This window comes from Cervus elaphus, chromosome 1 (genome assembly GCF_910594005.1).
Source record: "Cervus elaphus chromosome 1, mCerEla1.1, whole genome shotgun sequence".
In the NCBI taxonomy this organism is placed as follows: domain Eukaryota; kingdom Metazoa; phylum Chordata; class Mammalia; order Artiodactyla; family Cervidae; genus Cervus; species Cervus elaphus.
The window spans coordinates 18136885-18208973 of record NC_057815.1 but is presented as its reverse complement, the minus strand read 5'-3'; positions in this window follow the sequence as shown (position 1 = coordinate 18208973).

The following is a 72089-nucleotide window of genomic DNA, read 5'->3' as shown; positions in this document are numbered from 1 at the left end:
CTATATACTAAACCATCATCTGCTATAGTTATTTAAATATCTTTCCTGTCTGACCCTTACTTTTTAACTTCATTCTTTTGCATAAATGTTTGATTTAAATTTAGCCTAATATATCAATATCTAATTTTATTATTAGAGCTTTTAATATCATAAAAGAATTCTTTATACTCGTCATAAAAAAAAAAGTTTTACATTTTTGAATAGATGTTTCCTTTTTCAATTTGTAGAGACATGAAGCTCTAAAGTTCAATAAATAAAGTTGAAAGTGATAACTGTAGGATAACATTTCCAAAATTTTTTAAAAACCTTTAAACGTTTATCATTCACAGTCAGTAAAACTATTAAAATATAGCCAGGGATGTACATAGAACAACCTAAATTGTGTTGATTCTGAAGGAATAGAGAGGCAACTAGCACAAAGAGAAAAGTCAAATTGTTTTTTCTTTCATAAATATGTTTTAAAGAATATTAATATATGAATAAATAAAACCTAGCTATATATTAGCATTTGGTATGTACAGATAATTGGTAAAAAATATTTATTATGTCCATTATCCTTTATTCATTAAATTCTAATTAAATATATTGAAGCAACATATTTAGGAAACCTTCCTTAATTAAGGCTAAGATGATTTCTCACTGTGCTTGTAATATGATAAATAACATGCCCAAAGAGTTTGGTGTGTATTAGTTTCTAGTCATGTCCAACTCTTTGCAACCCCATGGGCCATAGCCTGCCAGATTATAGGAATCTATAATTATAGATTCCTTATAATTATTACATAATTACACATATGTTTTATATATATATATATACATATGTATACATATGTATATATATACATATGTACATATATTATATGATTGTGTATAATTACATAATTATATAATTATATGATTATAATTATAAAAATTATAAGAATAACAACAATACCAAAAACTATAATCATTTGTTAGCACATTCTATTTAACAAGTCTCAAACTATATGCACCTGGAGAGGAAAATGGCAACCAATCCAATAGTCTTGCCTGGAGAATTCCCGTGGACAGAGTAGCCTGGAAAACTACACCCCAAGGGGTCTCAAGAGTCAGACATGTCTGAGTGACTAAGCCATTGAACTGTATGCACAGTATCTAATCCAATTCTGTGAGTTATATATTATTATTATATATGAAAATTTAAAGTAAAAAATTCCTGGATGAGAAATATCAAATAATTCAGTGTCACAAAGCTAGTGATTGTGAAAGACTGAAAATGGTTTGATAAAGACTTGCCTTAGTGTGGAGAACATAATTCTAAAATTAACCTCCAAGATGTTATACCTTAATCCTGAAAACATTTCATATGATGAAATATCACACCTTCTATTAATTATTTTTTTCCACTTTTAATATTTTTAATGGAAATTGTAACACATACCTCTTCTGTTTATATTCCATTTTATTCTGTCTTGCTTTAATCTATTTATTTTAATTTTTATTCTATATTGTAGTACTGTTCACTTGCTCAGTCATATCTGACTCTTTGCTATCCCATGGACCGCATCATGCCAGGCTTCCCTGTCCTTCACCATCTTTTGGAGTTTGCTTAAACTTAAAAATGTTGTATTAATTCCAGATGTACAGTAAAGGGATTCAATTTACATACAAATGCATTTTTTTTCAGATTATCTTCCCACTTAGGTTATTACAGAATACTGAGTAAGTTTTCTGTGCATTAGAGAGAGTCCTTGTTTGTCATCAATTTTAAATATAGCAGTATTTACATATAAATCTCAGTCTTCCAACCTATCCCCCCCGACCCTTTCTTCTTTCCTGATATGTTATTTAAATGTTAATTTAAATATGCTATTTAAGTCTGTGAGTCTGTTTCTGTCTTGTAAATAAGTTCATTTGTATCCATTTTTTTTCACTTCTACATACAAGCATTATTATATGATATTTGTCTTGATTTGCCTGATTTATTTAACTTAATGTGATCATCTCTGGGTCCATCCATGTTGCTGCAAATGGCATTATTTCATTATTTTTAATGGCTGAATAACATTCCTCTGTATGTACCATATCTTTATTCACTAATCTGTCAATGCATATTTAGGTGGTTTCCATGTTTTAACTATTGTAAACAGTACTGCAATGAACATTGAGGGACATATATCCATTCAAGCTGTGTTTATATCCAAATACATGGGCAGGATGACAATGTCATGAACTTCCAATCATAGGTCTTCAGGCACTCTGTCTATCAGATCTAATCCCTTTAAACTATTTTTCACTGCCACTGTATAATTGTAAGGTATTTGATTTATGTCATACTGAATGGTCTAGTCTTGACAATTTAGACCATACTTGAATAGTCTAAATTTCTTCAATTTAAGTCTGAGTTTTGCAATAAGGAATTCCTGATCTAAGTACCAGTTAGCTCCCAGTCTTGTTTTTGCTGACTCTATAGAGCTTCTCCATCTTTGACTGCAAAGAATATAATCAATCTCATTTTGGTATTGATCATCTGGTGATGTCCATGTGTAGAGTCCTCTTGTGTTGTTGGAAGAGGGTGTTGCTATGACCAGTGCATTCTCTTGGCAAAACTTTGTTAGGCTTTGCCCTGCTTCTTCTTTTACTCCAAGGCCAAATTTGCCTGTTACTCCAGGTATCTCTTGACTGCCTACATTTGCATTCCAGTCCCCTATAATGAAAAGGATATCTTGTGGGGTGTTAGTTCTAGAAGGTCTCTGTAGTTCTTCATAGAACCATTCAACTTCAACTTTTTCAGCATTACTGGTTGGGGCATAGACTTACATTACCATAATATTGAATGGTTTGCCTTGGAAACGAACAGAGATCATCCTGTCCTTTTTTGAGATTGCACACAAGTACTGCATTTCCAACTTTTTTGTTGACTATGAGGGCTACTCCATTTCTTCTAAAGGATTCTTGCCCTCAGTAGTAGATATAATGGTCATCTGAATTAAATTCGCCCATTCCAGTCCTTTTTAGTTCACTGATTCCTAAAATCTTTCCTCAGATGTTTAAATAAAAACCCAGTCTTGCTATCTTATGATTTTGCCCTTCTGGAAGCATAAACAGAGAACACAGTGAAGTCCACCTGGAATTCTTATCTACAGAATTGGAAGATATTGGTAAATGTGGTTTTAATCTACTAAGTTTGTAAAAGCTTGTTATAACAATATTATAATATGTAGATTGTATGTATAGCTACTATGTATCACTGAGTCCCTATATCTGTAACAAATTAAACTTCAAAAATTATGCCTACTGTCATCACTAATACAAATATTGCTACTAATCCACATATTGCTATTAAAATGATGACTACTACTACTATTACTAAAAATGATAATAATATTTTCATATATGTATACACACACACACACACACCAGAAAATAGCCAGATTCTAATTTAAAAGATTCTGATCTAATTGATCTGAATAGAGGTGAAAATATGCATGTTTATATCATTCCTAAGATAATTTTACACAGTCAACATTAAGAAGCCAATTGGTTGTGTACTATTACACACTGAATTATTCTCTACCAAAGTTCATATTTTGAATCCCTAATCCCCAATACCTCAGAATGTGACTTTATCTGAATGCCGGGCATAGATGGGTGGATAAGTTTCAATTATGTAATTGGGATGCTAATAGCTAAGATTCTAATTCAATATGACAGTGATTTTATATGAAAAGGAAATTTGGATACACAGAGAAACCATGGGTCTACAATACACAAAGGAAAGATATGTGGACACAACAAGAAGTAAAATTAAGAAGTTCACAGAAGAAACCAAACTTGTTGTTAGTTTGATATTGAGCTTCTACCTTCTAAAATTCTGAAATAAAAAGTTCCCATTGTTTAAACCCCCCAGTATATTATATTGTGTTATATAAATAATAGCAAACCAATACATGTGCTCTTTAGGCATATTTTGTACCTTGGAGGACTTCATTTTATAGTGAAGGTAATAGAAATTCAGGAAATTTTAACTATCTTTTTAAGGTTGCACATTTAAGTATTATTATCAGAGTGTGGATTCATTTTTGGTTTGTTTTGTTTTCAGAATCCAAGCAGCATTTTTTCTCTGTCATAATCCAAATTTCTGATAAAGCATTAACTATAATATATGCAGATAGAGCAATATGCCACGCACTACCAAACATCAAACAAACTCAGAAAATGAATGTATAAAACCTTTTTTAAGTAGTTATATATCTCGTAGAATTTAACAAGTTGCTAAGTCAATTCTTAAGTTAACTTTTCGAGGTATATATATTTTTGATCTTTTTTCTTTAATTCGATGGCAAAATTTTGCTGTGAAACTCTCAATATTGACAAAGAACAAGGAAGCAGTATTTTATTCATGAACTTGGGGAAAATAACAAATTTCCTTTCTTTATTTTATTCTGTAAATACATTCTAGCTATGCCTTTTAAGATATGATCAAAATAGAAAGTGGAAACTCCATAAATAATTGTGGCTGTTCAGTTGCTCAGTTGTGTCTGATTTTGCAACCCCATGGACTGCAGCATGCCAGGCTTCCCTGTCCTTCACTGTCTCCTAGAGTTTGCTCAAGCTCATGTCTGTTGATTCGATGATGCCATCTAACTGTCTCATTCTCCGTCGTCCCCTTCTCCTTGTGTGCTCAATCTTTCCCAGCATTAGAGTCTTTTCTGATGAGTCACCTTGTCACATAAGGTGGTCAAAGTATGGGAGCTGCAGCATCAGCCCTTCCAAAGAATATTCAGGGTTGATTTTTTTAGGGGATTGACAGGTTTGATCTCCTTGCTGTCCGAGGGACTCTCAAGTGTCTCCTCTAGCACCACAGTTCGAAAGCATCAATTCTTCACTACTCAACCTTCCAACACTCACATCCATACATGAGTACTAGTAAAACCATAACTTTGACTATATGGATTTTTTTCAACAAAGTAATATCTTTGCTTTTTAATGAACTGTCTATATTTGTCATAGCTTTTTTTCCAAGGAACAAATGTCCCTTAATTTCATGGCTGTGGTCACTGTCCACAGTGATTTTGGACCTCAAGAAAATACAGTCTTTCACTGTTTTCTCCACCCCCCCCCCCATCTACTTGCCATAAAGTGATGGGACTGGTTTCCATGATCTTAGTTTTCTGAATGTTGTGTTTTAAGCCAGCATTTTCACTCTCCTCATTCAGCTTCATCAAGAGGCTCTTTAGTGCCTCTTTCCTTTCTGCCTTGAGAGGAGTGTCATCTGCATGTATCAGGTTGTTGATATTTCTCCTGGCAATCTTGGTTCTAGTTTGAGCTTTATCCAACCCAGCATCTCACATATTGTACTCTGCATAGAAGTTAAATAAACAGGGAGACAGAGTACCGCTTTGACCTACTCCTTTCCCAATTTTGAACCATTTTATCATTCCATATTTGGCTCCAATTCTTGCTTCTTGACTTGTACACAAGTTTCTAAGTAGTCAGTAAGGTAGTCTGATATCCCCATCTCTTAATGAGTTTTCCACAGTTTGTTGTGATCCACATAGTCAAAGACTTTAGGGTAGTCAATGAAACAGAAGTAGATTTTTTTTTTTTTTTTTTTCTGGAATTTCCTTGCTTTTCCTATGATCCAACAGATGTAGGCAATTTGATCTCTGGTTCCTGCCTTTTCTAAATGTAGCTTGTACCTCTGAAAGTTCTTGGGTCACATACTGTTGAATCCTAACTTGAAGAAATTTAAGCATTGCCTTGCTAGCATGTGAAATGAGTGCAACTGTGCAGTAGTTTCAGCCTGGGGAATTCATCTTTAGCATCATATCATTTTGCCTTTTCATACTGTTCATGGTGTTAGAATTATGTAGTGGTTTGCCATTCCCTTTTCCAGTGTACCATGCTTTATTAGAATTCTCCACCACGACCCATCTCTCTTGGGTGGCCCTACATGGCATGGCTCATAGTTTCATTAGGTTACATGAAGCTGTGATCCATGTGATCATTTTGGTTAGGTTGGAGGACACAAACAAAACCTTATGTGCACCAGTGACCCCAATAAGAGACAGAACCTGACCTGCCTGTGTGTGTCTGAGGGTTTCCTGAGGATGTATGAGTCAGCAGTCATCTGCCGTAGTGACAGGGTCTCTACCAGCGGCAGTCCTGGGAGGTAAGGCACGCGGCATAAGTCCTGTTGGAGGAAGTAGCGATCAGTCCCACTATAGAGTTGCTTGTAGGCAATCCACAAACTGGAGAAAAATTATACCAAAGAAGTTGTTGCACTGCTGTGAAAGTTCTAGGCCCCACGACAGACTTGCCAACCTGGGGATCCAACAGAGGGAATGAGAATCCCTAGGGAATCTGACTTTGAATGTCAGTGGGTTTTTTTTTTTTTTTTTACAGAACTTTCACAGCACTGGGGAAACAGAGTTTTGGAGGGCACAAACAAAACCTTGTACATCAGGATCCGGGAGAAAGGAGCAGTGACCCCACAATAGACTGAGCCAGACTTGCTGTGAGTGTTCGGGAGTCTGCGGCCTGTCGTGTGGTCAGAGGCATTGACAACAGCAGTCCTGGATGGCGTAGCATGCTGGCAGAATGGAGGAGGTTGCCATTGTCCCTACCGTAGTTTGGCCTCAGGCCAAACTCTGGAGCAGGGGGTGAATGCAACCCCACCCACCAGCAGAAAATTTGATTAAAGATTTACTGATCCTGGCCTTGCCAACATTTTCCCCATAGCCAGTCCCTCCCATCAGGAAGCATGCACAAGTCTTTTATTCTCACCCATCAGAGGCCACACAGAATGGAAACTGCAATCACAGAAAACTATAAATAATAATAACTTTAAAAAATAGTCAGTTAATACCAAGATTAGATTTGAGTTAATACAAATTGGGTAAAAATTTAAGAGCGCTGAAAGAAAATCATGTCTATGAGACCTTTAATTTTTTTGAGAAATTTTTGTAAGAAACAAGTTGAAAAGCTCCATACATACAATTCCTATTTATTGACATGATAGTCTACATTTTATTGAAAAGTTTTCTTTGAACATAGTACCATATTTAACTAAAACTTTATTTTTTATTATATTATAAATATTTCAGCTGCATTGTTATTATTGATGACAAAACTGTTTTTCACCTTTCAAGTTAAACTACAAGTCATTTTTTTCAATCAGCCTTTAACAAACTAGTTACTGATAATATTCCTATCATTATGAACTTATGTTCAAGGTCTATGATTAGAATCCCTTTGAAACAAGTTGTGATAAATATAGGAAACCCTGAGATCAAAAGTGGGTCAACAGAGAGCAAACGTCAAGAGAAAACATGATTTTAAGAGCAAATTGCTAAAGGAACATGCTTTCAAATTTAACAGGGAGATAGAAAAGAGGGAAAATGTATACATTTTCCTTCTTTTCTATCTCCCTGTTAAATTGGTTCACTTAGAAAAAAAAAATATATGTATATATCTACTACTCATTTTAAGGAACAGAGTCATGATACCACCAACAATTGACCAATAGAAATTATTATGAGGCCAATTTTGAAATACAATCTGTTTACACAGGACAGTTATGTTCATTGCATCTTTCCACCATATATAGATAATTTGATTTTAAGTTTTTTGTCTATTGCATGTAAATAAATAATACAGTGGCTAGAATACACAATCCAGCTTAGATCATGATGCACATGATGCTCTTTAAGGTTTGAGATGTGTCTAAGCTTGTAAACTGAAATCAGCATTTTAAAAATAAAAGGCGGTGATAGTTAAAACTACCTTTAAAACGCACACAGAATTCATCAGGAAGAGAAGATAAAAAATATTACATATACTTATATATAATATATATATATATGTGTATACTTAAGGATGCCATAAAATTCTATTATTTGGGAGAAAATGCCTATTTTTTTTTCCTTCCTGCACTGCCTTCTAAATGCTATTTTCAGCTTTATGGAATCACTTTATATGAGAGAACTGTAAGTATCTTGTTTAATTAAATTTCTTCAAGAAATCACTACCTCAAGTAAATTACAAATAATGAGAAAAGTTCAGAGACAATACAATCATGAAATACTAGAAATATTTGAAATGTATCAGTCAATATTTATTTGAAAATTAGGAAACAGTAAGTATTGTGGGAATGAGTGGTTTATAGTAGGAAATGAAAGACTGAAAGGGAGAGTTGGAGGATTGGAAAAAGTCAATATCCAGTAGCCTTGACTAGATGGACCTTTATGACAAAGTAATGTCTCTGCTTTTTAATATGCTGTCTAGGTTGTTCATAACTTTCCTTCCAAGGCACAAGCGTCTTTTAATTTCATGGCTGCAATCACCATCTACAGTGATCTTGGAGCCCCCCAAAATAAATTCAGCCACTGTTTCCACTGTTTCCCCATCTATTTCCCATGAAGTGATGGGACCAGATGCCATGATCTTAGTTTTCTGAATGCTGAGCTTTAAGCCGGCTTTTTCACTCTCCTCTTTCACTTTCATCAAGAGGCTGTTTGGGATGTTTAGAGAGAACAGCATCAAAACATGTATATTATCAAGGGTGAAACAGATCACCAGCCCAGGTTGGATGCATGAGACAAGCGCTTGGGGCTGGTGCACTGGGAAGACCCAGAGGGATCTGGTGGAGAGGGAGGTGGGAGGGGGGATCGGGATGGGGAATACATGTAAATCCATGGCTGATTCATATCAGTGTATGACAAAAACCACTACAATATTGTAAAGTAATTAGCCTCCAGCTAATAAAAATAAATGAAAAAAAAAAAAAAAAAAGGCTCTTTAGCTCTTCTTCATTTTCTGCCATAAGGGTGGTGTTATCTGCATATCTGAGGTTATTGATATTTCTCCTGGCAATCTTATTCCAACTTGTGCTTCCAGCCCAGCTTTCCTCATGAGGTACTCTGCATATACGTTAAATAGGCAGGGTGACAATATACAGCCTTGACATACTCCTTTTCCTATTTGGAACCAGTCCAGTTCTAACTTGCTTCCTGACCTGCATACAGATTTCTCAAGAGGCATATCAGGTGATCTGGTGTTCCCATCTCTTTCAGAATTTTCCAGTTTATTGTGATCCACACAGTCAAAAGCTTTGGCATAGTCAATAAAGCAGAAATAGATGTTTTTTTCTGGAACTCTCTTGTTTTGTTTTTTTTTTTTTTGATGATCCAGTGGATGTTGGCAATTTGATCTCTGGTTTCTCTGCCTTTTCTAAAACCAGCCTGAACATCTGGAAGTTCATGGTTCACATATTGCTGAAGCCTGGCTTGGAGAATTTTAAACATTACTAGCGTGTGAGATGAGTGCAATTGTGCAGTAGTTTGAGCATTCTTTGGCATTGCCTTTCTTTGAGATTGGAAGGAAAACTGACCTTTTCCAGTCCTGTGGCCACTGCTGAGTTTTCCAAATTTGCTGGCATATTGAGTGAAGCACTTTCACAGTGTCATCTTTCAGGATTTGAAATAGCTCAACTGGAATTCTATCACCTTCACTAGCTTTGTTGATAGTGATGCTTTCTAAGGCCCGCTTGACTTCACATTCCAGGATGTCTGGCTCTAGGTGAGTGATCACACCATCATGATTACCTTAACTTAAACTGAAATAAAAATTAGAAATAATACATGAAATTGAATTATGCACTTTAAAAAAGGAAGAAATTCCTGAATATGTAACAATATTGCTGTATCCTGAGGGCACTATGTTAAGTAAGTAAAATAAGTCAAGAACAGAAGGATAGATATTGCATAATTCCACTTATATGAGGTATTTAAGTTAGTTAGTTTCATAGAACCAGAGTAGAATAGTGCTTGCTAGGCACTGGGAGGAAAGGATAACATGAAGATTATACTCATCAATGTATATAAATTCTTAGTTATGCAAGTTGAGTAAGTTCTAAGAGCTGTTGTAAAACATTTTCCCTGAAGCTAATGAGGCTGTATTATACACTTAAAATTTTGTTACATAGATCTTATGTTAAGCATTCTTACCTGGATAAAAAATACAATTAGGAAAAATAAGTATGGACTTGCTTCACTCTGATAATGACACTTGAATCAATGAAAAGAGCATGTGCAAAAATTGTAGCAGGAAGAGCACAACACACACACACACACACACATTATCTTGAGTATAAAATCTAAGGGAGAAATGACGTTTAAACCAGAAGTTGAGAAGTAGAGCAAAGATATTTCCCGCACTACACAACTTAAACAACCTAACCATCTATCATCTTCTAACAGCAACGTACAGCTTAGAACATCTAAGGAAAGTTTACATTGTGTAAGTAAGATTGTTACTTGTGTCATTTCATTTGACATTCATAATATAGTACAATAGTAAAGTATAGTACAAAAATAGTAGAATGGTAAAGTGTTGGATCCTGGAGTCACAGGGACACAATTTAAATTCTGTCTCTACTATATAGTAGATAAGACATGAGTCAGTTTATAATAAAAGTAATTAATTCTCCAATTTTTCAACATTTTCTTATCTATGTATATTGGATGAGTAATTAACCTCTTTAGTTCTGAGTTTTCTAAGATTAATAAACATTGTTGTTCAGATAAAATATGTGAAGCTATTATCAAAATGAATAACACATAGAATATTATCAATTAGTTAATACTTTAAATTTCTAGCCAGAGGAAACAACATGCATAAAGACATTGAGCTGAGCATTTGGATTGTTTAAGTAACAGAAATGAGGCTAACCTCAATGAACAGTAGTGAAAACAGGAAGAATACCATGCAATAAGGCCGAGACATAAGCAAAATCCAGGCTTCCTCTTTGGCTCAGAGGTAAAGAATTTACACAGGAGATGTGGGTGTGATCCCTGAGTTGGGAAGATCCCCTGGAAGAGGAAATGGCAATCCACTGCAGTATTCTTGCCTGGAAAACCCCATGGACAGAGGATCTTTGTGGGCTACAGTTCATGGGGTTGCAAAGAGTTGGACACAATGGAACACACATGCATATAATAAGCAGAATCTAGAGCATGTAGAGACTGAATTAGTAATTAAAAAAAACAAAAACAAAACAAAACAAAACTGCATCTACCCACAAATAATACCCCCAAGCCAGATGGCTTCACTGGTGTAATCAACCATATATTTAAAGGACTAACACTAATTCCTCACCAACACTTCCAAAAACAATGGAAAATTAATAACTTCAGAACCCATTCTATAAGGCTAGTATTATCCTAAAACCAAAACCAAGCAAAGATACCACATGAAAAGGAAATAAATGTAAAAATCCTGAAAAAATATTAACAAAACAAATCTAGCCATTTATAAAAAGGATTATACACTGTGACTGAGTGGGGTTAATCTTAATAATTTAAGACTGATTTGACATATGAAAATAGTCAATATAATATACATTAATAAGATAGAATATAAAACTCACATGATCATCTTAATAGACACAGAAAGGGCTTTTGTTCAAAACTAACAAAAGACAAAAAATTCTCTCTGAGATCAGGAACAACACAAGAATGTTTCATCTCACATTTCTACTCATCATTTCCCTGAAGATTTCATCTAGGGTAATTTGGCAAGAAAGTAAAATAAAAGACTTCCTTATTTTAAAGATAGCAATAATGTCCAAATTTATCTACAGTTTAAGCATGGTCTCTACCAAAATAACTCCTAACATTTTTGCAGAACTTGTGAAGCTTGTCCTAAAATTCACAGAAAAATACAGATAATCCAGACTATTAAAAACATTTTTAAAAAGGTAATAAAATTATAGAATTCACACTTCCTAACTTCAAAACTTACTTCAGATCTTCAAGAACCAAGACTCTGAAGTGTTTGCATAAGAATAGACACAGAGATTAAAGGAAAAGAACTGAGAGTACCCAAATCAACTCATACATCTATGGTCAGTAGAGTTTCAACAGGTTTGTCAAGACAACTGAATGTGAGAAAGAATTGGCTTTGTAACCAAAGGTGCTGAGAAAACTATACATTAAGACAGAATGAATTAGGATGACTATCTCACATCATACACAAAAAGTAACTCAAAGTGGATCAAAGATTTATTTTTTTGAAATTACTTTTTATTGGAGTATAGTTGCTTTACAATGTTCTGTTGGTTTCTGCTGTATAACAAAGTGAATAAGTTATATGTATACATACCACCCCCCCATTTACCAGATTCCATCCCCATTTCATTCACTATGGATATTGAGTAGAGTTCCCTGTGTATACAGTAGGTTCTGCTTATATCTATTTTATGCAAAGTAGTGTATGTATGTCAAGCTCAATTACCAAGTTCATTTCACCCCTTTGCCCCTCGATGTTCATACATTTGTTCTCTACATGTGGGTCTCTGTTTCTGCTTTATAAATGAATTCATCTGTATCGTTTTGCTAGATTCCACATGTAACTGATATTGTATGATTTTTGTCTTTCTCTTTCTGACTTACTTCACTTTGTAAAATAGTCCCTAGGTCCGTGTATGCCTCTGTAAAAGGCACAATGTCATTCCTTTTAATGGGTAGGTAACATCATGCTGTATATATGTACCACATCTTCTTTTTTCATTCCTCTGTTGATGGACATTTAGGTGGCCTCCATGTCCTGGCTATTGTAAATAGTGCTGCAATTAACATTGCAGTGCATGTATGTTTTTGAATTATGGTTGGTAAAGAATCTGCCTGCAATGCAAAAGACTCCTGTTCATTTCCTGGGTTGGGAAGATCCTCTGGAGAAGGGATAGGTTACCCACTCCAGTATTCTTGGGCTTCCCTGGTGGCTTAGCTGGTAAAGAATCTGCTTGCAATGTGGGAGACCTGGGTTCTATCCCTGGGTTGGGTAGATCCCTGGAGAAAGGAAAGGCTACCCAATCCAGCATTCTGGCCTGGAGAATTCCATGGACTTTACAGTCCATGGGGTCACAAAGAGTAAGACATGACTGAGCCACTTTCACTTTCATGTGGCTAAGAGTGGGAATGCTGGGTCATATGGTACTTATATGTTTAAAATTTGAAGGAACTTCCATACTGTTCTCTATAATGGCTGTACCAATTTACATTCCCATCAATAGTATAGAAGGGTTCCCTTTTTGCCACACACTCTCCAGCAGTTATTCTTTGTAGATTTTTTGATGATGGCCATCTTGACCAGTGCGAGGTAATACTTCATTATATTTTTGATTTAAATTTTCTGATGATTAATGATGTTGAGTATCTTTTAATGTGTTTGCTGACCATCCATATACCTTCTTTGGGGAAATGTCTGTTTCTGTCTTATGACCATTTTTATTGTACTGTATTTTTTTTCCTAATAGGTCTGCATGAGCTGTTTGTATATTCTGGAGATTAATCCCTTGTCAGATGCTTCATTGGCAAATATTTGTTCCCATTTATGGGAGTTGTATTTTCATCTTGTTTATGGTTTCCTTTGCTCCACAGAAACTTTTTAAGCTTAATTATTTTTTATTTTGCTTGTTTCTGTTTTTATTTTCACTACACTATGAAGGGAGTCAACAAGATCTTGATGAGATTTATGCCAGACGTTCTGCCTGTTTTCATCTAAGAGTTTTTATAGTGTTTATCCTTCTATTTAGACCTTTAACTTATTTTGAATTTAGCTTTTGTATGGTGTTAACCAATCTTCTTCAGTTCAGACACTCAGTCGTGTCCGACTCTCTCTGACCTCATGGACTTTAAGCACGCCAGGCCTCCCAGTAAATGGCCAACACCCGGAGTTTACTAAAGCTCATGTCCATTGGGTCGGTGATGCCATCCAATGATCTCCTCTTCTGTCATCCCCTTCTCCTACCATCGTTAATCTTTTCCAACATCAGGGTCTTTTCCAGTGAGTCAACTCTTCGCATGAGGTGGCCAAAGTACTGGAGTTTCAGCCTCAGCATCAGTCCTTCCAGTGAACACCCAAGACTGATCTCCTTTAGGATGAACTGGTTGGATCTCATTGCTGTCCAAGGGACTCTCAAGAATCTTCTCCAACACCACAGTTCAAAAGCATCAATTCTTCAGTGCTCAGCTTTCTTTATTTCTTTCTTTCGTTTTTCCTTATAACCAACCATTTTATTTTTTCATTTATTTTTATTAGTTGGAGGCTAATTACTTTATAATATTGTAGTGGTTTTTGCCATACATTGACATGAATCAGCCATGGATTCACATGTGTTCCCCCTCCCGCTCCCCCCACCCGCCTCCTTCCCTATCCGATCCCTCTGGGTCTTCCCAGTGAACCTTATAGTCCAACACTCACATGCACACATGACAACTAGAAAAACCATAGCTTTAACTAGACAGACCTTTGTTGGCAAAGTAATGTCTCTGTTTTTTAATATGCTGTCTAGGTTGGTCATAACTTTTTCTTCCAAGGAGCAAGGATTTTTTAATTTCATGGCTGCAGTCATCATCTGCAGTGACTTTAGATCCCAAGAAAATAAAGTCTCTCACAGTTTCCACTGTGTATCCATCTATTTGCCATAAAGTGATGGGACCAGATGGCATGATCTTATTTTTATGAATGTTGAGTTTTAAGCCAACATTTTTCACTCTCCTCTTTCACTTTCATCAAGAGGCTCTTTAGTTCCTCTTCAATTTCTGCCATAAGGGTGGTGTCATCTGCATATCTGAGGTTATTGATACTTCTCCTAGCAATCGTGATTCCAGCTTGTGACTCATCCAGCCCAGTGTTTCTCATGATGTGCTCTACATATAAGTTAAATAAGCAGAGTGACAATACACAGCTTTGACATACTCCTTATCTGATTTGTAACCAGTCTGTTGTTCCATGTCCAGTGCTAACTGTTGCTTCTTGAAGTGCATACAGATTTCTCAGAGGACCGATAAGGTGGTCTGGTATTCCCATTGCTTGAAGAATTTCCCACAGTTTGCTGTGATCCACACAGTCAAAGGCTTTGGCAAAAGTTAATAAAGCAGAAGTAGATGTTTTTCTGGAACTTTCTTGCTTTTTTTAATGATCCAATGCATGTTGACAATTTGATCTCTGGTTTCCCTGCCTTTTCTAAATCCAGCTTGAATAACTGGAAGTTCACAGTTCATGTACTGTTGAAGCCTGAATTGGAGAATTTTGAGCATTATTTTGCTAGAATGTGAGATGAGTGCAAATGTGTGGTAGTTTGAGCATTCTTTGGCATTGCCTTTCTTTGGGATTGGAATGAAAATATACCTTTTGCAGTCCTCTGGCCACTGCTGAGTTTTCCAAATTTGCTGACATATTGACTTCAGCACTTTCACAGCATCATCTTTTTAGGATTTGAAATAACTCAACTGGAATTCCAGCACCTCCACTAGATTTGTTTGTAGTGATGCTTCCTAAGACCCATTTGACTTCACATTCCAGGTTGTCTGGCTCTAGGTGAGTGATCAGACCATCATGATTATCTGAGTCATGATGATCTTTTTTGTATAGTTCTTCTGTGTATTCTTGCCACCTCTTCTTAATATCTTCTGCTTCTGTTAGGTCCATACCATTTCTAACCTTTAACTGTGCCCATCTTTGCATGAAAAGTTCCCTTGGTATTTCTAATTTTCTTGAAGAGATCTCTAGTCATTCCCATTCTATTGATTTCCTCTATTTCTTTGCATTGATCACTGAGGAAGGCTTTATCTCTCCTTGCTATTTTTTGGAACTCTGCTTTCAAATGGGTATATCTTTCCTTTCATCCTTTGCCTTTCACTTCTGTTCATTTCATAGATGTTTGTAAGGCCCTCTCAGACAACCATTTTGTCTTTTTGCATTTCTTTTTTTCTTGGGGATGGTCTTGATCATTGCCTCCTATACAATGTTACAAACCTTTGTCCATAGTTTTTCAGGCACTATATCAGATCTAATCCCTTGAATATATTTGCCACCCCCACTGAATACTCATAAGGGATTTGATTTAGGTCATACCTGGGTGGCCCTGTGATTTTCCCTACTTTCTTCAATAAGTCTGAATGTAGCAATAAGGAGTTCATGATCTGGACCCCAGTCAGCTCCCAGTCTTGTTTTTGATGACTGTGTAGAGCTTCTCCATCATTGGCTGCAAAGAATATAATCAATCTGATTTCAATATTGACCATCTGGTGGTGTTCTCTTGTGTTGTTGGAAGAGGGTGCTTGCTATAATTAGTGTGTTCTCTTGATAAAACTCTGTTAGCCTTTGCCCTGCTTCATTCTGTCCTCCAAGGCCAAGTTTGCCCATTACTCCAGGTGTTTCTTGACTTCCTCCTTTTGCCTTCCAATGTTCTAATTTCATTCTTTTACATGAGGCTGTCCAGTTTTCCCCAGCACTTCTTACTGAAGAGACTATCTTTACTCCTTTGTATATCCTTGTCTCCTTTGTCATAGATTAGATGGTCACACATATATGGGTTTATCTCAAGGCTTTCTACTCTATTCCATTGATCTATATTTCTGTTTTTGTTCCAGTACCATACAATCTTCATAAGAGTAGCTTTCTTGTATAGTCTGAAATCAGGGAGTCTAAATTCTTCAGCTCCATATTTTTGTCTTCTGTTTTTTTTTTTTTTGGCTATTTGGAGTCTTTCATATTTCCATACAAATTGATTCTTTTGTTATAATTCTATGAAAACGTCCATTGGTAATTTGATAGGGATTGCCTTGAATCTTTAGGTTGCTTTGGGGAGTATAGTAATTTTCACAAGAGTGATTCTTTTAATCTAAGAACATGGTATATCACTCCATCTGTGTCATCTTTGATTTCTTAGTCAGAAACATAGCTTTCTGAGTACAGGTCTTTGCCTCCTAGGTAGCCTCATTTCTTGTATTTTGTTCCTTTTGTTGCAATAGTAAATGGGATTGTTTCATTATGTCTTTCTGAAATTCACTGTTAGTGTATGGGGATGCAAGTGGTTTCCTTGTACTAACTTTGTATCATACAATTTACCAAATACACTGATTAGCACTAGGAGTTTTGTGATATGTGTTTACGATTTTATAAATATAGCATCACCTGCAAATAGTGACAGCTTTACTTCTTTTCCAATTTGAATTCCTTTTATTTCATCTTCTCAGATTTCCATGGCTATGACTTTCCAAAATTATGTTGAGTAAGAGTGGTGAAAGCAGACATCCTTGTCTTCTTTCTGATCTTGGTGGAAATGCTTTCAGGTTTTCACCTTTGAAAGTGGTGTTTGTTGTGGGTTTGTAGTATATGGTTATTGGCCTTCATCTGATGAGGTAGGATCCCTTTATGCCCACTTTCTGAAGGGGTTTTATCATAAATTGTTGTTAAATTTTGTCAAACGCTTCCTCTACCTCTATTGAGATAAACTTATGATATTTATCTTTCGATTTGTTAATTTGTATTGATTTTTTTAAACAAACTAATGACAACAAGCAACAAGTATTGCATTGGTTAATTTGTGTATATTGAGTAATCCTTGCATTCCTCAGACATATCAATTTTGATCATGGTGTATAACCATTTTAATGTAGTGCTAGATTCTTTTATCTATTATTTTGTTAGGATTTTTGTGTCTATGTTTATCAGGGAATTGGATCTGTCATTTTCTCTTTTGTTTTTTACATCCTTGGGTTTGATATCAGAGCAATTGTGGCTTCTTAGAATGAATTAGGGAGCGTGTCTCCCTTTGCAATATTTGAAAACATCTGAGAAGGATAGTTGTTAGCTCTTCTCTGTTTGCTAGAATATGCCTGTGAAATCACTTGTTTCTGTACTTTTGTTTGTCAGAAGATTTTTAGTCACAATTTTAGTTTAATTTTTAATCACAATTTTAGATCAACTTGTGGTTGATCTGTTTTATTTTCTATTTCTTCTTGGTTCAGTCTTGGAAAGTTGTACCATGCTAAGAAGCTGTCCATTTTGTCCAGATTGTCATTTTATTTGCATATAGTTGCTTGTGGTAGTCTTTTATGATCGTTTGTAATTCTGCAGTGTCAACCGTAACTTCTCCTTTTCATTTCTAATTTTATTTTTTTGAGTCCTCTCCTTTTTCTTCTTGATTGGTCTGGCTAGATGTTTATCAGTTTTGTTTATCTTCTCAAAGAACCAGTTTTTAGTTTTGTTGATCTTTTCTGTTGTTTTCTTCATTTCTATTTCATTTATTTTTGCTCTGATATTTGTGATTTCTTTACTTCTAGTAAGAGGGTTTTGTTTGTTCTTTTTTCTCTAGTTGCTTTAGGTTGAAGGTTTGATTTTTTATTTGAAATTTTTCTTGTTTCCTGAGGTAGGATTGTATTGTTATAAAATTCACTCATAGGACTGCTTTGGCTGCATCCATAGGTTTAAGTCTATCTCATTTAATGTGTCATTTAAGGTTTGTGTCTTCTTACTAATATTGTCTTGATAATCTGTCCATCGGTGTTAGTGAAGTGTTAACATCCCCTGCTATTATTGAGTTACTGTTGATTTACCCTTTTATGACTGGTAACCTTTGCCTTATGAACTGAAGTGCTCCCAGTTTGGTTGCATAAATCTTCTTGTATTGATCCCCTGATTTTATGTAATTGACCTTGTTTGTCTCTTAAAATAGTCTTTATTTTAAAAATAAATGAAAAAAAAATAAAAAAGAAAATGCATTTTGTCTGATATTAGCATTGCTACTCCAGCGTTAAAAAAAAAAAAAAAAATGATATGCATGGATAATGTTTTTTCATTCTTTTACTTTCAGTCTATATGTGTCCCTAGGTCTGAAATGAATCACTTGCAGGTAGACAGCACACAAATGGGTTGCAATTTTTGAAAGAGTTTGAGGATAGTTGTTAGCTCTTCACTAAGAGCTTTATATCCTTTCAACCAATATGTGTCTTTTGTTTGGACCATCTAACCCATTTAGTCAGTTCAGTCACTCAGTCGTGTCCAACTCTGTGACCCCATGGACTGAAGCATGCCAGGCTTCCCTGTCCATCAAAAGCCCATTTTAAGTTTAAAGCAATTATCTGTTTATATGGGCTTCCTGCTGGCTCAGACAGTAAAGAATCTGTCTGCAATGCAGAAGACCTGGGTTCAATCCCTGGGTCAGGAAGATCCCCTGGAGAAGGGGATGGCTATCCACTCCACTATTCCTGCCTGGAGAATTCCATGGACAGAGGAACCTGATGGGCTACAGTCCATTGGGTCACAAAGAGTTGGACATGACTAAGCACCTAACACTTTGAGTTTTTATGTTTCTATTACATTTTCATGATTGTTTTGATTTGTTTCTTCAGGCCTTTTTTCCTCTCTTGTGTTTCCCATCTGGAGAAGTTCATTTGGTGTTCGTGATAAAGCTGTTTTGGCGGTTCCAAGTACTCGTAGCTTTTTCTTGTCTGGGAATCTTTTGATTTCTCTGTAAAATATGAATGAGATCCTAGGTATGCAGAGTAATCTTGGTTCTAAGCTTTTTCATTTCTTCACTTTATTTATTTTTTTCCCATTTATTTTTATTAGTTGGAGGCTAATTACTTTACAATATTGTAGTGTTTTTTGCCATACGTTGACATGAATCAGCCATGGATTTACATGTGTTCCCCATCCTGAACCACCCCCCTCCCTCCCCATCCCATCCCTCTGTGTCATCCCAGTGCACCAGCCCCAAGCACTTGTCTCACGCATCCAACCTGGGCTGGTGATCTGTTTCACCCTTGATAGTATACTTGTTTCAATGCTATTCTCTCAGAACATTCCACCCTAGCCTTCTCCCATAGAGTCCCAAGGTTTGTTCTGTACATCTGTGTCTCTTTTTCTGTTTTGCATATAGGGTTATTGTTACCATCTTTCTAAATTCCATATATATGTGTTGGTATACTGTATCGGTGCTTATCTTTCTGGCTTACTTCACTCTGTATAATGGGCTCCAGTTTCATCCGTCTCATTAGAACTGATTCAAATGTATTCTTTTTAATGTCTCAGTAATATTCCATTGTGTATATGTACCATAGCTTTCTTGTCCAGTTGTCTGCTGATGGGCATCTGGGTTGCTTCCATGTCCTGGCTATTATAAACAGTGCTGCAATGAACATTGGGGTGCACGTGTCTCTTTCAGATCTGGTTTCCTCAGTGTGGATGCCCAGGAGTGGTATTGCTGGGTCATATGACAGTTCTGTTTCAAGTTTTTTAAGGAATCTCCACACTGTTCTCCATAGTGGCTGTACTAGTTTGCATTCCCACCAACAATGTAAGAGGACTCCCTTTTCTCCACACCCTCTCCAGCATTTATTGCTTGTAGACTTTTGGATAGCAGCCATCCTGACTGGTGTGTAATGGTACCTCATTGAGGTTTTAATTTGCATTTTTCTGATAATGAGTGATGTTGAGCATCTTTTCATGTGTTTCATGTGTTGGCCATGTCTTCTTTGGAGAAATGTCTATTTAGATCTTTGGCCCATTTTTTGACTGGGTCATTTATTTCTCTGGAATTGAGCTTCAGGAGTTGCTTGTATATTTTTGAAATTAATCTTTTGTCTGTTTTTTCATTTGCTATTACTTTCTCCCATTCTGAAGTCTGTCTTTTCACCTTGCTTATAGTTTCCTTTGTTGTGCAAAAGTTTTTAAGTTTAATTAGGTCCCATTTGTTTATTTTTGCTTTTATTTCCAATATTCTGGGAGGTGGGTCATGGAGAATCCTGCTGTGATTTATGTTGGAGAGTGTTTTTCCTATGTTCTCCTCTAGGAGTTTTATAGTTTCTGGTCTTACATTTAGATCTTTAATCCATTTTGAGTTTATTTTTGTGTATGGTGTTAGAGAGTGTTCTAGTTTCATTCTTTTACAAGTGGTTGACCAGTTTTCGCAGCACCACTTGTTAAAGAGGATTTTTTTTTTCATTGTATATTCTTGCCTCCTTTGTTGAAGATAAGGTGTCTACATGTACGTGGAAAAAAAAAAAATTCACGCAAATGGAGACAAAAAGAAAGCAGGAGTCACAATACTCATATCAGATAAAATAGACTTTAAAATAAAGGCTGTGAAAAGAGACAAAGAAGGACACTACATAATGATCAAAGGGTCAATCCAAGAAGAAGACGTAACAGTTATAAATATATATGCACCCAGCACAGGAACACTGCAATATGTAAGGCAAAGGCTAACAAGTATGAAAGGGGCAATTAACAGTAACACAATAATAGTGGGAGACTTTAATACCCCACTCACAACTATGGATAGATCAACTAAACAGAAAATTAACAAGGAAACACAAACTTTAAATGACACAGTGGACCAGCTAGACCTAATTGATATCTATAGGACATTTCACCCCAAAACAATCAATTTCACCTTTTTCTCAAGTGCACATGGAACCTTCTCCAGAACAGATCACATCCTGGGCCATAAATCTAGCCTTGGGAAATTCAAAAAAATTGAAATCATTCCAGTCATCTTTTCTGACCACAATGCAGTAAGATTAGATCTCAATTACAGGAAAAAAAAATTAAAAATTCAAACATATGGAGGCTAAATAACACGCTTCTGAATAACCACCAAATCATAGAAGAAATCAAAAAAGAAATAAAAATATGCATAGAAATGGATGAAAATGAAAACACAACATCCCCAAACCTATGGGACACTATAAAAGCAGTGCTAAGGGGAAGGTTCATAGCATTACAGGCTTACCTCAAGAAACAAGAAAAAAGTCAAATAAATAACCTTACTTTATACCTCTCTCATTTTAAATACCAACCTCATGCCTTAGGAATTTCCAACCAAGCTCAGATTTGATAATTGTCTAGAATTACTTGTAGAACTCAATGAAAATTATTTCCTGAAATCAATGTATGGCTATGAATGGAGCACTGCCAACCAGGTAAGCTCACCTGAGGCTTGATGTCAAAAATTTTTATTGGTGCTCCACGGTTGACTGCACACATAGGTGACCTTATCTCCAGTCTCTCCAGTGGTAGAGTGAATACTGCAGATCCCCTGTCGTAAATTATCTGTTATAAATCACAATTTTTGACTATCCAATAACCCAGATATCCTAGTCAAACTAAAATACTTCCATCAGTAAGGACATTCTAAGGGTCCAGATACCACAGGGTACCACAGATAGTGCAGGGAAAAGGCCAGACCACTCTTTGGATAAGGTTAATTTTTACTACACAGAGCCAGGAAACATACTTGAGGTAGCAAAGACAGAAAGAAACAGAACAGCATGGTTTCACAATAATTGAAAGATTAGACTATTTAAAGGAGGGAATATTCAGTTGTTTCAAATAATACTGGAGATTTAATAAAGATGAGGACAAGGATATGATCAATGAACAAAGCAACACTTTGGTCATTGGCAATCTTGACAAAGAAGTTTTTGTGTAGTGATTAAAACTGGAAATGCGGAAAGAGAGAGAGTTAAAGTTTTGCTTTAAAGGGAGATAGAGATCTTGGGCCATAGCTAAAAAAAGCAAAGTGAACTTATGAGAAAATTTTGAAAGATAGATGATTTTTAAGTGGGGTAAATGAGGAGCTGTTGAAAGGCAAGAGGAAAGAAAGCCTACAGAAGCTGAGTCCAATAGATAACAGGAAGTAACAAGATCAAGATCTGAAGAGGACAGACTTTGAATGGGACAAAGCTACTTCATTCATCTTAGAAGTGAAGATCATGGTGATGGAAGATGAGAGTTTTTCTCATCACATTCACTGGAATGTGAGGTGAGCTAATCAGACAAAAGTGTTGGTTTGACGATAGAAAAGTAGATATAAAATAATTGTCTTCAAAAGTAGGGAAAGTACACTAAAGAAATTGTGTAGGATTGTCACAAAGTATTGGGTGCCCCTGTGAGTGTGCAATCAAGAATTCAAGCTGGTACTACTAATACAAGCACTGTTGTGAAAGTGTAATCTTTAGAGCTATCCCCTGATACTGCCAGGGAGGTAGAGAGGGGAAAGAGTTGGAAGATTTTTTCAAGAAAGTGATTGTAATGATGGACTGTGGATTCTTTGTTGTGTAGGCAGAGATGCAACAGAAGGGAGTTGGAAGCATAGCTGTATTGGTGAGAGTTGATTGGACACCTTGATGAGCCACTTGTTTTACACACTGTCATTTGATGTCTCTGTTGAAACCTGACCCCACACTTTCTGTAGATGCTTGTGCATTGATATAGAAATTATCTGGCTTACCCAGATGTCAGTACAATAGCTACAGACTTGGTCTCTCAGTTTCTATTGTGGTTCACATTTACATGCTCAGCCAGTATTCACAAAGTTCAACCATTATGCTAAAGTAGTTGGTGATCAAATTTGCTGCCATCTATGCCACATTTGGACAAAACTAGCTCTCCTACAAAATATATCCTGGCACTGGGTATGTTCTCTCTGTGACCCTTATATATATTCATGTGTGTGTGTGTGTGTGTGTGTGTGTCTATACAAACATACACAAATATATATATATATATATATGTATATATATATATATATATATATTTGTATATATTTATATATATATATATGGCTTCCCTGGTGGCTCAGGGGTGGCTCAGTGATAAAGAATCCACCTGCCAAGGAGGAGATGCAAGTTCTATGCAAGTTCTATCCCTGAGTCAGTAAGATGACCTGGAGAAGGAAATGACAACCCACTCCAGTATTCTAGACTGGGAAATCACATGGACAGAGGAGTCTGGTTGAATACAGTCCTTGGGGTTGCAAACAGTCAGATACAACTTAGTGACTGAGCACAAAACTAAAATCTATATAGAGAGTAATATAATATATAATATCTATAATATATTCAATATGTTATAAATATATTATATAGTATATTACATAGTTAAATAGCATAATAATTATAATTATTAATTATAATTATATATTATATTATATATACTATATTATATATTATATTATATTAATATATTATTAGTATATTAATGTATGTTAAATAATAATTAATATATATCAATATATTAATTTATATATATTATTATATCATATTATTATATATTATATATTATATATATTATTATATAATTTTACATATTATATATTATATATTATATTATATCATATGTATTATATATAAATATTATATTATATGTATATTATAATTATAGTTAATATTATATAATATTATATACTATATATAATATATAAATATATTACATTATATGTATATTATAATTATAATTAATAATTATATAATATAATTAATGTATATATAATATATAATATTTAATATATTAAATAATTATGATGTCCTATCATAATATAATATATGAATAATTAATGATAAATATAGATATATACTTATATTAATTATTATATAATTATATTATAATATATTATATATTATTATATATACTAACATTAATATATTGTCACCCTGCTTATTTAACTTATATGCAGAGTACGTCATGAGAAACACTGGACTGGAAGAAGTACAAGCTGGAATCAAGATTGCCAGGAGAAATATCAATAACCTCAGATATGCAGATGACACCACCCTTATGGGAGAAAGTGAAGAGGAACCAAAAAGCCTCTTGATGAAAGTGAAAGAGGAGAGTAAAACAGTTGGCTTAAAGCTCAACATTCAGAAAACTAAGATCATGGCATCTGGTCCCATCACTCATGGGAAATAGATGGGGAGACAGTGGAGACAGTGTCAGTTTTTATTTTGGGGGGCTCCAAAATCACTGCAGATGGTGAATGCAGCCATGAAATTAAAAGACACTTACTCCTTGGAAGGAAAGTTATGACCAACCTAGATAACATATTAAAAAGCAGAGACATTACTTTGCCAGCAAATGTCCATCTAGTCAAGGCTATGGTTTGTCCAGTAATCATGTATGGATGTGAGAGTTGGACTATGAAGAAAGCTGAGTGCCGAAAACTTGATGCTATTGAACTGTGGTGTTGGAGAAGACTCTTGAGAGCCCCTTGGACTGCAAGGAGATCCAACCAGTCCATCCTAAAGGAGATCAGTCTTGGGTGTTCATTGGAAGGACTGATGCTAAAGCTGAAACTCCAGTACTTTGGCCCCCTCATGCGAAGAGGTGACTCATTGGAAAAGACCCTGATGCTGGGAGGGGTTGGGGGCAGGAGGAGAAGGGGAAAACAGAGGATGAGATGGCTGGATGGCATCACCAACTTGATGGACATGAGTTTGAGTAAACTCTGGGAGTTGGTGATGGACGGGGAGGCCTGGTGTATTGCGATTCACGGGGTTGCGAAGAGTCGGACACGACTGAGCGACTGAACTGAACTGAACTGAACTGAACATTAATATATTTTGATATATTAATATAATTATTATATTGTAATGTGTATATGTAACATTAATATATGTTGATATATTAATATATTTTATTATATTATGATACAGTAACATTAATGTATGTTGATATATTAATATATATAATTATTATATTGTAATGTGTATATATACTAATGACGCCTAAAATAAAAGTTTCAAGTGCTGTATCTGGTATTGCTGTTTTACTTTTAGCATTCCCTTTCTACATACACAGAAAGAAATGCCTCTCCCAGTTGATTTTCCCTACATATATGTTGATAAAGGAATTAATTCGTTGACTTAAGATGACACTAGAATAATAATAAAACAAGGAGAGCTTTATAGAATTGAAAGAGATCTGATTAAATAATTTACCACTCTATAGATCAATGAAAATGACAGTGACCATCCTTTTGTGGCATGGGGTACATAGTACTACATGCATAAAGGGAAATGAAATGCTAACAGCACTCATTAATTGTCTCAGAGTGTGCTTGGAGGCAGAGAATAGCATGAAAATAAAAGGGTAAAGCACATCCTCATCAAGACAGTTAAAACTAGATTCTACCAGAATTCCTAATGCTCTTGCTAGTTCAATTAGCTAGTCAGTATTCAGATCAGTTTAGTTCAGTCGCTCAGTTGTGTCTGACTCGTTGCGACACCATGGAGTGCCGCACGCCAGGCCTCCCTGTCCATCACCAACTCCCGGAGTTTACCAAACTCATGTCCATTGAGTTGGTGATGCATGAGTTTTAGGGTCTATTAAAGGTTGTTCTGTTTGATTTTCTTTGTTGGAAAGTAAAGCCATTTTAATATAAACACACATCAAACTTAGCAAACTAAAGGGCAGACTCTATAAACACACAAATTGTGTAGGGAAAGTAATGATATACTGCTGATTTATTATTTATTCATTTATTTAGTTTTAGTCTTTAAATCATGCATACACAAACAACAGTGACTAGGAAGTCTATCAGTGGTTTAAGATAACTTCATCTCAGTAGAAACACCAAAGTAAGGCAAAGTAAGACAAAATTCTTACTTTTTTATAAGTCTGTTCCCCCCCCCCACACACACACAGGAATCCCTATTTTTTTTTTTTTTTTCATTTATCTTTATTAGTTGGAGGCTAAGTTTTTTATAGGATGAATTACAGTTCAACTCTTACTTAAAGAGATGTATCTTCTTTCATTTAACACTAATTGGAAGACCTATTGAACATCTCAACAGCAAATCCAAGTGGGCAATTTTTTTCTACATATATACTTAACACAAATGGGTAAAATAATTTTAGCCTTTCTTCTGCAGTGCTTTTTTGTGTATGTGCATGGAAAATTAAGTTTTCTCGGGTTGTATACCTGGCTCTATACATTTGTATATAGAATCAGATATGAGAACTATATCCTCAAGGCAATATAACATACACATTTATTGTGACCCTGTTTAAACAACCAAATACTTTCTTGTTAAGAAATATCTAAATAACTGGAAATAATTGAATTGAATTTTCTAAATCAGAATAGGTAGTCTCAAATCAATTACATTTATGCTGTAAAAACTCTGATTTGTTTGGATCCATTTACTGTAACCAAATAGAAAACTCTAGCTATTAACTCATACATTGTTCATAACAAAATTGCACAGGAAGTTTGCACATTTGAGAACATGATATATCTCTTGTGGGCAGAAATGTTAGTTATGGTAATTTTGATAATAACGTTATATTTAGGTTGTATATATTAAAATAGTATTAAGATATCTGGAAAATGATCAATTTAGCAGCTTCAGTATGAAATGGGTACATTCCTCAGCTGTCATAAATTCTTAGAGAGAGACAAAAAGAAGGTAAAATATATTAATATCTCCACTCTTTCTTCAGTCAATATTGTCAATGTTTTGCTTCATTTAGTGAGTTTTCAAATATCACATATAAGTTAAAATTAATAAGTTAAATAAAATATTTACAAATCACCTCCACCAGGACAAGTAAATAAAAAAATTAGAAGTTATTGGGAAAATAACACCTCTATTCTGCATAACACACTTGTAAATAAATGCATTTTCTGCTAGCTGACCTCAGGAAACTCAACTATTGACAAACTAAAATTAGCAACCACATGTCCCTTGCCTACAGCAAGCACAGATGAAGGATGAAAAACTAGAGAAAAGGGAGGCTCGCTCTAATTTGCAATTGTGCCTAGTACTTCATTGTATTTTAATTATAAGTGTTTACTACTCACAGGCATAACAGAACCATGAGGCTCAAATAATCCTTGGGAGTTTAAGAAATCCATATCTCTGCCTGTAACTAAAACAGTTTGGAAATATTATAAAAAAGATTAAGAAACTGCTGAGCTTTTCCTATCTCCTTGAATATAAATTTTCTTTTTTGTAAAGACGTAGATGAGTCAGGAATCACTATAGAAAACTTCAAAGGCTCATGGAAAATGTGAACCATAAGTAGAAATAGCTTTCCTCCTGAAAGCCCTTGTGTAGCCACCTAAATAGGAAGCAACAAAGAGGATTGTCTCTGACTAAAACAGGATAACAGACCTAGTAGAACTCAACTGAAACCAAAGTTTCAGGTCTATATTGTTTGATTTGCTTTTAGCTTCCACTTTTCATTTAGTTTATCTTTTAAGAAATCAATTTTAAAATTATTTTTAACAAGAAAAAATATTTTAGACACATACCAATTAATTTGTTAACTAATTATATCTAATTCATTTTTGTGATTAAATAATAATCAGAGTAATTTTTGTCATTTTTGCCTTACTTTACTATTTTTTAATATCTGCTTGATTTGCTTTCACACCAGTGTGTAATTTTAACAATAATAATAATAAATGATAATAAATAAAGGTATTATTTATTATTCTCCCATTATAGATTACACTCTAGACTTTATAACATTTGTTTTAAAACTTTGTCACACATTAGATCACCTGGGAAGGTTTGAAAATCCCTGAAGAAAAATAATAATAATAATAATAATTTTAAAAAAAAGAGAAAATTCCTGAAGTCCAGGTTTCACCCCACACCAATGAAATTAAAATATCCATGAATGAAAACCAAGCAGAAGTGTTTTTTGAAAACCACTATTTTATTTTACCACATCCTCTATATACTTCTCTGAAATAGTGTAATTATGGCAATAGTCCAGAGCAGTTAAACATGCCTGATCTTTTTGTGTTAAAATTAGCATTGGTTACAGGCTGCACTGTTTATGAACTCTGTGACATTGAACACTATTTAACCTTACTATGCCTCAGTTTTTTTCATGTGTAAAATGAGAGTAACAATTAGTAGCTACTTTATAGTGTTTGTTGAATGTTGATTTAATACAGATAAGTTACTCAGCGTGAATTATTATCTTCTCCCCATTTTGTAAATGAAGAAAGTAAAGCATAGAAGCTTGAATAACTTTTGCACAAGTTTGCACAAATAAAGGTTATACTCAGCTTGAAGGACTGTAGTCCAAGCTTCCACTATGGCCTAATTTTAGATATCAATTATTCCTTTAAAATATATAATTCTCAGTTCTATAATCCATGTAAAATGGTATAATCTAGAAATGGATTTTTACATAAAAAGATAGGTTAATAAAACCACCCAGTGACTGTAGTCTTATAGATCTAGTTTCAGCACTTTCTTCTAGGCAACCATGGAACTAGCTTCTTCCCACAAAGTCAGTTACATAGGCTTCAAATATAAGAATTAAGGACGTATGATTCATTTTCTTCACTAGAATCTAATTACTACTTATCTGCTATAAAGTATGAGCACAAATTATGAAGACTGTGATATTTTTATCTTGTGTCAATTGTGGCATATTACTGTCTAATTTTTATAAGGAAAAGAGAAGTTGACTTTTAATTTAAGACTGTGAGGAAGATGTTACTTATTTCTAACAGTGGTTTTCAACTATAGAATCACAAGTGTTGATTTTGTGAAATAGTGATGACTGCTTAACACTTAGAAATACTGATTCAGTTGATCTTGGATGGGGTCCAGGTATCTGTGTGTTTAAAAAATTTATCCTTGTGATTCCAATGTATAGGAATAATATGAGTAACAGAAAAATAATCACAGGATAATAAAGATACTAGAATGTAAATTGTGAGGCTTCAATAGATCTTCAACAGTCTTCAACACTTTAAATACAAGGTGCAACATATACCCAGGTCTAAAGTCTTTCTTGCTTCCCTAGTGGCTCAGGCGGTAAAGAATCCACCTGCATTGTGGGAGACATAGGTTCAATCCCTGCATTGGGAAGATCCCCTGGAGAAGGGCATGGCAACCCACTCCAGTATTCTTGCCTGGAGAATCCCATGGACTGAGGAGCCTGGCAGGCTACAGTCCATGGGGTTGCAAAGAGTCAGACATGGCTGAGCGACTAAACACAGCACAAAGTCCTTCTTGCTAGCACACCTAAACATCAACAATAAGTACTTCAGTAATTAATTATGTTGTATTTTCGGTGTATAAAGCAAGTTTATAGTGTTGGGTTAGAAATGGAAGTGGCTTATTAAGCTCCTGTAAGGATGCTACTTGGTTTGCTTTTTTTTTTTTTTTAATGTTACAGGACAGTGAATTTTGTTGACGATCTGGTATGAAAGTTTAAGCCCCTTGACCTTATAAAAATTCCCAATATAATAGACATCAATAAATAGAAGTAATGGACTTTGGAATAAGACAGACATGGACTTTAATCCCAATTCCAGAATTTTCTAGCCTTGTGATTTTGCATGAAATTCTTAACTTCTCAGAACTATTTCTTTTGGTGCAAAATGGAGTCAATAAAGCTTATCCCACAGGTTTGTTTGTTTTAGGGATTTAACAATATGGTATGATATATTATTAGTCTAGCACTAGAATATAAAAAGAACCCAAAAATTATTTGCTGTTGGCATTACGTCATAATTCAGCATGATAAGCATGGAAACAGGTGATTCTCAGGGAGTTATGAGAAAACACAAGTGAGAACCCCAAAACAGAAATGAACTGAGGGAGGGCAGTTTCAGGGAAGGTCTGCTATTCACTAACTACACAATTCTGTATCTCTAAAGTTTGGACTGCAAGGAGATCCAACCTGTCCATCCTACAGGAGATCAGTCCTGGGTGTTCATTGGAAGGACTGATGCTGAAGCTGAAACTCCAATACTTTGGCCTCTTCATGCAAAGAGTTGACTCAATGGAAAAGACCCTGATGCTGGGAGGGATTGGGGGCAAGAGGAGAAGTGGACGACAGAGGATGAGATGGCTGGATGGCATCACCAACTCGATAGACATGAGTTTGAGTGAACTCTGGGAGTTGGTAATGGACAGGGAGGCTTGGTGTGCTGCGATTCATGGGGTTGCAAAGAGTCAGACATGACTGAGTGACTGAACTGAACTGAACTGAAAGTTAACATGCTGAGGTCTAGTGTTATTTATGAATATTCTGATAATGATTTCATCTTCTGTTTTATTTTCTAGAGTTGTCAAATTAAAAATAAAATCATCTATAAAACTTCTGATCCACTGTAACCTCACATCTTGCCTCTATAACCACAGTGAATGAAGAAACCAATAATATGCAGACAATTATGAAGCAATCTATGATATCAATTAATTAAACTAAAAGTTATTCAAGAAATTACTCCCACAAGTGACCCATGGAGTCATTTGGTGCATCATATTGGAAGACTTTTCCCAAAATTAAGTTTCACAGACATGAAGTTAGTTTTGCATCTGTAAATCAGTTATTTCACTTTATAACTATATAGAAGAAAGAAAAAAAGAGACCAGATCTTGCTTATTTTAGAGCAGTCTCTAAAATACCAGACTGGATGAAGCGCAAGATGGAAACAAGACTACAGGGAGGACTATCAATAACCTCAGATGTACAGATGACACAACCCTTATGGCAGAAAGTAAAGAGGAACTAAAGATCCTCTTGATGAATGTGAAAGAGGAGAGTGAAAAAAGCTCTTAAAACTCAATATTCAAAAAACTAAGATCATGGCATCCGGTCCCATCACTTTACAACAAATAGATGGGGAAACAAAGGAAACAGTGACAGAATTATTTTCTTGGGCTCCAAAATCACTGCAGATGCTGCAGCCATGAAATTAAAAGATTTTTGCTCATTGGAAGAAAAGCTATGACCAACCTTGACAACATATTAAAAAGCAGAGACATTACTTTCCTGACTAAGGTCCATCTAGTCAAACCTATGGTTTTTCCAGTGGTCAAGTATGGATGTGAGAGTTGGACCATAAAGAAGGCTGAGTGCTGATGAATTGATGCTTTCAACTATGTTGTTGGAGAAGACTTTTGAGAGTCCCTTGGATCGCAAAGATATCAAACCAGTATATCCTAAAAGAAATAAATCCTGAATATTCATTGGAAGGACTGCTGCTGAAGCAGAGGCTCTAATACTTTGTCCACCTGATGCAAAGAGCTGACCACTTGGAAAAGTCCCTGATTCTGGGAAAGATTGAAGCGGGAGTAGGGGATGACAGAGCACAAGATGGTTGGAGGGATCACTGACTGAACATGAGTTTGAGCAAGCTCCAGGAGATGGTGGAGGACAAGAAAGCCTGACATGCTGCAGTTCATAGGGTTTCAGAGTTGGACATGAATGAGTGATTGGACAAAGGAGGAGTTTTCAGTAACATGATTTACTGAAAACTTCTGTAAGTTTTACACCTTGACCAGAGTACTGAAAAGTTGTTGTTGAACGATAAAACGCCAGGATTCTTGGCCTCCGGAGGAGATGAATTCAATCCGGGGCCAGAGACGAGGCTGGATGACTCAGAGCTTTTGTGTAATAAAGTTTTATTAAAGTATAAAGGAGATAGAGAAAGCTTCTGACATAGGCATCAGAAGGGGGCAAAAGAGTACCCCCCTCCCAGGCTTTAGTTGTAAGTTATATAGTCACTCACAGTCTGTTAATGAAAACAAAGGAATGTCTTAGAATTTAGAATGGCATCAGATAATTCATCCCTGGCCATAAAACGATTGACTTGAATCTTGTAGAAGGGCAGATTACCAACAAATAGTTTCATTTACATAGATTAGGGAACAATATCTGAGTAAGTAGGTCAGGCTGTTTGGCGGAACCAACTTGAAGATAGTCTGGGGTACATTAACATAGCTTAAGACAACATTTCCATAAGAAAAAGAAATGTATTGGTTAACTCAAGGTTTGAGAGTAGTTAGCTTCAGGTGAAACCAGGTGTCATGGCAACACAGCACTTTAAGAGAAACCTCCTTTTAAATTTGTATAGAAAAGAAAAAAATATCCCTGGTTTGTTTCTTCCTGCCGCTTAAGAGAGAGAAAAATGTGTGGCACTTGCAGCCTCTTTCCTCTGTTTGGAGACCCCTGGCCTTCCTGCCTGTTACCCTCTCATTCCCCCCTTTTCTTTTAGGAGAATTATGTTGCCTAGGGAAAAGGGGCGTCGTTTTCATTCCATAACTGCTTCCGAGCTGACAAGGGGCATTGTCCCTAAATTGGTGAGGCAACATATTCTCCTAATCCTCATAGTGAGGATGTCTGATCCAGGGGCCCCAAATAGTAGTCTGAAGAAGCTGCAGTGATAGCAGGAATGTGAGCAACCATTTGTAACTTAAAAGCTTTCATGGGACTAGAATCAAATCCAGTTACACAGTTACAGATTCAGGGAGCAAACAGCAAAAACAAAACAATCAGAATTATTGTAATTAAGATGGTTTTCCACCATGGGTAACTAGTTAACGTCTCCCAAAGTGAGGCGATTGAGGCTTCAGGAGTATCCATGTCCCCAGTCATCTTGTTCATGTGTTTAGTAAAATGAGTAACGTTAGTGCTCATATCAGGTATACATGTGCAGCATTGAGTATGAATGATGGCACAAGTTCCTCCTTGTGCAGCTGTCAGAATATCTAAAGCCAATCTGTTTTGTAAAACCACCTTTCTAATTTGTGCTTGTTCAGCATTAACAGCTGAAATAGCTTTTTGAGAATCTTGTAATGTCTGTTGAGTAAAATTAGTCAAAGCATCCACTCGCAGCATAACGTCTGTAGTTCCCAAAGAGGGGACGAACACTGCAGCCAAATAATCATACCAGTGAAATACAGACCTTGCCCACTGAGTTTTAAGGTGGGGTAAATTAGCAGGCTGTTCTGGAAACTCTGAAAATATAAAGCCGTGAGTAAAGGCTAGACCCAGGGCGCATCTCCCTATCCAGCCAGGGGCAAGCCAAGCCCATAGGTAAGAGCCACATATCCAATAAGTCCCGTTTGGAGCAAGCCAGCGTGACTGAGATATCCAGTCCCAATTAGTGCCTGGCCAGACAAAGGGAGATCCTGAACTGGGGTTGGAAAACACGGGAATGATTACGCTACATAGTTCCTGAAGCAAAAATCCCAGTTGTTTCCAATCATTGTAATTAAGTTGTTGGCTAACTTTGGGGGATGGCTCTGTTTGTTCCCAGCATATAGGGGCAGTAGATATTAGACGTCCCTTTTCAGGAGTTAGCCATATAACCTCATCCCATATTTGATAAACGTCAGGTATAAAACCATCAGATCTAGACCTATTTGTCTTATGTGCAGCAAAATAGTCATTAAACTGAGACAGTGTATAATCAAAATTAAAAGTCACGTTATGTCCAAAGTTAAGGTACAAAGTATTGCACCAGTCCATTCTAGGGTTGTTAGATGTCATCAGACGAAGAAGAGGCATCACATGCGATTGTTGTCGAAGGTATTTGCAGACTTGGAGAAATTCTTTTCCTTGAATTGGAGATGTCCACCACGGGAAGGCTTCCACTGATGAAGAGGGGAGTGCTCCGCAGACCCAGCAGTTAGACCGATTGTGGAATGTAGCATAAGAGTGAGCCCAGGACAGGAAGGCATTGTCTTGAGGATCAAACGGCAGACTCAGGATTTCTGGAGTCAGCAGAAGTAGGCTCACATAGATTATTAGGTGCCGGGCCAGCCGGAAGATTTCAGCGAGCAACACAACACGTTCCTTTAGGCTAAGAAATAAAGACACAGAACAGAAGGGGTCAAGGGGATTGCTGCAGTCAGCGATGATTCTTTATTTCTCAGGGTTACATTTATACTAAACCAAGAAGAGAATCTTAAGAAGAGAAAATATTTTTCCATAAACATCACTTTGAGATAACAATCACCAGAACTCTCTGATAATGTCAAGGGATAAGAAGGGCATCCCGTTTATCTTAAGGGTGGTCGTGAAAGGCTTATCCATCTGCGTCGTGTGTGCATTCAAGGCTTGCTAATGTTCTGTTAAGATTTAACTTGGATAATAAATTCCAGAGAGGGGTGGCAGGACAGAGAGCTATGTCTGCGAACAGACCCTTGAGGATCAAGGCAGCTCCCAGAGTCAGCCTTTTGGTTCAGGCTGCTCCCCGCAATTAGGCCCATCTGAAAAATACAAAGTCAGAGCATAGAAAGTAAAGACATAAAATGACATCACTTAGTTCTGGTCAGGGTGCCACCTCTTGACTTGAGTGTGATGTACCCACAAATCAATTCCTGGCACTTTGACAGTTGTGGGAGAAGAAAGAATATCCTGGTAAGGGCCTTCCCAGAGAGGCTCAAGGGATGGGCCCCCAGACACCAATGTTTTTATGAGGACCTCGGTTCCTGGCTCAAATAGAGGCTTGTTGGATTCAGAGGCTGGGTCAGGAGTCATCTCCTGGAGTTCTGTTAATGCCCGTTGAAAAGCTGAGAGCTGAGTTACATAATTAGTTAACTCCAAGGCTTCAGGATCTATAACAATGTCTGTGCGTTAAGAAAGGCCTTCCATAAATACATTCAAAGGGGGACAGTCCTTCCTTTTTGGGGCAGTTTGAGCCCTCATTAAAGCTATGGGTAGGACTTTAATCCAGTTGTCCCGCATTTCTTGAGTTAATTTGTGCAGATGTCTTTTGATAATGTCATTAGCTTTTTCAACCTTTCCTGAGGATCAGGGTCTCCAGGAACAGTGTAAGTGATACTCTATTCCTAGAGCTTTAGACACCCCCTGAGTTACAGCAGCTTTAAAGGCAGAGCCATTGTCACTGTGAAGGCTCCATGGCAGCCCAAACCTGGGGATAATTTCATGGATTAAAATCTTTATAACCTCCTTAGCTTGTTCACTATGACAGGGGAAAGCCTCAATCCATCTAGTAAAAGTATCCACCCAAACTTGTAAGCAAGAATATCTATTAGCTTTTGGCATATGAGTAAAATCAATTTCCCAGTCCTCTCCAAGACACTTTCCCCTTCGTTGTAATCCAGATTTTGCTAGCTTTTCAGTCTTTAGGTTATTTTTCCAGCAAATCTCACACCGTTTGATAATATTCTTTAAAGTTTTCATTACATTTTTACCTTCAAACAAATGAGAAGCCATCTGGTAAGAGGAACAGCTATCATAACTAATATTATTTCAGATGCAAGATTAGTTAATATTTCCTGTTATAATTATTTTTTATTGTTCATCAAAATGTTAGGAACTTTACCAGTACAAGGTCAAAATTTGACTTCAGTAGAGGAATGTTTTCCTTATTAAAAAGAAGCATACCAACTGCTTATTCCTAGGATTATTGAATACACAGAACAACTACACAAAAAAAGATCTTAATGACACAGATAACCTTGAGGGTGTGATCACTCATCTAGAGCCAGGCATCCTGGAATGTGAAGTCAAGTGGGCCTTAGGAAGCATCACTACAAACAAAGCAAATGGAGTTGGAATTCCAGCTGAGCTGCTTCAGATCCTAAAAGATGATGCTGTTAAAGTGCTTCACTCAATATGCCAGCAAATTTGGAAAACTCAGCAGTGGCCAGAGGACTGGAAAAGGTCAGTTTTCATTTGAATCCTCAAGAAAGGCAATGCCAAAGAATGTTTAAACTACTGCACAAATGCATTCATTTCATATGCTAGCAAAGTAATGCTCAAAATTCTCCAAGCAAGGCTTCAACAGTACATAAACTGAGAATTTCCAGTTGTTCAAGCTGGATATAGGAAAGGCAGGGGAACCAGAGATCAAATTGCCAACATCTATTAGATCATAGAAAACACAAGAGAATTCCTGAAAAATATCTACTTCTGATTTATTGATTACGCTAAAGCATTTAACTGTGTGGATCACAATAAACTGTGGAAATTTCTTAAAGAGATGGGAATACCAAACCAGCTTACCTGCCTCCTGAGAAACCTGTATGCAGGTCAAGAGGCAAGAGTTAGAACCAGACATGGAACAATGGACTAGTTCCAAACTGGGAAAGGAGTATGACAAGGCTGCATGATGTCACCCTGCTTGTTTAACTTCTATGCAGTGTACATCATGTGAAATGCTGGGTTGGATGAAGCAAAAGCTGGAATCAAGATTGCTAGGAGAAATATCAATAACCTCAGATATGCAGATGACACCACTCTTATGGCCAAAGTGAACAGGAACTAAAGAGCCTCTTGATGAAAGTGAAAGAAGAGAGTGAAAAAGCTGGCTTAAAATTCAACATTCAGAAAACTAAGATTATGGCATCTGGTTCCATAATTTCCTGGCAAATAGGTGGAGAAAAAAATGGAAACAGTGAGAGGCTTTACTCTCTTGGGCTCCAAAATCACTTAAGATGGTGACTGCAGTCATGCAATTAAGATACTTGCTCCTTGAAAGAAAAGCTATGACAAACCTAGGCAGTATATTAAAAAGCAGAGACATTACTTTCCTGACAAAGGTTCATGTAGTCAAAACTATGGTTTTTCCAGTAGTCATGTGTGGATGTGAGAGTTGGACCAATAAGAAATCTGAGCACTGAAGAATTGATGCTTTTGAACTGTGGTGTTGGAGAAGACTCTTGAGAGACCTTTGGACTGCAGGGAGATCAAATTTGTCAGTCCTAAAAATAATCAGTCTTGAATATTCAGTGAAGGGACTGATACTGAATCTGAAGCTCCAATACTTTTGCTACCTCATGGGAAGAGCCAGCTCATTAGAAAAGTCCCTGAAGCTGAGAAAAATTGAAGGCAGAAGGCGGGATGAGAGAGGATGAGATCATTGGATGGTATAACTTACTCAATGAACATGAGTTTGAACAAGCTCCAGGAGACAGTGAAGGACAGGGAGCCTGGTGTGCTGCAGTCCATGAGCTCTCAAAGAGTCAAACATGACTGACTAATAACAATAATGCTTGTATTTAATATATACATTTAAATTTTAGATTATGGTAAGATTATGTTTTTTCTTTAAAATGTTTTACTCATAATAGAACAGAATAGACATTATCTCAATTGTGTCTGACTCTTTTGTGACCCCATGGACTGTAGCTTGCCAGGCTTATCTGTACATGTGATTTCCCAGGCAAGAATACTGAAGCAGGTTGCCATTTCCTTCTCCAGGTGATCTTCCCAACCCAGCAATTGGACACCTGCATCTCCTTCATCTCCTGCATTGGCAGGCAGATTCTCTACCACCAGCACTACCTGCAAAACATGAATCACTAATCAGCAAAGGAAATACTATGGTGTGAAGGCAGGGCTAAAAAAAAATAGTTTTAAATTATAGCTTTCTTTTCCCGGGACAAATCCTCATGCAGAAACCATTCAAGAGCCAACCCAGAGTCACTTCCTTAAATGAAAGTTATTCCTGTCACCCAGGAAATCACAAAAATTTCAGGAGCCTATGCCATGAATTGGGAGCAGAGACCAGTATATGTATTTTCTACTATCTAATATAAGGGCTTCCCTGATAGCTCAGTTGGTAAAGAATCCACCTGTAATGCAGGAGACCCCAGTTCAATTCCTGGGTCAGGAAGAACCTCTGGAGAAGGGATGGGCTACTCACATCACTATTCTTGAGCTTCCCTTGTGGCTCAGCTGGTAAAGAATCTACCTGCAATGCAAGAGATAAATATGCTTTCACTGTAATCTGGTAGTGAGAGGGTAGAACTGGTACCATTCAGGGTTCTTAGGCTTCCTTAATCAATAAGAATTAATCTGGTTCCTCATATGAAGTGAGCATAGGGGTGTATCCAGGGGTCAGGACAGAGGGGTGACTTAGGTAGTGTTGAGTGCCAGGGGCAAGAGCAATACCTTGTTTTGCTTCCAGTACCATGATTTTGCTCCTGGGTCTTAGAAGTGTCAGTTTGACTTTAGGTCTTTTTGTTCATAATTTGCCCTGCTGTGCATACCCCACAGTTATTGTTAGTCCCTCATAGTTTTGTTGTATTTTCTTGCTTGAGAAGTCTATGTAGGTATAAGCACTGCAGCAAAGGGCCTCAGGTCCTAAGCCCCAAGCCTGTCTCAGAATCTTTGCATAGAATGTCCAGAGAATTTACTGATATTTACTAAAATAAATTTAAAAAAAATAAAAAGGAAATATAAAAAATCTCGAATAGCCAAAGTAATCTTGAGAAAGAAGAATGGAACTGGAAGAATCAACCTGCCTGACTTCAGACTATACTAAAAAGCCACAGTCATCAAGACAGTATGGTACTGGCACAAAGACAGAAATATAGATCAATGGAACAGAATAGAAAGCCCAGAGGTAAATCCACGAACCTATGGACACTTTATCTTCGACAAAGGAAGCAAGAATATACAATGGAAAAAAGACAACCTCTTTAACAAGTGGTGCTGGGAAAACTGGTCAACCACTTGTAAAAGAACAAAACTAGAACACTTTCTAACACCATACACAAAAATAAACTCAAAATGGATTAAAGATCTAAATGTAAGACCAGAAACTATAAAACTCCTAGAGGAGAACATAGGCAAAACACTCTCCGACATAAATCACAGCAGGATCCTCTATGATCCACCTCCCAGAATATTGGAAATAAAAGCAAAAATAAACAAATGGGACCTAATTAAAGTTAAAAGCTTTTGCACAACAAAGGAAACTATAAGCAAGGTGAAAAGACAGCCCTCAGAATGGGAGAAAATAATAGCAAATGAAGCAACAGACAAAGGATTAATCTCAAAAATATACAAGCAGCTCCTGCAGTTCAATTCCAGAAAAATAAATGACCCAATCAAAAAATGGGCCAAAGAATTAAACAGACATTTCTCCAAAGAAGACATACAGATGGCTAACAAACACATGAAAAGATGCTCAACATCACTCATTATCAGAGAAATGCAAATCAAAACCACAATGAGGTACCATTACACGCCAGTCAGGATGGCTGCTATCCAAAAGTCTACAAGCAATAAATGCTGGAGAGGGTGTGGAGAAAAGGGAACCTTCTTACACTGTTGGTGGGAATGCAAACTAGTACAGCCACTATGGAGAACAGTGTGGAGATTTCTTACAAAACTGGAAATAGAACTTCCATATGACCCAGCAATCCCACTCCTGGGCATTCACACTGAGGAAACCAGATCTGAAAGAGACACGTGCACCCCAATGTTTATCGCAACACTGTTCATAATAGCCAGGGCATGGAAGCAACCTAGATGCCCATCAGCAGATGAATGGATAAGGAAGCTATGGTACATATACACCATGGCATATTACTCAGCCATTAAAAAGAATTCATTTGAATCAGATCTAACGAGATGGATGAAACTGGAGCCCATTATGCAGAGTGAAGTAAGCCAGAAAGATAAAGACCAATACAGTATACTAACACATATATATATGGAATTTAGAAAGATGGTAATGATAACCCTATATGCAAAACAGAAAAAGAGACACAGTTGTACAGAACAGACTTTTAGACTCTGTGGGAGAAGGCGAGGGTGGGATGTTTGGAGAGAACAGCATCGAAACATGTATATTATCTAGGGTGAAACAGATCACCAGCCCAGGCTAGATGCATGAGACAAGTGCTTGGGGCTGGTGCACTGGGAAGACCCACAGGAATCGGGTGGAGAGGGAGGTGGGAGGGGGGATCGGGATGGGGAATACATGTAAATCCATGGCTGATTCATGTCAATGTATGACAAAAACCACTACAATATTGTAAAGTAATTAGCTTCCAACTAATAAAAATAAATGGAAAAAATAAAAATAAAAAGGGGTTAATAATTGTGTACAATATAATTGGTTCAGGCTAATTTACCATAGAATAGATATGTGGGTGTTAATTGCAAGGATGAAATTCCAATACTTTGGCCACCTGATGTGAAGAGCTGACTCACTTGAAAAGACCCTGATGCTGGGAAAGATTGAGGGCAGGAGGAGAAGGGGATGACAGAGGATGAGATGGTTGGATGGCATCACCGACTTGATGGACATGGGTTTGGGTGGACTCCGGGAGTTGGTGATGGACAGGGAGGCCTGGTGTGCTGCAGTTCATGGGTTCGCAAAGAGTCAAACACGACTGAGTGACTGAACTGAACTGAGCTGAACTGAGATATGTATGATGGTTTGGAAAAAAATATTTAAATGCTTCTAGTAGATCAAGAAAATATATAATAACCATGTAACCATGATTTCTAGTTTCTATATTCAGTATTTTGACCTCTTGGGGCCTTAATACATAGAAGGAACTGCCCCTCTTAGGGTTAGCTATTTCCTAGTGATAGAAAGGAATTCATTTGCAAATACACCTTTCATATGCAAGTCAATAAAGAGCTGAAATTTCCCAATCATCTCCTTTTTCAGGCTTCCTGGAGCACTTACACTCTCGACAGCTATTTACCTGCCCTAACCATTCCATGGTCAGGTATTTGACAACTAGGGAGAACCCCAGTCCCTGACCTCACTGAGTGAGTGAAGTGAAAGTGAGAGTGAAAGTCGCCAAGTCGTGCCCTGCTCTTCGAAACCCTCTGGACTATATAGTCCATGGAATTCTCCAGGCCAGAATACTGGAGTGGGTAGCCTATCCCTTCTCCAGGGGATCTTCCCAACCCTGGAATCAAACTGGGGTCTCCTGCATTGCAGGCAGATTCTTTACCAACTGAGCTCTGAGGGAAGCCCTGAACTCACTGAACAAATTTAAATTGCCAGTCTTAAATCCTTGTTCTCTGCCTTGCCTCTTTCTTCCCAGGGAAGCTACGCTAAAGGCTCTTGCCCATATTTTGTCTTGCTCCCTCAGTCTCCTGACCAACACTTGATACTTCCCTGGGTGACTTTGCAAGCTGTGCTGTTTTCCCATTTCTAAGGATCTTTAAGTATAAAAATCTTCTTTTTTCATGATAGTCTTTCCAAAACTATCTTTCTATGTGTCTTACCATACCTGATTTATGCAAATTGTCAGTATCTTTACATCAAAGGAGTTAAGATTTTATTATTTCAAACAGCAGAAAAAGGTCAGAGTCAGCTGGAGCGAAAAGCGAAACCTAACACAATAAGAAAGAATATGCATGATGCTATATGATAATGTAGATGATGTCCTGATTTTTGAAGATAATTTGGTATGAAAGAAAGGCTGGTAGACTTGGTTTAGTGTTTAGTTTTCATAACAGAGATCACACAGCTTTAACTTATATCTTTAATCCCAGATATCTTAGTAGAGGTAATAGTATAATTTAAAAGTATAATTTGGAGAAGGTGTTAAAGCCTACTTTGAAAGCAACCTTTAACTTTTAACTATGGCTTCACAGTCCACAGTAAAATTTGCATGAGTGACAAATATTCAGATTTGTGAGCCTTAAAATTGAGAATTCAAGCCAAAGTTACCTAAACCTCTGACCTGAGGGAATCTTCATGAAACCTAGATTTGAGGAATACAGTTAATCCTGTATTTCATATAATCATGTTCCTACAGGAATGCACCTGATATTTAAAACAATGCCAAACTATAATTAAAATCAAATCAACCTATTGATTCTGCAACATTAGAAAAATCTTGTTCATTTTGACTAATAATATTCTTTGAGCTAAAATAATTTTTAACTCCTTTAATACATATTTAAAACCATTATCTACTACATGTAATTGGATCTATACTGGAAAACACAAGATGGAAGCTAATTGATGACAGAAGTTATCAATCTAATGATTGTAGATTCAAATATGAATCTACACTGTGGTGGATATCAGTTTGATATTTTATTGACATCAGAAAATATTAAGGGATTTTAAAAAATATGCTATAAGGTTCATTTCCTTGACATTTGTTTTCCATCTAAAAAAAAAAAAAAACATTGTTAGCTAAGTTTCTGTGGTTAAAATAATAACAGTAACCAATTATGAATTATTTGTTTTTTTGTTTTCATTTTTTTATTAGTTTTATGAACAAATAAGCAAAAGCAACCTGGCATTTTCTAATAAAAATGTTAACAAACACAACTAATTTGGAGGAAGCCACTCTAATGCATATTTCTTATAGAAAGTTAATTCATTCAAATAAACATTTCTACTGGTGTTCCTGTAAATAAGCAAGCCATTAATTCATTTATCCAGTCAGCTAACCTTTACTGAGTGTCTACTGTATGCTAAACACCAAGTAATAAGGAAGAATATGATAAGATTTCTGCCTCCAGATATTCATACATCAAAGCAATGGTAGATATGAAAATAAAAGGAGGTACCCTTTTGCATGACTTGCCCAGGAATAGAGTTGTAATTGGAATATAGATAAAGTTGAAAACAAAGGGAAGAAATAATTGGGGGAAACGGTAATGTGATTTGAGAGCTAACTAGAGAAAACTTTGATAAATGTGAAAGGAAATAAGATCAGATGAATTTAAAAAGGATGAAATGATGAAGCCAAAATGATACAGAAAACAGTAGGTTGTGAGAACACCACAATTATCCTATAAGCAGAAGTGAAAACTATGAAATTTAACCTTTGTGCTTGCCATGCCCATGGTATCCATATGCTGTTTGGAAAAAAAAAAAATGCAGTAAAGCGAGTTACTCCTGGAGTTGGACTAAAGCAACTCAAAACATTATGATTAGTGGATCATAAATGAAGCATCCTGTTGAATGCATATAACCACTTATTTATGGATTTAAAAGAACCAGATGTAAAATGGATTAAAGGAATTATGTCTGCCTAAAGGACATTTGTTTCTTAAGGTTAGATACAAGCTGCAGTATAGCACAAACACCAAAAATGAAAGATAATGAAACCTGGAAACTCTAACCATATTGTCTCTAGATAGTTGATGTATGGTCCCGTTTATCCAGCATCTTTCTTAGTGAGCTAAAAGGGAGTAAATAATAACCAAACTAACGATAGTAACAGATGATAGCAGATTGGAAACTGTCACAGTGACACCACTCTTGACTGAAGTGACAACAGGGAAACAAACAGCTTTGACATATAGGGAGAAATGTGGGAAAAATCTTTAGATTCAGATAAGGAAAAGATCAATCAATCTGGAAATGTAGAAAAATGATGCACAGAAACAAGAAATTGAGCATGCCAAGTTTTAGTAAAATGCAAAAGCATATGTGTATGTATATATGTATACACACTAATATGCTTTTGAGGAAACTCTGGGAGATAGTGAAGGATAGGGAAGCCTGGCATGTTGCAGTCCATGGGGTCATAGATTTGAAGACGACTTAGTAACTGACAATACATATGTATTGTTAAGAAGTGCATCAAGGAAGTTATAAAATTATGGACTCTAATAGATGGAAGGTGATCAAAAGAATTAAGTGCCTATGGCATGAAGGATAAGAAATACAATATCACTTCCCTGAAGACTTGAGAGGTAAATAACTCTGAATAGCTTTAAAATCAATACAATGAACTAAATAACAGATGGCCATCTCGGGAGAAAATACTCTCACTAGAAGCATGTTTTAAAGAAAATGGGAAAATCTCTCTCTGTACACTGCTTTTCTTGTTTTGTAAGATAATATGTTTTCTTTATTGATTTATTTATTCTATTATTGTAGCTGAAAATGTATTACTTAGTATAGTAACTAGAGCAATAGAACTGAGTTCAGATTCTCCTGAAGCTGCTTAGATTATATAATTTCAGCCAAGACACTTAATCCCATTGTTCAACAGATATTTATCAATGGTCTTCAATGTGCCAACCAGATACCAACTACCAACTACTCTTTTAAGACAATAGGGGTGGAATAATGAGTAAAACAGACAGATATCCCTGTCATCATGGTCCTAACAATCTACTTTGTGTTCTGTGAGTCTCTCTGTGTGTGAGGGTAGTGGTGGTGTGTGGTGATAAGCAAATGACTGGATAAAAGATATCAAAATAGTGAAGAGTCAGTGAGACTCAGGAATTGAGAACAGTAAGAAATGAGGTTGGAAAGATTATGCAGGTGAGAACAAGTTTGATTAGTCAACATGACCTGACTTACATTTTAATACAATCACTGTGGCTGCAGTGTTGAGAATTAGATTGAAGAGGGGGGCAAGGCTGGAAGCAAGGTGACTAGTTGGGAAATTATTAAAATAACTCATCCAGAACCTGACCTCTTCTTACAACCTCCACTGCTACCAAATTTTCACCATTGTTCTCTATACACTTTTAATCTATATCTGGAAGATTTTCAGAGTCACATTGTTAAAAACAAATTAAAGTTGTCTTCAGAGAAATGTCTGCAAATAGTTTGTAAGCTAACTTGATGGAGAATAATTTAGAAATATTAAAATTTAAAGGAAAATGAAATAACAGAATAAAAGGTCAAGGGAGGAAGGAGTACCATGTAAGTGAAGACTCAGGAAATCCTGCAAGTCAAAGGCATTGATATGAAAATAATTGTAATGGAAGGATATTCGGGAAGGTGGAGAACATTGTTACAGGTACAGAGACTTGTTTTTCAGTGTTTGTTATTATTATTATTTTAAATTCTGGAGTAACCTAAAGGAAGTAACCTGATGGAAATTGAGATATTGTGAGCCCCTGAGACACTAAAACACCATATAAGAAACAGGCAATGTGATGCCTTAAACCTCACATTTAGCCAAACTATGTTTATTCACCAGAAATCCCCTTCTTCAGTCAACAATTTACAATCTTTTCTCAATTGTATTCCCTTTTTTGTACAATGCACAATAAAACAATAACAATACACCTTAGTGGAATCAAATAAATCTTTTACATTCATACTTGTACTCTTGAGTAAGAAATAAATATTTTTTGATGATTTGCATCTTATGATCTCTCCATAAATATGGAGGCAAGGTTTATTGGACATCTTTCTCTTTAACTCTTTGTGCCATAACTAGCACCAATAGATCTTGAGTAAGCATAGCCACTTTAAGAAAAGTGAAGCATTCTAAGGCAAATGTTGCACAAGCTAGAGATGGGTTTCTTATGACTGTTTAATGGTACTGAATTCTCTAAGAGCTGGACTCCACAATTTTTCTCCCCTCTCTTCCCAATCCTTAATAGGCAGCCCAGAATACATTAGTTCTATGTAAAACCACTCTAGAAGGCATTTCAATAAAAGGAAAGCAAGTGAGAAAAAACAAGTTTTGTGGATACATGAATTACACTAGGGTGTGCTAATGGCCCAGTTAAACAGGTTATTTAAAGTAGATTAGCAGAAAAATAAAAGTGAGGAAGCTGTGGCTATCTTGTAGGTGACATCAAAGGTCAGGTTGAGGACTTAATTTTATGGGCTAGGAAAATAATTGGCTACTTCTGAGAAATTAAGTTACAGAAGAAGGAAGGCCGAAATGCATAGATTGGAGTTTTGAGGGAAAAGAAAAGAGGAAATATCAATTTGGCAGTGTGTCAGGTAGGTTAGAATTTCTCCAAGACTGAGACATAAAATACTAATGAGCTGAAAGGTCGTGGATCTAATCCGTTTTGTGGACACTGGAGCATATATAACTTAGAAGATTTCTTCAATAAGCAAAATACAATGTCTTAAATGAAAAGTTATGCAAGCAAAAATGCTAAACATTGATCTGCTTCTGATGGCAGTATTATAAAATCAAGACCTTTGTAAACTATAATAGTGTTAGATAAATGGAAAGTTTTTTCAGTGTTTGGAGTTTTCTGTTTCAAATTCTTATCCTTCAGTCTCCTAGGTACAGTCAATTAAATAAATACAAGATAATGATTTTTTTATTTGAATAAATATGTACATTCTTCTCTTAAAAAATTTCTGATCAGAAATAAAAGAAACCTGAGTCAACTCATTTATTCTTTCATTAAACACATTTAATAAGGACTTACAATTTTTAGATACTTGGTTATCTAGACACATTATTATTTTGAAAGCATAGACTGTGTCAGGATATATAGAGCTTAGCTTGGACATTTAGGGTAGAAAGGAGTTTGCTGATTCTTTTGAGGTAGTCTTTTATGTATTGCACATTTTCAATGAATAAGGATACTTTGTAATATTAGTTTAAATATAGTCTCACTATAAGATCACTGATAGTCAGTGAACTTAAGTCACTTAAGTTCTTTAGTCACTCAGTCGTGTGCAGATTTTCTGACTTGAAAGACTGCTGCTCACCAGGCTTCACTGTCCATCACCAACTCCCAGAGCCTGCTCAAACTCATGTCCATCGAGTCAGTGATGCCATCCAGCCATTTCATCCTCTGTTGTCCCTTTCTCCACCCATATTCAATCTTTCCCAGCATCATGGTCTTTTCCAGAGTCAGTTCTTCCCATCAGGTGGACAAAGTATTGGAGCTTCAGCTCCAGCATCAATCCTTCCAATGAAAATTCAAACTATTTTTCTTTACTATTGACTGGTTTGATCTCCATGCAGTCTAAATGACTCTCAAGAGTCTTCTCCAACACAACAGTACAAAAGCATTAATTCTTCGGTGCTCAGCTTTCTTTATGTCCAAATCTCACATCCATGCATGACTACAGGGAAAAAATATAGCTTTGACTATACACACTTTTGTTTGCAAAATAATTTCCCTGCTTTTTAATATGCTGTCTAGGTTTGCCATAGCTTGTCTTCCAAGGAGCAAACATCTTTTTTAATTTCATGGCTGCAGTCACCAACTCCAGTGATTTTGGAGCCCAAGAAACAAAAGTCTGTCACTAATTCCACTGTTTCCCCCATATATTTGCAGCAAAGTCATAGCATTATACCTACAATTGAGGGCAAGCACCCCTTAGAAGAAATGGAGTATCCCTCATAATCAACAAGATTCTGAAATGCAGTACTTGAGTGTAATCTCAGAAATGACAGGATGATTTATGTTCCTTCCAAAGCAAACCATTCAATATCGCACTAATCCAAGTCTATGCTTCAACCACTAATGCTGAAGAGGCTGAAGTTGAGTGTTTCTGTGATGACCAACAAGACCTTTAAGAATTAACACCAAAAAAAGATGTCCTTTTCATCATAGGGGGGTGGCATGTAAAAGTAGGAAGTCAAGAGATCCTTGGTAACAAGCAAGTTTGACCTTGGAGTACAAAATGAAGCAGGTCAAAGGCTAACTGAGTTTTGCCAAGAGAACTGGTCATAGCAAATATCCCCTTCCAAAATGCAAGAGATGACTCTACATACGGACATTACCAGATGGTCAATACTGAAATTAGATTGATCATATTCTTTGCAGCCAAAAATAAAGAAGCTCTATACAGTCAGCAAAAACAAGACAGAGCTGACTGGCTCAGATCATGAACTGTTTATTGCAAAATTCACACTTAAATTGTAGAAAGTAGGGAAAACTACTAGACCATTCAGGTATGACCTAAATAAGATCCCTTACAATTATACAGTGAAAGTGACAAATAGATTCAAGGGATTAGATCTGATAGAGTGTCTGAAGAACTACGGACAGAGGTTTATGACATTGTACAGAAGGCAGGGATCAAGACCGTCCCCAAGAAAAAGAAATGCAAAATAGCAAAGTGGTTTTCTGAGAAGACCTTACAAATAGCTGAGAAAAAAAGAGAAGCTAAAGGCAAAGGAGAAAATGAAAGATATACCCATTTCAATGCAGAGTTCCAAAGAATAGCAAGGAGAGAAATAAGAAAGACTTCCTCAGTGATCAATGCAAAGAAATAGAGGAAAACAACAAAATGGAAACGACTAGAGATTTCTTCAAGAAAATTAGAGACACCAATGGAACATTTCATGCAAAGAAGGACAAAAATGATATGTACCTAACAGAAGCAGAAGATATTAAGAAAAGGTGGTTAGAATACACAGAGGAACTAATCAAAAAAGATCTTAGGAACCCAGATAACCACAATGGTGTGATCAATAACCTAGATCAAGACATCCTGGAATGTGAAGTCAAGTGGACCTTAGGAAGTATAATGACAAACAAAGCGAGTAGAGGTGGCGTAACTCCAGTTGAGCTATTTCAAATCCTAAAATATGTTGCTGCTAAAGTGTTGTACTCAATATGCCAGCAAATTTGGAAAACTCAGCAGGGGCCACAGGACTGGAAAAGGTCAGTTTTCATTCCAATCCCAAAGAAAGGCAATGCCAAAGAATGTTCATGCTATTGCACAATTGCACTCATCTCATACGCTAGAAAAGTAATGCTCAAAATTCTCCAAGCAAGGCTTCAACAGGACATGAACCCTGAACTTGGAGATGTTCAAGCTGGATTTAGCAAAGGCATGGGAACATGAGATCTAGTTGCCAACATCCTTTGGATCATAGAAAAGGCAAGACAATTCCAGAAAAAACATCTGCTTCAGTTTTATTGACTATGCCAAAGTCTTTGGCTGTGTGGATCCCAACAAGCTGTAAAATTCTTCAAGAAATGGGAATACGAGACCATCTTTCTTGCTCCTGAGAAATCTGTATGCAGGTCAAGAAGCAACAGCTAGAACTGAACATGGAACAGACTGTTTCCAAATTAGGAAAGGCTGTTTATTGTCACCCTGCTTATTTAACTTATACACAGAGTACATCGTGTTAAATGCCGGGCTGATTGAAGCACAAGCTGGAATCAAGATTGCTGGGAAAAATATCAGTAATCCCAGATACGCAGTTGATACCACCTTTATGGCAGAAAGAGAAGACAAACTAAAGATCCTCTTGATGAGAATGAAAGAGGAGAGTGAAAAAAACTGGCTTAAAACTCAGCATTCAAAAAATGAAGATAATGGCATCCAGTCCCATCACTCCATGGTAAATAAATGGGGAAACCATGGAAACAGTGAGAAACCTTATTGTCTTACTATACAAGCATGTTATTTCTAGGAATACTTTTTGTCTTATGCATTATAACCATTACTGTTAATGCATTAAACTGATCAGGTGCAAGATTAAATATAGGGGGGGAAAAGACAAGAAAGACCCTTAAGACAAACTATTCCAAGCTTTGCATCAGAAATGGCTGAGCAGAAGTATAAATTAAAGAAAAAAGAGTCAACAATAGCAGCAGAAAAACAGCATTTGTGATTTACAATTAGAATCAAAACTAGATTTTTTATTGTTTTAGTAGATGATCAACAGCATAAGAATGGAAAATGCACTGAGAATAAAGATATGTGTTAAACTTGGTGAATCTTATGGAGATGCACCAAAAATACTCTCTACTATGTTAAACGTATTAAGCCTGAGTACAAGCCTAGTTCCTGAGGACCTGGGAAGCAAATTCACTGCTTAAATATCAACATAAAAAGCCTTTATGAATTATCAAATGGAAGATTGTGTGTAAGAATAAATAATCAAATATTAAACTTTATTAGATTTCAGGTTATTAGATAAACTTCTCATGTGTATATTTAAGTATACAGTGTACATTGTTTCTGTAAGCATATATGGACACTGCTGCTGCTGCTAAGTCACTTCAGTCACGTCCGACTCTGTGTGATCCCATAGATGGCAGCCCACCATGCTACTCTGTCCCTGGGATTCTCTGGGCAAGAATACTGGAGTGGATTGCTACTTCCTTCTCCAATATATGGACACATATACTTGATTATTAGGACTTCCCAGGTGGCTCAGTGGTAAAGAATCTGCTGCCCAGTGAAGGAAGTGCAGGAGATGTGAGTTTGATTCCTGAGTTGGGAGGATCAGGAAAGGAGGAAACGAAAACCCACTCCAGTATTCTAGCCTGGAAAAGTCTAGGAGACTGGCAGGCTACAGTCCATGAGGTCACAAAGAGTCAGACCTGACTGAGTGCCTGAGCATGTATGCACACAATTGTTTATTCCCATTGAACTAATTGGAATCTGTTCAGATTTCTTAAGTATATTCCCAAATTGTGATTGTAGAACACTAAAATTATTTCTTAAATTCTTTGGTCATTGACATCTAAATAAACTTCTAGCTACTGGTAAAATATCACTAATAACTGAAACCATTCTAAAGTAATTTCAAGGAGAATTTATTTTGGGTGTTAGTGAAAATGTTGTCAGTTATTTTGGTATAAGTTATATTAGCATCAATTTTTAAACCACCAATCAATTTTTCATTGTTCTCCATGAAAAATTCTGAGATTCCCTTAGGTAAGAGCACTGTTTCTCTATTTAGAGTCCAATTGATATTTAGAGATTATTTAGTGAATATTTATTTATTGAACACTTAATCTTCAGAATCATTTTCATGAACATCATATCTATTTTATACACATTTATATGACTATTAGTAAGAAAAAATGAATATTTTAACATCTTTATATAAATCTATCATAAGAAAAACCAAATTATCTAAGCTTACTTTCACCATTCACTAGAGACACAGTAGGTGTTAAACTTCCAGATTTCACAAGGGACAGTTGCTAACTAAAAGCTGTCATAATAAACCAACTTGGCCCCTTCATTAGAATTTAGAGAAGGGAGCATCTGCTGAAAAAGAAGCTGATCTACTGGCAACTCTGACTGACCATAATAGCTATAGGGAAAGAAGTGCTCTAGATGAATCAGGCTTCATATAGTGATGTGGGAAAGTATACACAGACACCACCTTGTATAGGAACAACCAACACACCTGAACATTATCATAAAGTCATATTGGCACCTGGTGTTTATACCTTATTTGTAGTATGCAGACTCTTCCATGTAAATACCATTTTGAATGCATCCCCAAGGAATTTCTTGGGATAAGAGGACCCTTTTTATAAGAAAGATAATCCAGTGTTAGTGATTAAGTGATTTGCCAACAAATAAACCTAAACGGTGATTTTAGCTCCAGTTTTATAATTTATTTTCAGTCTAGTGTCCTTTCTACTTAGACAAGAGCTTATTTCAAATCATTCTAGATACTGAGTGATCTTCATTCCAAAAATATATATATATGAGTTATGATTAGATCTGTAGAATTGCAAAAAGTTTTTAAAAAGTGAAACAGAACAATGGAGAACAGTATGCATGCTAAATGAGCACAGAGAATGCTCTTATCCAATTGCCATTATTGAATACCTAATGTTTTACAGAAAACCTGAAGAAGAGACTGAAGGTACCACAACTCTTCCCTAAAGATTTTGTTCCACTCTCACTGGAAACTATAAAACTCCTAGAAGAACATATAGACAGAACACACTTTAACATAAGTTGTAGCAATATTTATTTTGATCTGTCTCCTCAAGCAAGGAAACAAAAGCAAAACTGAACACATGGAACATAATTAAACTAAAAAGGTTTTGCACAGCAAAGGAAACCATCAACAAAATGAAGAGACAATCTCTTAAATGTGAGAAAATATTTTCAAATGATGTGTTTGATGAGAGGTTAATATTCAAAATATGTAAATAGCTTGCATGAGCTGTTTAAAAATAAGCAACATAAATTATAGAAGACCTTTAGGTGTATTTGGGTCTATTTGTAGACATTTTTCCAAAAAAGATGGCTAATACATGGAAAGATGTTCAACAACACTAATCATTAGAGAAGTGCAAATCAAAAGCGCAATGAAATATTATCCCAAACCTGTAAGAATGGCTACTGTCAAAAAGCCACAAATAATAAATGTTGATGAGAATGTGGAGAAAATGGAACTCTAGTACACTGCTGTTGGGAATGCAAATTTATACAGTCACTATGAAAAACAACATGAGCATTCACAAGATAAATTAAAAATAGAATTACAACAAGATTCAACAATCCACTCCTGGCTATACACTGAAAGCAACTGAAAAAACTAATCCTGAAAAATATATGCGCTGCAATGTTCATTGTCATTCGTCGCTCAGTCATGTCTAACTCTTTGCAACCCCATGGACTGCAGCACGCTAGGCTTTGCTGATCTTAAACGTCTGCTTGAGATTGCTCAAACTCATGTCCACTGAGTTGGTGATGCCATCCAACCATCTCGTCCTCTGTCGTCCCCTTCTCCTCCTGCCTTCAATCTTTCCCAGCATCACAGTCTTTTCTAATGAGTTCTTTACATCAGGTGGCTAAAGTATTGGAGCTTCACCTTCAGCATCATATATCCAATGAACATTCAGGATTGATTTCCTTGAAGATTGACTGGTTTTATCTCCTTGCTGTCCACGGGACTCTCGAGAGTCTTTTCCAACACCACAGTTCAAAGACCAATTCTTCAGCGTTCAGCCTTCTTTATGACCCAGCTTTCACATCCATGCATGACTACAGGAAAAAAACATAGCTTTGACTATACGGATCTTTGTTGAGAAAGTAATGTCTCTGCTTTAATATACTCTCTAGATGTGTAGAGCTTTTCTTTCAAGGAGTACGCATATTTTAATTTCATGGCTGGAGGCACTATCTTCAATGATTTTAGAGCACCAAAAACTAAAGTCAGCCACTGTTTCCCCATCAATTTGCCATGAGGTGATGGGACCAGATGGCATGATCTTAGGTCTTTTGAGTTGAGTTTTAAGACTGCTTTTTCATGCTCCTCTCTCACCTTTATCAAGAAGCTCTTTACTTCCTCTTTGCATTACACATAAGGGTGGTGTCATCTGAATATCTCAGGTTATTGATATTTCTTTCTGAAGTCTTGATTATAGCTTATGCTTTATCCATCCCAGCATTTTGCATGATATACTCTGCATATAAATCAAATAATCATGGTGACAGTATATAACCTTGACATACTCCTTTCTTGATTTGGATCTGGTCCATTGTTCCATCTCTGGTTCTAGCTTTTGCTTCTTGACCTGCATACAGATTTCTCAGGAAGCAGATAAGGTGGTCTGGTATTACAATCTCATTAAGAATTTTCCACAGTTTGTTGTGATCCATGAAGTCAAAGGCTTTAGCATAGTCAATGAAACAAAAGTAGGTTTTATTTTTTGTTTGTTTTTAATGTAAGTCTCTTGCTTTTTCTATGATCCAACAAATGTTGGCAATTTGACCTTTGGTTCTTGCCTTTTCTATATCCAGCTTGAACATCTGGGATTTCTTGGTTCAGGTGCTGTTGAAACCTCACTTGGTGAATTTTGAGCATTACTTTGCTAGCATGTTAAATGAGTGCAAATGTGCTGTAGTTTGAGCATTCTTGGCATTACCCTTCTTTGGGATTGGAATGAAAACTGATATTTTCCAGGCCTGTGGCCCCTTCTGGGCTTTCCAAATTTGCTAGCATATTGAATGCAGCACTTTCACAGCATCATTTTTAGGTTTTGAAATAGCTCAACTGGAATTCCATCACCTCCACTAGCTTTGTAGGCAGTGATGCTTCCTAAGGCCAACTCGAATTTCATTCCAGGATGTTTGGCTCTAAGTGTGTGATAACACCCTCTTTGGATATCTGGGTCATTAAGATCTTTTTTTGTATGTGAACATTTTTCAATGTTTATAGCAGCATTATTTACAATAGCCAAGATATGTGCCAAATTTAGTAACCATGAAAAGATGAATGGATAAAGAAGATGTGGAATATTCAGTGGGTGACCCATCAACTGGTGACCAATAATACCAAATTAGTTATTTCAATGTTGTAAAGATTCTGGGCCTCACATCAGGCTTCTCAGCCTGGGGATCCAGAAAAAGGACTATGAATTCTGAGGGAATCTGACTTCAAATTGTAGTGAGAATGGATTGCAGGGCTCCCATAGGACAGGGGTAAATTGAGACCCTAGTCTTTGAGAACACAAACAAAATCTTATCTGTACCAAGACCTAGGGGAGAGGAGCATTAGCCCCGCAGGAGACTGAACCAGACCTATCTGTTTGTATTGGAGTGTCTCCCATGGAGGTGTGTGTAGGCAGTGCATCACTGAGGGGACAGGTGCATTGGCAGCAACAGTCCTGTGAGATAGCCCTTGGCATAAGTCTTCTAGGAGGATGTCATTAATTCTATCATAGAACCTCTGGACTTCAGGTCTGGGTCAAACAACTAACAGGAGGGAGTGCAGCCCCACCCATCAGCAGACAATTGGATTATAGTTTTTACTGCCCACTATATCAAGACTTATTTTTCCCACTGCCTGTCTTTCTTATCAGAAAGTCTGCATTATCCTCTCAGCCTTATCCACCAGAGGGTAGACAGAAGAAGCAAGAACAACTATAAATCCTGTAGCCTCCAGAATGAAAACCACAATCAGAGAAAGTTAATCAAAAAGACACAGCATTATCTCCTAGATGAAGGAACAAGATAAAACCCCAGAAAAACAACTAAATGAAGTAGAGATAGGCAAACTTCCAGAAAATAAATTCAGAATAATGATAACAAAGATAATTGAAGATCCTGGGAAAAGAATGGAGAAGATGCAAAAAATATTTACAAAAGACCTAGAAGAACTAAGAACACACAAACAAAGATGAACAATACATTAGAAAGAATCAGTAGCAGAATAACCGAAGCAGAAGAATGGATAAGTGGCATAGAAGACAGAATGATGGAAATTACTGCCACAGAACAGGATATAGAAAAAAGAAGGAAAAGAAATGAAGACAGCCTGTAAACCTCTAGGAAAACATTATGTTTGCAATATATAGTGTTCCGAGAAGAAGAGAGAGAGAGAGAGAGAGGACCCAGGACCCAAAAATCAAAGAGGAAATTAAAAAACAAAAAACAAAAGTAAAAATAAAAAACAAAAACCTATAGTTAAAAGAAAACAAAAGCATCTTTTTTTTTTTTTTTTTGCATCTATGTCAATCAGTGATATTGGCCTGTATTTTCCTTTTTGTGTGTTGTCTTTGTCTGCTTTTGGTATCAGGGTGATGCTGGCCTCATAAAATGAGTTTGGAAGTGTTCCTTCCTCTGCAACTTTTTGAAAGAGTTTTAGAATGATAGGCATTATGTCTTCTCTAAATGATTGATAGAACTCTCCTGTGAAGCCATCTGGTCCTGGGCTTTTGGTTTTTGGGAGACTTTTTATCATAGCTTCAACTTCAGTGCTTGTAATTAGGTTGTTCATAATTTTTATTTGTTTCTGGTTCAGGCTAGGAAGATTGAACTTTTCTAAGAATCTGTCCATTTCTTCCAGGTTATCCATTTTATTACCATATATTAGTTCATAATAGTCTCTTATAATCCTTTGTATTTCTGCACTGTCTGTTGTAACCTCTCCTTTTTCATTTCTAATTTTGTTGATTTGACTCTTCTCTCTTTTTTTAATTGATGAGTTTCACTAAAGGTTTGTCAATTTTTTTTTAAATCTTCTTAAATAAACAGCATTTAGTTTTATTAATCTTTACTATTGTTTCTTTCATTTCTTTGTCATTTATTTTTGCTTGGTTCTTTATTACTTCCTTTCTTCTGCTAATTTTGTGGGTATTTTTGTGGTGAATTCTAAAAAGAGATGGGAATATCAGACCACATGACCTGCCTCCTGAGAAATCTGTATGTAGGTCAGAAAGCAACAGTTAGAACTGAACATGAAATCACAGACTGGATCCAAATCAGGAAAGGAGTTCATCAAGGTTGTATATTGTCACCCTGCTTATTTAACTTATATGCAGAGTACATCATGAGAAATGGTGGGCTGGAAGAAGCACAAGCTGGGAGAAATACCAATAAAATCAGATATGCAGATGACACCACCTTTATGGCAGAAAGCAAAGAAGAACTAAAGAGCCTTTTGAAGAAAGTGAAAGAGGAGAGTGAAAAAGTTGGCTTAAAATTAAACATTCAGAAAACTAAGATCATGGCATCTGGCCCCATGGCAAATAGATGGGGAAACAGTGGAAACAGTGACAGATTTGGGGGGGTTCCAAAATCACTGCAGATGGTGACTGAAGCCATGAAATTAAAAGAGACTTACTCCTGGGCAGGAAAATTATGACCAACCTACACAGCATATTAAAAAGCAGAGACATTACTTTGCCAACAAAGGTCCGTATATTTAAAGCTATGGTTTTTCCAGTAGTCATGTATGGATGTGAGAGGTGGACTATAAAGAAATCTGAGCATGGAAGAATTAATGCTTTTGAACTGTGGTGTTGGAGAAGACTCTTGAGTGTTCCTTCGACTGCAAGGAGATCAAACTAGTCCATCTTAATGGAAATCAGTCCTGGATATTCATTGCAAGGACTGATGCAGAAGCTGAAACTCCAATACTTTGGCCACCTGATGTGAAGAACTGACCCATTTGAAAAGACCCTGATGCTGGGAAAGATTGAAGGCAGGAGGAAGAGGGGACGACAGAGGATGAGATGATTGGATGGCATCACCAACTCAGTGGACATGAGTTGGAGTAAACTCCAGGAGTTGATTATGGAAGGGAAGACTCGCATGCTGCAGTCCATGGGGTCACAATGAGTCGGACACGACTAAGCAACTGAATTAACTTTGTGCTTATTTTTCCTGTTGTTTTAGGTGTAAAGTTAGGCTGCCTATTCGATGTTTTTCTTGTTTCTTGAGGTAGGATTGTATTGCTATCAATTTCCCTCTTAGACCTGCTTTTGCTGCATCTGATACTATTTGAGTTACCCTGTTTTCATTGTCATTTGTTCCTAGAATTGCTTTTATTTCCCCTTTAATTTCTTCAGTCACTTGTTAGTTATTTAGAAACATGTTGTTTAATCTCCATGTGTTTGTGCTTCTTACATTTTTTTTTTCTTGTGATTGATATCTAGTCTCATAGTGTTGTGGCCAGAGAAGATGCTTGATATGATTTCAATTTTCTTAAGTTTACTGAGGTTTAGAAAAACAAAGAACCCAATCAAAAAGTGGGGGAAAGACCTAAACAGACATTTCTCCAAAGAATATACAGATGGCTAACAAACACATGAAAAGATGCTCAACTTTACTCATCATTCAGTTCAGTTCAGTTCAGTCACTCAGTCGTGTCTGACTCTTTGCGACCCCATGAATCGCAGCTCACCAGGCCTCTCTGTCCATCACAAACTCATGTCCATTGAGTTGGTGATGCCATCCAGCCATATCATCCTCTGTTGTACCCTCTCCTCCTGCCCCCAATCTCTCCCAGCATCATGGTCTTTTCCAATGAGTCAACTCTTCGCATGAGGTGGCCAAAGTATTGGAGTTTAAGCTTCAGCATCAGTCCTTCCAATGAACACTCAGGACTTATCTCCTTTAGGATGAACTGGCTGGATCCTCTTACAGTCCAAGGAACGCTCAAGAGTCTTCTCCAACACCACAGTTCAAAAGCATCAATTTTTCAGCACTCAGCTTTCTTCACAGTCCAACTCTCACATCCATACATGACCACTGGAAAAACCATAGCCTTGACTAGATGGACCTTGGTTGGCAATGTAATATCTCTGCTTTTTAATATGCTATCTAGGTTGGTCATAACTTTTCTCCAAAGGAGTAAGTGTCTTTTAACTTCATGGCTGCAATCACCATCTGCAGTGATTTTTGGAGCCCCAAAAAATAAAGTCTGACACTGTTTTTATTGTTTCCCCATCTATTAGCCATGAAGTGATGGGACCAGATGCCATGATCTTAGTTTTCTGAATGTTGAGCTTTAAGCCAACTTTTTCACTCTCCTCTTTCACTTTCATCAAGAGGCTTTTTAGTTCCTCTTCCCTTTCTGCCATAAGGGTGCTGTCTTCTGCACATCTGAAGTTATCGATAATTTTCCTGGCAATCTACTCATCATTAGATAAATACAAATCAAAACTACAATGAGATATCACTTCACATCAGTCAGAATGGCCATCATCAAAAAGTCTACAAAGAATAAATTCCAGGGAGGGTGTGGAGAAAAAGGAAGAGTCTTGCACTGTTGTTGGGAATGTAATTTGATACAGCCACTATGAAAGACAGTATGGAAATTCCTTAAAAAACTAGGAATAAAACCACCATATGACCTAGCATTCCCACTCCTAGGCAAATGCCCTGAGGAACCCAAAATTGCAAAATACACATGTATCTCATTGCTTATTGCAGCATTATTTACAATAGCTAGAACATGGAAGCAACCTAGATGTCCAGCGACATGAATGGATAAAGAAACTATGGTACACATACACAGTGAAATATTACTCAGCCATAAAAAGGAGCACATTTGAGTCAGCTCTAATGAGGTGGATGAACCTATGATCTATTGTACAGAGTGAAGTAAGTCAGAAAGATAATTTAGAAAAAATAGCACTGAATAATTTATTTACAGGCAGCAATGGGACAACAGACATAGAGAATAGACATGCGGAGAGGGGAGGAGAGGGTGAGATTAATGGAAAGAGTATCATGGAAGCTTATATTACCATATGTGAAGATAGATAGCCAATGGAAATTTGCTGTATGGCTCAGGAAACTCAAACAAGGGCTCTGTATCAAACTAGAGGGGTGGGCTGGGGAGGGAGATGGGAGGGAGGTTCAAAAGGGAGGGGATATATGTCTAAGGCTGACTCATGTTGGTGTTTGACAGAAAACAACAAAATTTGCTAAAGCAATTGTCCTTCAATTAAAAAAAAAAAAAAACACTAAATATAAATTAGTTAATTAAAAAAATAAAAAAAAATAATGAAAAAGAAGTGACAACTGATTCCACAGAATACAAAGCATCAATAGAAACATATAAAATTGACATTTTATACATCAATAAAATGGACAACCTGGAAGAAATGGAAAAATGTTTATAAATGTACAGTCTCCCAAGATTGAACCTGGTTGAAATAGAAAATATTAACAGGCCAATCACAATCATTGAAACTGCAACTATGATTTAAAAACTGACAAAATCTAGGACCTTGTGTTTTCACAGGTGAATTCTATCAAACATTCAGATTACAGTTAACATCTATCCTTCTGAAACTATTCCAAAAAATTGTAGAGGAAGGAAAACGTCCAATTTCCTTCTATGTGGCCTTTCTTGATACCAAAATCAGACAAAGATGACTCATTAAAAAAAAAAAAAGTTACAGGCCAATAATACTGATGAACGTAGATGCAAAAATCCTCAGCGAAATACTATCAATCTAAATCTGGCAATTCATTGAAAAGATCATATACCATGATCAATTGGGATTTATCCAAGGGATGCAAAGATTCTTCAATATCTGTAGATCAAACAGTGTGATACACCACATCAACAAACTGAAGAATAAAAACCATATAATCACCTTAACATATGCAGTAAAAGCTTTAGACAAAATTTAGCACCCGTTTATGATTAAAAAAAAAAAAAAAAAAACTCTCCAGAAAGTGAGCAAAGAGAACATATCTCAGTATAATAGAGACCATTATGACAAACCTACAGTAACATCATACTTGATGTGAAAAACTGAAAGTATTTCCTCTAAGATTAGGAACAAGACAAGAAGGACCACTCTTGCCACATTTATTTAGCATAATTTTGGAAGTGCTAGCTACAACAATTAGGGAATAAAAAGAAGTAAAGGGAATCCAAATTGAAAAATAATTTAAACTGTCACTGTTTGCAGATGACACAATACTGTAAATAGAAGAGCCTAAAGATGCTACCAAAGGTGTACTAGAATTCATCAATGAATTTGGTAATCCTGCATATTACAAAATTAATACAAATAAATCTGTTGCATTTCCGTACACTAGCAATGAAAACCACAAGGAGAAATTCAAGAAAATATTCCATTTACCATCATACCAAAAAGAATAAAATACTCAGGAATAAAGGACTTTTTTACAAAAGACAAAGATGTGTACACTGAAAACTATAATGCGCTGTTGAAAGAAATTGAAGAAGATGCAAACAGATGGAAAGATATACCATATTCGTGTTGTGGAAGAATTAATATTTTCAAAATGACTGTAATACTGAAAGCAATCTATGGAGTCAACACAATCCCTATCAAGCTATCAACGACATTTTCACAGAACTAGAACCAAAAAAATATCAAAATTTGTGTGAAGACAAAAAGCATCCTGAATAGCCAATGGAGTCTTGAGAAAGGAAAATGGAGCTAGAGAAATCAGGTTCCCCAGCTTCAGAGAGTCAGAGTTAGTCACTCAGTCACGTCTGACTTTGTAGGACCCCATGGACTCTAGCCCACCAGGCTCCTCTGTCCATGGAATTCTCCAGGAAGAATACTGGAGTAGATAGCCATTCCGTTCTCCAGGAGAACTTTCTGACCAGGGACTGAATTCAGGTCTCCTTCATTACAGGTGTATTATTTGCTGTTTAAGCCATCAGGGAAGCCCCCTGACTTCAGAATATACTACAAAGCTATGCATCAGAACATTATGATACTGACACAAAAAATAGAAATGTAGATCAGTGGAACAGAATAGAAAACCCAGAAATAAGCCCATACACATGTGATCAATTAATCAATGATAAATGAGGCAACGTTGGAAAACAATCTCTTCAACAAATGATGCTTGGAAAAGTGGAGAGCTACACATAAAAGAAATGAAACTATATCTATTTTTTACACAAAAATAAGCTCAAGATGAATTGAAGACCTAAATGTGACACTGGAAACTATAAAACTCCTGGAGGAAAATATGCACAGAACACTCTCAGACATTAACTGCAATTATCATTTTCAGTCCATCTCCTAGAATATTGGAAACAAAAAATACTGCAGAGCAATTATCCTTCAATAAAAAAATAAATTAAAAAAATAAACAAATGGGACCTACTTAAACTCAAAAGTTTTTGCACAGCAAAGGAAACAATAAACAAAATGAAAAGACAACCCATAGATTGGAAGAAAACATTTGCAAATGTAACCAACAAGTGATTAGTCTACAAATATCACATTATTGTTAACAGTATCAGAACAAACAACATAGACAAGAAATGGGCAAAAACCTAGACAAATATTTACTGAATAAGACATACAGATGGCTAAGAGGAACATGACAATACATCACTAGTTATTACAGAAATGATCAAAACTATGATGAGATAGGACCTCACATCAGATAGAATAGCTATCATAAAAAAAAAATCCACAAAAAAGAAATACTGGAGAGTGTGGAGAGAAGGGAAACTTCCTATACTGTTGCTCAGAATGTAAGTTGGTAGAGACACTTTGGAGAATAATATGGAGGTTCCTTTAAAAAAAATAAAAATTAGAGTGGCAATATGACCCTGCAATCCCAGTCCTGGGCACATTTCTGGGAAAAAAACAAAAACAAAACAAAACATTATCTGAAAGGATGCATGCACCCAAATTTTCATAGCAACATTGTTTACAATAGCCAAGACATGGAGGCAACCTAAATGTCCATTGACAGAACAATGGATGGAATATTACTTAGCCATTAAAAAAGAAGGAAATGATATCATTTGAACAACATGGACATCACCTGATGGCCAACACGAAAATCAGGTGGATTATATTCTTTGCAGCTGAAGATGGAAAAGCTCTATACAGTCAGCAAAAACAAGACTGAGAGCTGACGGTGGTTCAGATCATGAACTGCTTATTGCAAAATTCAAACATAAACTGAAGAAAGTAGGTAAAACCCCTGGGCCATTCAGGTATGACCTAAACCAAAACCCTTATCACTATTCAGTGGAAGTGACAAATACATTCAAGGGATTAGATCTGATAGAGTGCCTGAAGAACTACGGACAGAGGTTTGTGACACTGTATAGGGGCAGTGACCAAGACCATCCCCAAGAAAAAGAAATGCAAAAAGGCAAAATGGCTGCTTGAGGAGGCCTTACAAATAGCTGAAAAAAGAAGTGAAAGGCAAAGGAGAAAGGGAAAGATATAGCCATCTGAATGCAGAGTTCAAAAGAAAAGCAGAGAGATAAGAAAGTCTTCCTGAGTGATCAACACAAAGAAATAGATGAAAAGAATAGAACTGGAAAGACTAGAGATAATTCAAGAAAATTAGAGATACCAAGGGAGGATTTAATGCAAAAATGGGCACTATAAAATACATGCTATGGACCTAACAGAATCAGAAGATATTAAGAAGAGGTGGCAAGAATATGCAGAAGAGTTATACCAAAAAGATCATAATGACCTTTTTGGGTCAGATAACCACAATGGCGTGATCACTCACCTAGAGCCAGAAATCCTGGAGTGAGAAGTCCAGTGGGTCTTAGGCAACATGACTACAAACAAAGTGAGTGGAAGTGATGGAATTCCAGCTGAGCTATTTCAAATACTAAAAGATGATGCTGTTAAAGTGTTCCACTCAATATGCCAGCAAATTTGGTAAACTCAGCAATGGTCAAAGGACTGGAAAAGTTCAGTTTTCATTCCAATCTCAAAGGGCAATGCCAAAGAATGTTCAAACTGTTGCACAATTGCACTCATTCCACAAACTAGTAAAGTAATGCTCAAAATTCTCCAAGCTACATTTCAACAGTTCGTGAATCGAGAACTTCTAGATGTTTAAGGTGGATTTCAAAAAGACAGAGGAACAAGAATTAAAATTGCCAACATCTATTGGATCATGGAAAAAATAAGAGAGTTCCAGAAAAACATCTACTTCTGCTTCATTGACTACACTAAAGCCTTTGACTGTGTGGATCACAACAAACTGAAAAATTCTTAAAGAGATGGGAATACCAGACCACCTTACCTGCCTCATGAGAAATCGGTATTCAGGTCCAGAAGCAACAGTTCTCAACAAGGAACAGTTTTGGACATGGAAAAATGGACTGCTACTGCTGAGAGCCAGCACACGAGATCCCACCCATGACAAGGTCATGAGGAGGAGACCTGACAAGCAAGGCAGATCAGGACTTCAGGGATTTTGAAAAGCTGCCCAGGCGCTCACCTTAAAGATGATCTCTGTCTTTCTGATGCTTGCTATATTAGACTACTCCCTAATTTCTGTGACATGTGTAGAAGGCCTTCCCCGATCTCTTTCCAAACAGAATCAACTTAGAACTTTAATTAATATGTCCCCCGGACGGTGGTATCCTATAAGATTATCCAGGATGAAAGGAGTGTTTCAATTTAGACCCCTTTGCTGGCATTCTAGCCTGCTTGGCAAATGCGTACTGATGCACATGACTGCTCACAACACCTTAATCATGAATGGCATAAAGAACCTGATCACATAATGCCCTAATAGGCACAGAGCCCTTCGGGGGTGAGGAAGCCCTATTAGAGAACACAAAAATATTATTCTAAAAGCGGTTATAGTTAAAGATTTAGAAAAATAACAGTTTAGAATTGTTAATTTTAACCAGGAATGCTAAACAGGGGCTGCCTCACCGGAGCTGCAGAGCCTTTGTGTGGTAAACCTTTTAAATAAATTTAACTGATAACTTCTGCAAAAGGACTGACCTTTGTGTTCATTAAAGAATAGATTATGGAAAACAGCTTTGCATTCACCTAGGTCACAAAATGTCAATAGGCCCCAAGGCCAGAAGATAATGTACAAGACCCTCATAAACAAAGAAGCATGCAGAAAACACCCTGGTTTCATGAAGAACAAGCTGATGTAATGTTAAACTATCTTCCCCTTAGAAATGTACTAATTTAGGTTATAAAAGCCACGGTAAAAACATAAAGCATTGCCAGACTCTGCCAGACCCTGCTGCACCCCCGTCTGGTCTCTCTCTCTCTCTCTCTTTCTCTCTCTCTCCCTCGCAGACTTGGCCCTATCAAGGCTGGTCTCACGTCTCTCTCTCGCCGATGCCATTCATCCTGAGGGTATCCCCTGGATCCTGCCAAGGACCATCTGCAGTGATTTTGGAACCCAAGAAAATGAAGTGTATCACTATTTCCAATGTTTCCCCATCTATTTGCCATGAAGTGATGGGATCTGATATTTCTCCTAGCAATCTTGATTGCAGCTTCATCATGAATTAAGTGTAGCTTATGATTATAAACCTATATGCAGGTCAGGAAGCAGCAGTTAGAACTGGACATGGAACAACAGACTGGTTCCAAATAGGAAAAGGAGTATGGCAAGGCTGTATATTGTCACCCTGCTTATTTAACTGCTATGCAGAGTACATCATGAGAAACGCTGGGCTGGAAGAAGCACACACTGGAATCAAGACTGTGGGGAGAAATATCAATAACCTCAGATATGCAGATGACACCACCCTATGGCAGAAAGTGAAGAGGAACTAAAAAGCCACTTGATGAAAGTGAAAGAGGAGAGTGAAAAAGTTGGCTTAAAGCTCAACATTCAGAAAACTAAGATCATGGCATCTGGTCCAATCACTTCATGGGAAATAGATGGGGAAACAGTGTAAACAGTGGCAGCCTTTATTTTTTGGGCTCCAAAATCACTGCAGATGGTGATTGCAGCCATGAAATTAAAAGACGCTTACTCCTTGGAAGGAAAGTTATGACAAACCTAGACAGCACATTAAAAAGCAGAGATATTAATTACTTTGCCAACAAGGGTCTGTCTAGTCAAGGCTATGGTTTTTCCTGTGGTCATGTATGGATGTGAGAGTCGGACTGTGAAGAAGGCTGAGTGCCGAAAAATTGATGCTTTTGAACTGTGGTGCTGGAGAAGACTCTTGAGAGTCCCTTGGACTGCAAGGAGATCCAACCAGTCCATCCTAAAGGAGATCAGTCCTGGGTATTCATTGGAAGGATTGATGCTGAAGCTGAAACTCCAATACTTTGGCCACCTCATGTGAAGAATTGACTCATTGGAAAAGACCCTGATACTGGGAGGGATTGGGGGCAGAAGGAGAAGGGGACAACAGAGGATGAGATGGCTGGATGGCATCACTGACTCGATGGACATGAGTTTGAGTAAACTCTGGGAGTTTGTAATGGACAGGGAGGCCTGGCATGCTGCGATTCATGCGGTCGCAAAGAGTCGGACACGACTGAGGGACTGAACTGAACTGATGATTATAAATGCTTCCCTGGTGGTTCAGATGGTGGCCTAAAAATCCTCCTGCAATGCAGGAGTCCCAGATTCCATCACTGGGTCAGGAAGATCCTCTGGAGAAGAGAATTCCTATTCAGTCCAGGATTCTTACCTAAAGAGTTCTCTGGACAGAGGAACCTGGTGATCTTCAGTCCATGTGGTTTCAGAGTTGGGCACAACTGAGCAACTAATGCTTCTCACTATGATTATAAAACATAATCTACTGTTTCCTGAGCAATATATTTTCTATCATTATCTATGTGAAGGATAAGTCCTGTTTCATTCCAGCTCTGAAATTCCAGGATGTGCACTTTCAATGAGAATTTAGTATCTATCCTAGTTACAAAATGCTATTGTTATATACTAAGCTGGTAATTCTTCACATCTAATTTAATCTAACCTATTAATCTTGGCATATATGTTTTGAAAAAAGAGAACTTTTAATTATAACATATATTCCAAAGTTACAAAGAAGTGTAAATTTATTCTCTTGTTTACCTTAAATAAGACTGAGGATGGTCAGGAAATGATAAGAACAGAGAATGGTAAATACATTGTAATTATTACAGAAGCCATACGATAGAATTTCTTGAGAATCTAACAGCATAAAATTGTTTATGAATTATTCCCTAAGCCATCATTTTCAAAACTAAATACAACTTTTTGAGATGTTAATTGCTGGCCTCCTTCCTAAGGTTGGCTAATAAAGAATTAGTTTTGTTTTGCTTTTTCATTCAAGATTTCCATTTAGAAAAGACATGGAACCCGCTCTACTTTGGGGACCCTACCATACTTGTGCATTGCTTGCATCTAGATAAGGAAGAAATTCTCCAAACCAAATATGTCCCTGTAAATGAGTCAAATAAAAAGTGGCTTTTACCTCATCTATCTGGAGTCTATTACACCAATCCTAAAGAGGGTTATTTGTACGGTATAAGAAGGAATTTTTTTGTTTTGTTTTGTTTTTATTTCCAGATCCAAAAAGGAACTAAATTTCACTATTTTCAGAAAATATATGCCTTATCATACACAATCCTATGAGTCAATAAAATACTCACTATTTAAAAATAAAGATGTTAGAAATCAAAGATTAGAACACTGTACACTAGGCTGCATAAAATATAGAGAACTTTCAACCAAAACTCAAGAATCTCTATGAAAAATTATATCTCTTTAAAATATTACTTAAGAAAATAGAAGACTTTAACAAAATTCAGGATATGGAAACTAATTAAAGCTTGACTGTTCTTCACTACTTAATTTATAAAAAACAAGTTTGTAAATTGTCTAAAAGTTTTTTCTTTTCTTTTTCTAATTAAAAGAGTCTTAGAATGGCCAAAAATATTATTCCTACAAGGATCAGTAAGAATTCCTTGTCCTTTCAGCTAAACTATATTGTAAAGTTACAATAACAAAAACAAGCATATCAAGCAGTGGAAATTTCAAAAAATATAGGAAAAAAAGAAAAGAAAAGTAACAAGATCTTTTAAAAATGGTTGAATTTCTGATTTCTAGGTATGGAAAAATATTTTAGGTACTCAGTAATGGAATACAAAATAGTTGTAAATGATAGATAAAAATGATGTGAAATATTGAGCAGCTTGGCAATTTTTAAATCTCTTTAAAAATAAATAACTAAAATTAATGATAAAAGAAACACGGTTATGCATCTCTTAGTTAGACATGCATGTTAGGTAAGGTTCAAAATACTCCAAATAACAGCAAAGACTTCTTTCAAATTGTTAAAAGTTATGAATAATCAAAAGAAGATTATCAGTGTGCATCAGTACTTAGTTGATGTGTACATTGCTTGGGCATGCATGCTTATTTGTTTCAGTCATATTCAGCTATCTGCAACACTACAGGCTGTTACCCTCCAGGCTCCTCTATCCATGGAATTCTCCAGGTAAGAATACTGGAGTGGATTGCCATCCCCTCCTTCAGGAGATCTTCCCAACCCAGGGACTGAATCCATGTCTCCTGCCTCCCCTGCATTGCAGACAGACTCTTTACCTCTGTGCCACTGAGAAGTCCCTGGAAAAATGCAAATTGTCAGTTAAATTGTAAAATATTCATTCACTAGGAATCCAAGAAAATCCATCACAGTCATGATGAGTTTTTAATTAAATTAGTAAATATTAAAACTTTAATATCTATTTTCTATAAGAATTAGGGAAAATAAGCACATTATATGACTGATAAGAATATAAATTTGGTGGACAATGTGAAATAATATTTCTTTATTTCTATGTCATATTTTAACTATGGAAATATATGTAGGAATCTTAAAAATGCTCTTCTCTTTGACTCAATTTTTCTATGTTTTAGAATTAAGCTGTAGGAAATAACCAGAGATGTATATAAAAATTATGGAAAAAGAACTCATCACATTGCAAATTACCAATAACTAGAGAACCTAAATGTCCAATACTGGCATCACAATTTATGATATTTATAGACAAATAACTATCCATTAAATAATAATTTCAGATAAAGATGAGAATTCAAAACAGGATAAATTGTCCATGCCATTATCTTATATAATCATTTTAAGATGTTGTGTTTTATATATACTAAGACAATAATTTTGTGAACATTATAAAAAAAATCAAGAAACTATCCAGTTCTTAATATTAATCATTTTTGGAAGGAATATGTATAATTTTTATTTTCTTCTTTGTACTTTTATGCAGTTAAAAACCAGAGATTTTCAGGTTGGATAAAAGATTTTCTCTAAGATACCCATAAATCATATTAACTGGTCTCAACACTTATTTAAGACAGTGTGGTAGCATAAGGATAGACATATGAATTAATGGAAAAGAAAAGAGAAACCAGAAATAAACTCATAATATACATGGTTGGCTGACTTTCAATAATGATTATATGGTAATTTATTAAGAAAATATTTTTTTCAATAAATAACACCAGACCAATTTGGTATCTTTGTGTCAAGAAATATTAATAGTTTTACCCATACTGTCAACCAAATTAAAAAAATGAAATGAACTTGAATTGGATTACATCTCTAATGTAAACTAAAACTATAAAATTACTAAAAGAAAACAGGAGAAAAAAATTAACAATTGATTAAATTGGACAAGCAAAATGAAAACCTTTGTTTTCATAATGATAGCCTTAAGAAAATGAAATGATATTCTGGAGACTTGCTGAAATTATTCTCAAGGCATTTATCTCATAAAGGTCTTGTTTCCAGAATGATTTTGTCTAAAGAACTCTTGCAACTCAACAATGAGACAGCAATTCACAAAAATGGGAAATTTTTAAAACAGATCCTTCCCTGGTGGCTCAGAAGGTAAAGCATCTGCCTACAATGCAGGAGGCCTGGGTTCGATCCCTGGGTCAGGAAGATCCTCTGGAGAAGGAAATGGCAACCCACTCCAGTACTCTTGCCTGGAAAATCCCATGGAGAGAGGAGCTTAATAGGTTACAGTCCATGGGGTCACAAAGAGTTGGACATGACAGAGCAACTTCACTTTCACTTTTCAAATAGAAACACACAAAAAGGATGGAAAATTAGTACATGAAATATGTTCAAATTCTAATCATTAGAGAAATACAAAAAGCCACATTGAGATACCTCTGCAATCCTATAAAATTGAATGCCGGTATCAATTGGTGGTGAAGAGGTGCAGCAACTAGCATTTTCATGCACTGTTAACGGGAATTCACTGTAGAAAACCTTGTCAGGTTCTTATGAAGTTAAGCATACACCTACATTGCTTAGAAATTCTGCTTCTAGGTATTAGAAAAAATGTAAACCTGTGCAATATTACACAGTTGACCCTGAAAGAACAGGGACTTGAACCATGTGGGTCCACTTATAAGAGGATTCTTTTTTGATAATAAATACTATAATACTGGTGGAGAAGGCAATGGCAACCCATTCCAGTACTCTTGCCTGGAAATCCCATGGATGGAGGAGCCTGGTAGGCTGCAGTCCATGGGGTTGCAAAGAGTCGGGCACGACTGAGAGACTTCACTTTCACTTTTCACTTTGCTGCATTGGAGAAGGAAATGGCAACCCCCTCCAGTGTTCTTGCCTGGAGAATCCCAGGGACGTGGGAGCCTGGTGGGCTGCAGTCTATGGGTCCACACAGAATCGGACACGACTGAAGCGACTTAGCAGCAGCAGCTATAATACTACATGATTCAAGGTTGTCTGAATCCAAGAACACAGAAGCTTGGATAGAAAAGCCAACTCTAAATGGATTTTTCACTGAAAAGGGGATCAGCACCTCTAATCCCAGTATTATTTAAGGGTCAACTGCACTTGAATATCCGAGAAGGCAATGGCAACCCATTCCAGACTCTTGCCTGGAAAATCCCATGGATGGAGGAGCCTGGTAGGCTGCAGTCCATGGGGTCGCACAGAGTCGGACATGACTGAGCGACTTCACTTTCACTTTTCACTTTCATGCATTGGAGAAGGAAATGTCAATCCACTCCAGTGTTCTTGCCTGGAGAATCCCAGGGATGGGGGACCCTTGTGGGTTGCCGTCTATGGGGTCGCACAGAGTTGGACATGACTGAAGCGACTTAGCAGCAGCAGCAGCAAAACTTGAATATTCAAAGAAACTTTACTTGTAATAGCCAAAATATGGAAACAATCTAAATTCCTCTAAGCTGGTGAATCCATAAACAAATTATGGTACATCCATGCAATGGAGAAATGAAAGGCAAGGGAGAAAAGGAAAAATCTATCCAAATGAATTCAGACTTCTAGAGAATATCAAGGAGACATAAGACCTTCTTAAATGAACAATACAAATAAATAGAGGAAAACAATAGAATGCAAAAGACTAGAGATCTCTTCAAGAAAATTGAAATCAAGGGAACATTTCATGCAAAGATGGAGAAGATAAAGGACAGAAACAATAAGGATTTAACAGAAGCAGAAGAGATTAAGAGGTGGCAAGAATACACAGAAGAACTGTACAGAATTATACAAAAAAGGTCTTCATGACCCAGATAACCACCATCGTGTGGTCACACATCTAGAGCCAGACATCCTGGAGTGTGAAGTCAAGAGGGCCTTAGGAAGCATTACTACAAACAAAGATAGTGGAAAGTGAAAGTGTAAGTCACTCAGTCATGTCTGACTCTTTGCAACCCCATGGACTATACAGTCCTTGGAATTCTCCAGGCAAGAATACTGGAGTGAGTAGCCTTTCCATTCTCTAGGAGATCTTCCCAATCCAGGAATTGAATCCAGGTTTCCTGCATTGAAGGCAGATTCTTTATCATCAGCTGAACCACATGTGAAGCCCAAGAATACTGGAATGAGCAGGCTATCCCTTCTCCAGTGGATCTTCCCAACCCAAGAATTGAATCAGGGTCTCCTGCATTGCTGGTGGATTCCTTACCAGCTAAGTCACCAGGGCAGCCCAACTGAACTGTTTTAAAATTCTGATACAATTAGTGTGCTGCACTCAAGATATCAGCAAATTTTGAAAACATCATTGGCAACATGACTGGAAAGGGTCAGTTTTTGTTCCAATACCATCTTCCAAAGGGCAAGAAGGGCAATGCCAAAGAATGTTTGATCTACAATACAATTGAGTTCATTTCATATGCTAATAAGTTTGTGATCAAAATCCTTCAAGCTAGGCTTCAGCAGTACCTGAATTTAGGATTTCCAGATGTACAAGCTAGGTTTAGAAAAGGCAGAGGAACCAGATATCAAATTGCCAACATTCACTGCATCATAGAGAAGGCAAGGTGATTCCAGAAAAAGTATCTACTTCTTCTTCATTGATGACACTGAAGCCTTTGACTGTGTAGATCACAGCAAACTATGGAACATTCTTTAAGAGATGGGAGTACTCGATCACCTTACCTGTCTCCTGAGAGACCTATATGCAGGTCTAGAAACAACAGTTAGAATTTTACATGGAAAAATTGACTGGTTCAAGATGGGAAATGAGTATGCAAGGCTGGATATTGACATTCTGTTTATTTAACTTCTATGCAGAGTATATTATGCAAAATGCCAGGCTGCATTAATCACAAACTGGAGTCAAGATTGACAGGAGAAATATAAACAACCTCAGATATGCAGATGATACCACTGTAATGACAGAAAACAAAGAGGAACTAAAGAGCCTCTTGTTGAGGGTAAAAGAGGAAAGTGAAAAAGTTGGCTTAAAACTCAGCATTCAAAAAGAAAGCAAAACACACACACACACACACACTAAGATCATGGCATCTGATCTCATCACTTTATGGCAAATATGTGAGGAGAAAGTGGAAGCAGTGGCAGATGTTATTTTCTTGGATTTCAAAGTCCCTGTGGATGGTGACTGCAGCCATGAAATTAAAAGATGCTTGCTCCTTGGAAGAAAAGCTATGACAAAACTAGATAGCATATTAAAAACAGAGACATCACTTTGCTGACAAAGGTCCTTATAGTCAAAGTCAAAACTATGGTTTTTCCCATAGTCGTGTACAGGTGGGAGAGTTGGACAATCAAGAAGGCTGAGCACTGAAGAATTGATGCTTCCAAACTGTGGTGCTGGAGAAGACTCTTAAGAGTCCCTTGAGCTGAAAAGAGATCAAACCAGTTAATCCTAAAGGAAATCAACTCTGAATACTCATTGGAAGGACTGATGCTGACACTGAAGCTCTAATATTTTAGCCATCTGATGGGAAGAGCTGACTCATTGGAAAATACCTTAATGCTGGAAAGACTGAAAACCAAAGCAGAAGGGAGTGACAGAGGATGAGATGGTTAGATAGTATCACTGACTCAGTGAACACAAATCTAAGCAAACTCTGGGAGACAGTGAAGGACAGAGGAGCCTGGAGTGCTACAGTTTTGTTCTTGTTCAGTCTCCCAATCATGTCTAATTCTTTGCCACCTCATCGACTGCAGCATGCCAGACCTCTTTGCTACTGTTTAGGGGGTCACAAAAAAGTCAGACACTACTTACTGACCAAACTATACAATGGAATTGGAGAAGGAAATGACAACCCACTCCAGTACTCTTGCCTGGGAAATTCAATGGATAGAGGAGCGTGGTAGGCTACAGTCCATGGGGTTGCA